The sequence below is a fragment of the Dasypus novemcinctus genome, chromosome 6 (assembly GCF_030445035.2).
Source record: "Dasypus novemcinctus isolate mDasNov1 chromosome 6, mDasNov1.1.hap2, whole genome shotgun sequence".
NCBI lineage: Eukaryota > Metazoa > Chordata > Mammalia > Cingulata > Dasypodidae > Dasypus > Dasypus novemcinctus.
The window spans coordinates 137785499-137856677 of record NC_080678.1 but is presented as its reverse complement, the minus strand read 5'-3'; the positions used below and the strand labels follow the sequence as shown (position 1 = coordinate 137856677).

The 71179-nt window shown below is 50.5% G+C and overlaps 2 protein-coding genes across 2 annotated transcripts; both read right to left on the bottom strand.

Annotated features, from left to right (window-relative positions):
• Positions 1-42961: 42961 nt before the first annotated feature.
• LOC131279046 (growth/differentiation factor 2-like) lies at positions 42962-47203 on the bottom strand. The gene is given in 2 exon segments (XM_058299650.1): positions 42962-43887; positions 46891-47203. Coding segments are annotated over 2 exon segments (1239 nt in total).
• Positions 47204-56322: 9119 nt separating this feature from the next.
• Positions 56323-69233, bottom strand: LOC131278967 (growth/differentiation factor 10-like). The gene is given in 5 exon segments (XM_058299599.1): positions 56323-56514; positions 58245-58757; positions 58759-59168; positions 67897-68707; positions 69228-69233. Coding segments are annotated over 5 exon segments (1932 nt in total).
• Positions 69234-71179: the final 1946 nt, after the last annotated feature.

Below are 71179 nucleotides of genomic sequence, written 5' to 3'. Positions count from 1 at the left end.
GGTCAGGCCAGGGGGTCAGTGCCTGCCTGGGGACCCAGGGCCTGACTCCACATTCTTTGCTGAAGCCCCAGGCAGGACTGTGAGGCTCCATGCATGTGAGCTCACCCCACGGGCCATGGGAAGGAGCCCCAGCCCCAGCCCCTGCTCCCAAGCCCTCTGCAGCCACCCTAGTTCCAGGGACACACAGGGCCACAGGCGACTCGTGGAGCTGAGTCCTGGAAGCCGCACAGGCCAGCTGGTGTCCTTCACTGTCCAAGCCCATGGGTTCTCGGTGTTCCTGGTCCCTGTCCCCACAGTCCCCCCTTTCCCAACCAGCTCCCCCACGCTCTCCTTCCAGCCCACAATGCCCCACGATGCCCTCCGGAGCGCACATTTCATACCTGGAACCCGCATCCTCCATCTGCCACGGCACCTGCTCCCCCTCCCGTCCCTCAGTCAAAGCCTGGGTTTGCTCCCCGTGACCATCCTGTGGGGACGATCAGGCCATGCTGCTCAGCCAGCGCCAGCCCCGTGGTGCTGTGGAGACTGTGGGTGACCAATGCCCACACCCCATGGCCGTGGACCAAGCACAGGGCCGGGCAGTCCAGCTGGGCCTGTGCACCAGACGGAGGCCTGGAGCGATCCCAGGGCTCCAGAGCAAGGAAAGGGCAGCGCCGGCACCCGGAGCCCACCTTCATACCCGCGCCCTGTGACTGAGCCTGGCCAGTGGCCTCCAGCCCCGTGGAAGTTCCTGCCTCACCCCTCCCATGCCCGTCCTCCTGGTTCTGCATTTCTGCTGGACCCCAGCCCACCCCAGAGCTGCCCCACGGCCCATCCTCCTGAGTGCGAATCGCTGTCACCCTCAGGCCCTCGAGTCCAGTGAGGAGCTCAGAGCCCTCCAGGCCACACCCACACCCCCACCAGCCCCTCCTCTCAGGAGACCCTTGCCCCATGAAGCCCCTCGGCACCCACCTCTGCCGTCTCAGCATGTGGACCCCCACTCCTGGGCCTCCTCTTGGTCCTGACTGTGGGCTCCTGGCCGACCCTCTGCCTTCACCTGGGGCCCATGGCCACCCTTGCGACCCTCTGCAGCCCCGTGATCTCTTCCCAACGCCTCCTGGGCTCAGCTCCCCACACGGTGGCCTACCTGGCTCCTGAACTCGCCTTCACCTGGGCACACAATTTCACCCCTCGCCCCTCACCGACACCTGCTGTGCATCCAGGCAGTTTTCTCAGTTCCTCCATCACATGACCATTGAGCCTAGTGGGAGCCTCTGCTCTTTCGGCGTCTCCATTTCCTGTCTGGGGAGGTCTAGGGTCCTGGACCCTCCCATTCCAATACGCCAGGTCCCCTGGCCCCTTTCCTATCTGTCCCTCGCTCAGGCTCAAATTTCAGCACAGATGGGTGGAGCCCACAAGATGCCCTCCAGGCCACCAGGGCTGCTGGTGTTGCTGAGGACAAGCCCACCACGGGCAGGTTGGCTTCCTGCCATAGATGCCCACCAACCACAAATGAAGCCTTGGTACCGGACAAAACTTCCCAGGGAAGGGCCGGCAAAAAGCAAGAAAACCAGTGTTCTAAGTGGCAGAAAGTAAAAGAGAGGGAGCTTGAAGCCAGAACAGTGGAGGCAGCTGGAGCCCCTGGAGATGGGGTGGTGGGCTCCTGCCCTGAGGGCTGGGGGTGGGATGGGGTGGAGTGAGCAGGGGGCCCCAGCCTCAGGTACCCAAAGGTGGAATCTGCTCCCTCCTGAGCAGGAGGTGTGGGGGCTATGCCCCCTAAAATGGGGCAAGGAGATCTTGCCCCAGGCCCAGTGCCTGGCACAGGAGAGGCCCCTGCCTGCCCACGGGGGAGATCAGGAGCCCCAGGCTGCTGGGAGGTGGCGTGGGAAATCTGAGCAGCCATAAAACTCATCTGAAACTGGTAGAACCCACCAGGATCCAGCAAAAACAGCCATGAACTTCTCCCTCTGGAGACACCTTCCTTCTCCAGGGAAGGTTCTGCTGAAATAAGCTCAGAGGAAAAGATCCTAGGGATTCATCAAAGTCAGTCAGTAGGGGGAAAGGGAGTACACCAAGATGGCAGCAGAGTAAGGATCTCCTAGAGTTGGCTCCTGCTACAGGGCAGTTAGCAAACACCCAGAGCTCTCTGAAGCTGGCTGAAGGACCTGTTTGGGGGTCCCAGGAGGCCAGAAGAGGATCCTTCAAGGTCCTTGAAAGAATGGAAGGAAACTGCCCATCTGCAGAGTGGATTCATGAGTAGACTCTCCATGCTCCAGAGGTCGGTGCCTATGGCACAAGCTGGCTTGGGAGTGATTCTGTGGCAGGAGTTGGAAACTCTATTTCCCAGAAACAGGGGAGGAAGGCAGTGTGGCACTGACTTCAGCTACTGATTAGTAACCCCAGCTGGCTAAAGTATAATCCTAGGAACAGCTAAAGTTTGAACCTGTCCAAGTCAGAAAGAGGCCAGTGGCTGCCATTTTTACTTCATCCCTGGCATGAGGGAAGGTGGGGCAGACTGAAAATTCCAGTGATGGTAGAGACCTAGGGACCAACTTCTTTCCATCTGGGTTCGATTGCAGCTATAGCCTAAACCCCAGTCCCACCTCCATCAGGGAGGAAGCTGGGGGGACCTACGCCATCTCTCTGGGAAACTGCAATCCAAGCCACAAATGCCAGTGTCCATCCTACTCTATGGCTGTAAGCCACCTCAGAGCTATTCTATGGTTGGAGTTAAAAGCTTTATTTCCCATAAATGGGGGAGGAAGAGATGATTGTCCACCTACTTCACCTTCTGATTGGTGGTCTTGGCTGGTTAACATATTATCCTAGGAATGGCTAGGGTTTGAGCCTGTCCAAGTTGGAAAGAGGCTAGTGACTGCCATTTTGACTCCACCCCTGGCATGAGGGAAAGTGGGGCTGGCTGAAAAGCCCGGTGCTGGTAAGGACTGGCTTCTTTCCACCAAGATCAGACTACAGCCCTAGCCTAGCTTCAGCCTCACTTCCAGCAGGGAGGAAGCTGTTGGGACCTGCACCAGCCTCTCCAGGCAACTGTTTCAGCTGGAACAGATGGACTAGTCGGACACATGGGGCTGCATCCCTACACCCCAGTAGGATAGGAGGGGGCTGGTGTTCCCTCAGCCTCTCAAGGCAACTGCAGGCAGTTTTGACCTGCACAGACCTGAACTTTGGGCACCTGTTGCTCCACCTCCACCCCCAATAGGACAAGAGAGGGACTGTGTTTGCCCAGCCTTGCTGGGTAAGTGCAGGTGCTTTTGGCCCACACAGCCTGGACTGGTGGGTACTTGTGGATCCACCCCAAACCCCCAAGGGGAAAGGAGGGAACTGGTGTTTCCTCAGCCTCTCTGGGCAATAGCAGGTACTTTCAACCTGCACAGACTAGACTGTTGGATGCCTATGGATCCACTATCACCCCCAATAGGATAGGAGAGGGCTGATGTTTCCTCAGCTTCTGCAGGCATGGTGAATGCTTCTGGCATACATGGACTGAACTGTTGGACATTGGTGGTTCCATTCCTACCCCTTGAAGGACAGAGAGACAGTACTCCTTCAGCCTATCAGGACAACTGCAGGCATATTTACCCAACACAGATTAGATTGTCGGGCACTCCAGAGGATCCATCGCTACCCCAAAAGGGAGGGGAGCCAGTGCTACCTCAGTTCACCTGGGCAACTGTGATCATTTTGGGCCCACATGACATAAATTTCTGCCCAGGTAAGGGAGGAAGGGGTGTGAAGCTTCATCAGTCTCTCCAGGCAACTAAAGACAGTCTCGTCCTGCCCAACTTGGATTATTATGCACAGCCACAGCTCTGTCCCTACCCCTGAGAGAGGAGAAAGGTGGGAGAAGCCTCATCAGTTCCTGGGGCAACGTGGGCAGCACCAACTACATCCTTGTGTCCTACTACACAACCAGCAAGGGAGAAAAGACAAGAAAGCCCTAAACTAAAGGGAGAAACTGCACCCAGAATAAATACATATAGCAAGCCAGGTGCCAAGACACCAACAAAAAATTACAATCCATACCAAGGAACAGGAAGATATGGCCCAGTTAAAGGAACATAATAAGCCTTCAGATGACATAAAGGAGTTGAGATAACTAATCATAGATGTTCAAATAAATCTCCTTAATAAATTCAATGAGATGGCTAAAAAGATTAAGGATATTAAGACAATGGGAGCACAAAGAAGAATTTGAAAGCATACATAGAAAAATAGCAGATCTTATGGGAATGAAAAGTACAATAAATGAAATAAAAAAATACACTGGAGGTATGTAATAGCATATTTGAAGAGGCAGAAGAAAGGATTGGTGAGCTTGAAGACATGGCCTCTGAAAGTGAACATACAAAAGAACAGATGAAGAAAAGAAAGGAAAAAAACTGAACAGGGTTTCAGGGAATTAAACAACAGCAAGAGAAGTGCAAGCATACATGTCATGGGTGTCCAGAAGGAGAGGAGAAAGGAAAAGGAGCAGAAGGAACATTTGAAGAAATAATGGTAGAAAATTTCACAACCCTATTGGAGGACATAGGTATCCATGTCCAAGAAGCACATTGTACTCCCATTTGAATAAATCCAAATAGACCAACTGTGAGGAACATACGAATCAGAATGTCAAATGTCAAAGACAAGGAGAGAATTCTGAGAGCTGCAAGAGAAAATCAATGCATTACATATAAGACTAAGTGCTGTTTTCTCACCAGAAATCATGAAGGCAAGAAGGCAGTGGTATGATATATTTAAGACACTGCAAGAGAAAAACTTCCAGCCAAGAATTTTATATCCAGTAAGATTATCTTTCAAAGATGAGGTGAATTTAGAATAGTCATAGATAAACAGAAAGTGAGAGAGTTTATAACAAAAAGATCGGTTTTGCAGGAAATACTAAAGGAAGTGTTACGACCTGAAAAGAAAAGACAAGAGAGAGGGGCATGGGAGAGAATCTAGAAATGATGATTGTATCAGTAACAGTAACTAAAAGTGTCAAAAGAGTGCTGAAAATAAAATGACAGATTAACCCAAAGATCAAAATGGATGAAATAAGAACACCTGTATAGTAATAACATTGAATGTTAATGGATTAAACCCCCCAATCAAAAGATACAGACTGGCAGAATGCATAAGAAAATATGAGCCATCTATATGTTGTTTGCAAGGGACTCATCTTAGCCCCAACAATACCACCATATTGAAAGTGAAAGGATGGATAAAGATACTCCATGCATGTAGTAACAAAAAAAAAAAAAAAAAAAAACCACCTGGAACAGCTATACTTATATAAAATGAAATTGACTTTAAAAGCAAAACTGTTATTTAGAGACAAGGAAGGACATTACATATCCATAAAAGGGATAATTCACCAGGAAGAAATAATAATCATAAATCTATATACACATAACCAGGATGCCCCAAGATACATGAGGCAAACACTGACAAACTGAAGGGAGAAATAGACATCTCTACAATAATAGTTGGAAACTTCAATACACCACTCTCAGCATTAGATAGAACATCTGGACAGAGGATCAATAAAGACACACAGAACTTGAATAATATGATAAGTGGGCTAAACCTAATAGACAAATACAGAACATTGTACCCCTAAAGAGCAGGATATACATTCAGGCAAGAAAAAGAAATAAAAGGCATCTAAATCTGAAAGGAAGAAATAATAGTTTCATTATTCATAGATAATATGATCCTATATCTAGAAAGTCCCAAAAAGTCTACAATAGAGCTGCCAGAGCTAATAAAAGATTTAAGAAGAGTGTCAGGATTCAAGATCAATACAAAAAAATCAGTGGTATTTCTATACAATTGTAATGCACAATCTGAGGAGGAAGTCAGAAAAAAAATTCCATTTACAATAGCAACTAAAAGAATCAAATACTTAGGAATAAACTTATCCAAGGATGTAAAGCACTTGTATTCAGAAAACTACAATGCATTGCTAAAAGAAATTTAGAAAGATCTAAATAATTGGAAGAACATTCCGTGCTCATGGATTGGAAGACTAAATATCATTAAGATGTCCCCAGATTGATACACTGTTTCAATGTAATCCCAATAAAAATTCCACTAGCAGTTTTTAAACAAGTGGAAAACACAATTATCAAATTTGTTTGGAAGGGCAAGAGGCCCCAAATAACCAGAAACATACTAAAAAGAAAGGTGAAGTTGGAGGACCCTCACTTCCAGACTTTAAATCCTATTACCTAGCTACAGTGGTCAAAACATCATGGCATTGGCATAAAGATAGACATGTAGACCAATGGAACTGAATTGATGATTCAGAAACAGACCCTCACATCTATGGTCAAGTGATTTTTGTGAAGCCTGTAAAACCCACCTAGCTGGGGCAGAACAATTTATTCAACAAATGGTATTGGGAGAACTGGATATTCATATCCAAAAGAAAGAAAGAAGACCTCTATCTTACACCTTATACAAAAATTAACTCAAAATGCATCAAAGACCTAAATATAAAAGGAAGCACAATAAAGCTCCTAGAAGAAAATGTAGGGAAACATCTTTAAGATCTGGTGGTAGGTGGTGGATTCTTAAAACTTATACCAAAAGCATGAGCCACAAAAGAAAACATGAATAAATGGGACCTCCTCAAACTTAAACACTTCTGTGATTCAAAGGACTTCATCATGAAGGTGAAGAGGCAGCCGACTCAATGGGAGAAAATATTTGGAAGCCACATATCTGATAAGGGTTTTATTTCCATTATATATAAAGAGATCATACAACTCAACAATAAAAGAGCAAAAAATCCAATTTAAAAATGGGCAAAAGATTTAAATAGCCCATTTCTTCAAAAAAGAAATCCAAATGGCCAGAAAAGCACATGGCAAAATGTTCCATATCACTAGCTATTGGGGAAATGCAAATCAAAAGAACAATGAGCTATCATCTCACACCACATAGAATGGCCATTATTAAAAAAAAAAAAAGGACAACAATAAGTGCTGGAGGGAACGTGAAGAAATAGGAACATTCCTTCATTGTTGGTGGGATTGTAAAATGGTGCAGCCTCTGTGGAAGACAGTTTGGTGGTTCCTCAGGAAGCTAAACATAGAACTGACATATGATCCAGTAATTCCCCTACTAGGAATATATGCAGAAGAACTAAAAACTATGACATGAACAGACATCTGCACACTGATATTCATAATGGCATTATTCACAATTGCCAAAAGATGGAAACAACCCAAGTGTCCATCAACCAATGAATGGATAAACAAAATTGTGGTGTATACATATGATGGAATCCTATGCTGTATTAGAAGAAATTAAAATGGGACACATATGATAACATGGATGAATCTTGAAGACATTATGCTAAGTGTAGTGAACTAGACAGAAAAGGACAAATATTGCATGGTCTCATGAATATGAACTAAATACAAAGAAAAACTGCATGGAGTTAAAACCTAGAGTATAGGTTATTAGGAGATAAAAGCAGGATTGAAAAGAACTATGGATGCTTAATATATGTAGAAGTTTTAATTAACTTGACTGTTAAAGTGTAGAAATGGTTAGAGTTAATGGTAACATATAGTGAGTAACAGCTGGTTTACAAATGGGACTGTGACTGAAAAGTGTAGTCTGGGGAAGTAAATGTCAATAGAAAGAAAGCTAGAGAATAATCTAGAGACTGAATAACCAGTGAACTCAGAGGTGGATGAGAATTGTGGCAAGAGTGTTCTTCTGTGCACTAGAGCAGATGTACATCACTAATGCAGGGTGTTGGAGATGTGGAGAAGCATTGGAAAAATACAACTGATGTGACCTATGGACAGTGGTTAACAGCAATACTGTAATAATCTTACATCAATGCCAAAGATGTACTATGTCTTTATTGAGGGGTATGGAATTATGGACCATGGTTGGCGGTAAGGATCTGATAACATTATCTCATAATCTGTAAAAAATGTTTCACCAAGATGTGATGTGTTCGTGAAGGGATATTGTATGGGAATTCTACACATGTGCATGATTGTTTTATAAGGTCACAATCTGTGTAATAAAAATATAATTTAAAAATATAGGGTGGGTTTGGAGAAAAATACACCAATATTAGATAGGGACTATAGTTACTAGTAATATATATTTTTATGCTTTTTAAAATTAAGGTTAATAGACCACAAAGACTGTTACATTAAAAAACATAAAAAAACATAAAAATCATAAGAGGTTCCCACACCCCACTCCCCAACCCCCACCCCCTCATGTCTGTAAATTGTATTTTTTGAAGATATATACATCACAAAAAATGTTACATTAAAAAATATGAGGTTCCTGTGTACTTCCCACTCCCCACTCCACTACTCCACACCAACAACCTCCTCCATCACTGTGGCACACTCATCACACTTGGTGAACACCTTTTAGGGCACTGCTGCACCACAGAGATAATAATTTAACCTATAGTTCACACTCTCCCCCAGCACATTCAGTAGGTTATGGCAGGATATATAAAGTCCAGCATCTGACCCTGCAATATCATTTAGGAAAACTCAAAGTCCCAAAAATGCCCCCACATCACATCTCTTCTTCCCTCTCCCTGCCCTCAGCAACTACTGTGGCCACTTTCTCCACCTCAGTCCCACAATTTCTTCTATTACCAGTCACAACAGATTTATAGTAGAATATCAGTAAGTCCACTCTAATCCATTTTTATTGCTCCATTCCATGGACCCTGAGATGGTGATGTCCACTCCACCTCTAGATCAAAAGGCGACTTAGATTCCACATGGATGATGGATGCAATTCCTCTGCTCGTGTTTGTTGGCACTCTTGATTCCCTGATGTGGTGGTTGACCATCTTCACCTTCCTGTGAGCTGACCTGGGTAAGTCCAATGAACCAGAGAGTAGGAGTTGCAACTGTGCTGAGGCTCAGGGCCCAGCTGGCACATGGGCAGTCCAGAGATTCAAGTCCCCTGAGTATGCACCATCCCTAGCACCAACCACAGGTTCAATAAAAGTGACAGAAGAGATATGTGTAGGAAGGTCACATCTGAGTCCAGCTCCATCATACTCAGGAGCACAAATTCCAATGTAGGACACTCTGACATGGCACAGAACTCCAAAACCATCTTCCATGACCATATACCCTGCGATCTCCATAGCCTTCAGGAGAACCAGCACCTAAGGTTGTATCTACTTTGGCTCTCTCTGGGGTCCTTCTGAGGTGTAAGGGTGACCCCTCTGCTGACCTCCCAACTCTTTTTTGAAGACTCTTAGCCATATAAATTCATTTGCTTTGCTATTTCCACTTTTGTTCAAGGTCAAAAATCAGTTTTTAACACTTGATCCAACATGTAGGCTGAGATATTCTGCTGGACTGACCTGACCCTTTTATTCAAGGTCTCTTTTTAGTTGCATCACCAGTTAGTGATTGGTAGTAATCCCTTGGTGCCAGGGAAGTTCATCCCCAGGAGTCATGTCCCACACCTGGGGGAAGGTAATGCATTTACATGCTGAGTTTGGATTAGAGAGTGGCCACATTTGAGCAACATGGAGGCACTCTGGAGGTAACTCTTAGGCACACTGCAGCTCTAGGCCTAGTTCGTATTTCAGGCACACAGGCTCATAAGCATAGTCATCAGTATCAAGGCTCATTATTGGACCAGTCTTCCTTGTTGGTCTTTGCCATTGCACTTGGGGGAGTATTGTTGTTCAACTGGGGAATGTGACAGAGCTCCCCTGGGTAGGAATTCAGCACTCCCTCAGTTGATGTTTGTAACCGTAACTACTATGAAAATACCCAACATATATCAGAACATTTTTATGTCCCATATATACATGCCCTGGAGAACTCTCCCCCACTCATAAGCACCCCCACCAATAACACCCCACACCAGTGTTCCTCCCATGCCATAGCCAAACCTCTCTGTGCTCCAAAACTACTTCAACAATGAAGCCTAATATATTGCCAAATTCAATTAATAGGAAATTGAAATATAGTGATGGGTTTAAAGTTTAGAAATAGAATACATAATAATTAGAAATACTAAAATAAAATAAAAATGAATTGGTGTATTAATAAAATGAAAAATATTATAAAGCTTAGTTTCAAACATTTTGCCTTTCATCTCTGTAATAGGTGTTGCTCTGTATGTACAGTGGCAAGACACTTTCTTCATTTCTTCCTCAGCATTTACATCCTTTCTTTTTTTCCTAATTTTTAATTTTGTCTTCAAAAAAGTTTTAGATCACAGTAATTCACATACACAATATAGGGGACTCCCATATATCCAACATCAAACCCTATTTTCCCTTCTCCAGCAATGATCTTTTTACATGTTTATGTTTTATTTGCTCTAGCTGATGTACAGATTTTGAAACATAGCTATCAAACATGGTTCCATTTTGATTTATATTATGGCTTATATATTAGACTGTACAAATTTCTAAAGTTTTAGCTTCCTTATGTTTTACATTATGGTTTACATTTTAGCTTATAGACTTTTATACACGTATGGTGTAAGTTAACATGTTCTATATCCATCATTGCATGATCTTGTAGAGCACTTCCATTGCCTCCCAGCTGCCCTGCTTCCATCTATTCTATACCTCTCTCCCCCTTCCCTCAGGGCCCACAGTGACAATTAATCTTCACTACTTGAGGGACCAGATTTACAGATACTCTAACAATGTTGTGGGCTAGATGTACTAGACTACCCTAACTAATTGAGAGCCACCAATTCTCTTGAGAGACACAATTCCCTCTATTTGGGAACATTAGGTCTCCCCAGGATATGGGTACACCTTCACACTTATTGTATGGGTCTCCACCCAATGATATAACACACTATGACAAAATGATTACTCACATGCTCCTTACAAGCTTGCCCCTGAACCAGATGCCCCCCCATTAAGAACCTTAAACACATAATCCTTCTTATTATATTTTCTAAAGAGTTTATCAACATTGTAGCTTCAAACATATACCTGACATTCTCCCATATTCAACTGTTCCTCCCAACCCTCTCCCCAATTCCTTGGGCCATCTGACCAATCCTCCCAACCCTAGCCCCCCTCATGCCCACAAAGCCCCACCCAAAGGTATCACCATGCCCCCATCTTACCCCTTTACTGGACAAATACTTACCTCCAGCTTATGGACTTCACCCATGTAGGCATAAGCTCACAAACTTCCTCTCTCCCCGCCCCACCCAAATACCTTTAAGCCTATCTTCCAGTCCCTAGCTCTCTGAGACAGCTTGGTTTGCTTGTTTCATATCAGAGAGGTCATGTAGTATTTGTCCTTCAGTGCCTGGCTTGCTTCACTCAACATAAGGTCCTCAAGATTCATTCATGTTATCACATGTGCTTGTACTATATTCCTTCTTACAGCTGAGTACTATTCCATTGAATGTATATTCCATATTTTATTTATCCATTCATCTGTTGTTGGGCAATTGGGTTGATTCCAACTTTTGGCAATAGTGAATAATGCTGCTATGAATATTGGTGTGCATATATCCGTTTGTGTCCTTGTTTTCAGTTCTTCTAGGTATATACCCAGCAGTGGAATTACTGGGTCATATGGCAAATCTATAGCTAACTTTTTGAGAAACTGTCAAACTCTCCTCCAGAATAGCTGGATCCTTCTGCATTCTCACCAGCAGTGGACGAGTATTCCCATTCTTCCACATCCTCTCCAACACTTGTAGTCTTCTGTTTTTTTGATAGCTGCCAGTCTTATGGGAGTAAGATGGTATCTCATTGTAGTTTCAATTTCCATTTCCCTAATAGCCAGTGATTTTGAGCATTTTTTTCATGTGCTTTTTAACCATTTGTATTTCTTCTTTGGAGAAGCATCTGTTCAAATCTTTTTCCCATTTTTAAAATGAGTTGTTTGTTTTTTTATTTTTGAGATATAGGAGTTCTTTATATATGCAGGATATAAGTCTCCTATCAGATATATGTTTACCAAATATTTTCTACCATTATGTAGGCTCTCTTTTCGCTGTCTTGACAAATTTCTTTGAGGTGTAAAAGGCTTTAATTTTGAGGAAGTCCAATTTATCTATTTGTTCTTTTGCTGCCTGTGCTTTGGGTGTAAAGTTTATGAAGCCATTTCCTATTACAAAGTCCTTTAGATGCTTCCCTACATTGTTTTCCAAGGTCTTTTTGGTCTTGGTTCTTATATTTAGGTCTTTCAGCCATCTTGACTTGATTTTTGGATAAGGTGTGAGATGGTAATCCTCTTTCCTTCTTTTGCATATGGATATCCAATTCTCTAGGCATCATTTGTTAAAGAGGCCATTCTCTCCCAGGTGAGTGGGCTTGGTGGCCTTGTTGAATATCAGAGGAATGTATATATGAGGGTCTATATCAGAACTCTCAATTTGGTTCCATTGGTCAGTGTGTCTACCCTTGTGCCAATACCATGCTGTTTTCACTACTGTAGTTTTGTAGTATGTTTTGAAGTCAGGTTGTGTGATTCTTCAAATTTCATTTTTCTTTTTCAATACATCTTTAGCTATTCTGGGCCTCTTTCCTTTCCAAATAAATTTCATAGTTTTTCTAGTTCATTAAAAAAATACTGTGTTGATTTTTATTGGGATTGCATTGACTCTATGGATTGGTTTTGGTAGGATAGACAACTTAATGATATTCATTCTTCCTATTCATGAACAGGGAATATTCTTCTATTTATTTCTTTGATTTCTTTGAACAGTGTTGTGTAGTTTCCTGTGTATAAATCTTTTACATCTTTAGTTAAATTTGTTCCTAGATATTTGATTTTTTAATTTACTATTGTAAATGATATTTATTTCTTAATTTCCTCCTCAGATTGCTCATCATCAGAAATGCTACTGATTTTTGTGCATTGATCTAATACCCTGCATCTGTACTGAAATCATTTTTAAGTTCTAGAAGCTTTGTTGTAGACTTCTTAGGGTTCTCTATGTACAGGATCATGTCATCTGCAAATAGTGACATTTTGACTTCTTCCTTTCCAATTTGGATACCTTTTATGTCTGGTTCTTGCTTCAGTGCTCGAGCAAGGACTTCTAACACAATGTTAAATGGAAAGGGTGATAGTGGGCATCCTTGTCTTGTTCCTGATCTTAGAGGGAAAGATTTTAGGGTTTCACCATTGTAAATAATGTTAGCTATGGGTTTTACATATGTACCTGTTATCATATTGAGAACATTTCCTTCTATTCTTATCTTTTGTAGTGTTTTTATCAAGAAAGGGTATTGTATTTTGTCAGATGCTTTTTCTACATCTACAGATATGATCATGTGATTTTTTTCCCCTTCAACCTGTTTATGTGGTGTATTACATTAATTCATTTTCTTATGTTGAACCATTCTTGCATACCAGGAATGAAATCCACTTGGTCGTGGTGTATAATTCATTTAATGTGTTGTTGAATACAATTAGCAAGTATTTTGTTGAGGATTTTTGCATCTAGTTTCATTAAAGAGATTGGTCTGCAATTTTCCTTGCTTGTGGAGTCTTTGTTTGGCTTTGGTATTAGGGTAATGTTGATATCATAAAATGAGTCAGGCAGTGTTCCTTCTCTTTTGATTTTTTGGAAGTATTTAAGCAAGTTTGGTGTTAGTTCTTTCTGGAATGTTTGGTAGAATTCACCTGGGAAACCATCTGGCCCAGGGCTCTTCTTAGTTGGGAGGTTTGTAATGACTGATTCTATCTCTTTACTTGTGATTGGTTTGTTGAGATCATTGATTTCTTCTTTTGTCAATGTAGGATGCTTATGTGTTTCTAGGAATTTGTCCATTTCCTCTAAATTGTCCTTTTTTTAAAATTCATGATTATAATTTATTCAATTATTAATTATATACAGATTCAGTTATTGTTATAAGAATTTTTTTCCAAATTCTACTCAATTTATTCATTTTTTAAAAAGACATTACATTAAAAAAAAATGAGGTCCCCGTTCTCCCCCTCTGCCCCCACCCCACCACTCCCCCCACAATAACACTCTCCCCCATCATCATGTCACATCCACTGCATCTGGTGAGTATATCTCCGGGCATCACTGCATCCCATGTCCCGTGTTCCACACCATAGCCCACACTTTCCCATGCTCCATCCAGTGGACCATGGGAGGACTTAATGATAGTCTATTCATGAACTATTTTAGTTAATAATCAAGAAGATGTGGCATTGTTGTGGAAAAAGTGGCCATGGTGGCTTCTGGGTGTGGGGAATGGGAGGAAGAGAAGAGATGTGGAGGCATTCTCGGGACTTGGAGTTGTCCTGGGTGGTGCCCCAGGGACAATTGCCGGATGTTGTAAATTGTCCTTCTTGTTGGAATATAGTTTTTTAAAGTATCCTTTTATGATAGTTTTTATTTCAGTGGGGTGAGTGGTGATATCCCCTTTCTCATTTCTTATTTTGTATATTTTCATCTTCTCTCTTTTTTTCTTTGTTAGTCTAGCTTAGGGTTTGTCAATTTTATTGATCTTCTCAAAGAACCAGCTCTCTGTTTTGTTTATTTTTTCTAGTGCTTCCTTATTTTCTATTTCATTTAGTTCTGCTCTGGTCTTTGTTATTTCTTTCTTTCTTCTTTCTTTGGGGTTAGTTTGTTGGCTTTTTACTAATTCCTCCAATTGTGCCATTATTTCTTCAATTTTAGTTCTTTCTGCTTTTTTGATATATGAATTTATGGCTATGAATTTCCCTCTCAGTACAGCTTTTGCTGCATCCCATGAGTTTTGATATGTTGTGTCATCATTTTCATTAGTTTCAAGGTAGTTATTGATTTCTGTTGAGATTTCCTCCTTGACCCACTGTTTTTCTAAGAGTGTGTGGTTTAGCTTCCATATCTTGTTGCCAAATCTGGTCTCTGGCCCTTATAGATTTCCAGCTTCATTCCACTGTGGCCAGAGAAATTATTTCATATGATTTCAATCTTTCTGAATTCATTGAGACTTTCTTTGTGGCCTAGCATGTGGTCTATCTTGGAGAATGATCCATGTGCACTTGAGAAGAATGTATATCCTGCTGTATTTGGGTGTAATGTTCTGTATATGTCTATTAGGTTGAGATCCTCTAATATATTGTTCAAAGTCTTTGTTTCTTTGTTGATTCTCTTTTGAGATGTTCTGTCCAATGGGGATAGTGGTGTGTTACAGTCCCCCACTCTATTTGCATAGGCTTCCATTTCTTCACTTAGTTTCTCCAGTGTTTGCCTCACATATTTGGAGGCACCCTGGTTAGGGGCATAAATGTTTATGATTGTTCTTTCTTCTAGAAAGATTATCCCTTTCACTAATATGTAGTGTCCTTTTTTGTCTCTCACAATAGTTTTGCATTTAAATTCTGTTTTTTTCTGATATAAATATAGCTACTCCTGCCCTTTTTTGGTTATTGTTTGCCTGTTAGATTCTTTTCTTGCTATTCACTTTCAATCTCCTTGCATCCCTGGATCTAAGATAAGTTTCTTGTAGACAGCATATAGATGGGTCATATTTCCTTATCCAATCTTTTAATTTGTGTCTCTTAACAGATGAGTGTAATCCATTGACATTCAGTGTTATTACTTACAAGGAATTCCTTATATCAGCCATATTTTCTTTGGATTTGTGTTTGTCATATATTGTTTGATTTTTCTATCTCTTTTTGTCATTTTAATTGTTCTTACACTCTTTTCCAACTCTGTCTCTCCTGTTTTTTTTTTCTTTTCTCCTGCATAACTTCCTTTAGTATTTCTTGAAAGGCAGGATTCTTGTTGACATACTCCCTCAGTTTCTGTTTATCTGTGAATATTTTGAACTCTCCATCACTTTTTTTTAAAGATTTATTTATTTCTCTCCCCTTCCCCCTCCCCACATTTGTCTGCTCTCTGTGTCTATTTGCTGAATCTTCTTTTTTGTCAGCTTCTGTTGTTGTCAGTGGCAAAGGAATCTGTGTTTCTTTTTTGTTGGGTCATCTTGTTGTGTCAGCTCTCCTTGTGTGCAGCACCATTCCTGGGCAGGCTGCACTTTCTTTCATGCTGGGTGGCTCTCCTTACAGGGCACACTCCTTGTGCGTGGGGCTCCCCTACATGGGGGACACACCTGCATGGCAGGGCACTCCTTGTGTGCATCAGCACTGAGCATGGGACAGCTCCACACAGGTCAAGGAGGCCCGGGGTTTGAACTGTGGACCTCCCATGTGGTAGATGGATGCCCTATCCACTGGGCCAAGTCGACTTACCTCCATCACTTTTGAAATCTAGCTTTGCTCAATACAGTATTCTTGGTTGGAAATTCTTTTCTTTTAGTACCTTTCCTAAGTCATACCACTGCCTTCTTTCCTCCATGGTGTCAGATGAGAAATTAGCACTTAATCTTATGGAGCCTCCTTTGTAAGTGATGGTTCTCTTTTTCTCTTGCTGCTTTAGTATTTTCTCTTTGTCTTAATTGGATAATTTGACAAGTATATGTCTTGGGTAGGCCTGTTGGGATTTATGCTGTTTGGGGTGTGTTGTGCTTCCTGGACATGTACATGCATGTCCCTCAATAGCTTTGGGAAGTTTTCAGCCATTGTTTCCTCCAACACCCCTTCTGTCTCCTTTCCCTTTTCTTCTTCTGGGATACCTATAATGCATATGTTTGTACATTTTGCATTGTCCCTAAGTCCCTGCTGGATTTTTTCTATCTTTTTATTGATCAATTCTAATATCAATTTGATTTCAGATGTATTGTCTTCCAAAGCACTAATTCTTTCCTCTGCCTCTTAAAACTCTGCTGCTTTTTGCTGAGAGTGTATTTTTGATTTCTTGAAATGTATTGTTGATCCCCATTATATCCGTTATTTTTTTTGTGCATGATTACAATTGCTTCTGTATGCTTGCCTACTATTTTCTTAATATGCTTCGTCTCTTTCTTCACTTCATTGAATTGGTCCATGATACATGTTTTGAGAGCTTTAATTATTTGTTCAGTGTTCCCTTCTCTTCCTTGTTTTTAGTTTTTTCATTGGATTGGGCTATGTTTTCCTGATTATTGGCATGGTCTGTAACATTTTGTTGCTGTCTGGTCATCATTTTATATTGTTGGGTTTATTCAGTCGATTACCTTCTTTTTTTTTTTTAAAGATTTATTTATTTATTTATTTAATCCTCCCCCCCTCCCCTGGTTGTCTGTTCTTGGTGTCTATTTGCTGCATCTTGTTTCTTTGTCCGCTTCTGTTGTCGTCAGCGGCACAGGAAGTGTGGGCATCGCCATTCCTGGGCAGGCTGCTCTTTCTTTTCACACTGGGCGGCTTTCCTCACTGGCGCACTCCTTGCGTGTGGGGCTCCCCCACGTGGGGGACACCCTTGCGTGGCACGGCACTCCTTGCATGCATCAGCACTGCGCATGGCCAGCTCCACATGGGTCAAGGAGGCCCGGGGTTTGAACCGCGGACCTCCCATATGGTAGACGGACGCCCTAACCACTGGGCCAAAGTCCGTTTCTCCGATTAGCTTCTTTGTCTCAGGGTTTAATTAGTTATTGTTTTTGTGTGCCTGTTAAATCTTCCCTTTGTCACTTTGTTCTTATTCTAGTTCTGTGTTGTTGGCTAAGTTCCCTTGAAGGAAAATATTAGGGTCAGAGAAAGCATAAGGGATAAGAAAAGAAAAAGATCATAGTAGTATTGATAGTGGATGTTAGCAGAAGAGCCATGTGAGATCTAGGAGAATGGATATTGAACTCACATAAGCTGTGTATAGTTATAACTGTAAAAATGTGGAGTACCTATAATGAGATAGTAAACTGAATATAGGGAGGAATATAGTATGAATTAAAAGGCCCGTGTGGTCAGGAGAGAGGGAAAGAGAAAAGAAAGGACAATAAAGAGTGAATAAAAGATAGAAAACAGATTAGAGGTATTAGAGATAAAAAGTCAGAAATATTGGGGGCTGAACAAAGAGAGGTGGAATGTAAGAGAAACAATAAGTGAGGGAGGAGAGAATGGTATAAAGGAAAAGGGATAGAGTTGGTAACCCCAATCAGTACACACAGAAAAGAGGAAATTGAGGACAAGGAGGAACAGCAAATAAAAATTGTTGCCTGCAGCGCCTCGAGGAAGCACTAATTTTGTCACAGTCTCTCCAGATCAATGTCCAGACACCTCCTGCTTTGTAGTTTCCTTAAACTGCTCTGGCAGGATCGCGGCACCACTCAGTCAGTCCTGGGGTCCATGTGGGTCTTTCTTGGAGAGCTGTGTGATGCTTTGTAGTCAGCTGGCAGTACCTTGGTGGCCCTGCGCCCAGCTCGCACAGGCTGTCTGGGGACTGCAGGGGGACTGCAGGCTGGGGGCCCTGCTCCTAGCGACCTGGCTCACTGTAAATGGTAAAGTCCCCTTGCTGGCCCTGGGGACAGGCACTAACCGCCTGCCAGTGGCTCCCGCTCTCGCGCTCCCTCCCGTTTCTTTTTCTTTATTATATTTTCTCAGTTACTCTTTCATTCGATGCTAAATGTGCTTTATTCTGTTTTTTTTATAACTTAATTTATATATAATTGATGCTCAATGATCTGCTCATATTTGAAGTATACAATTTTATAAGTTTTGACGTATGTACACACCTGTGAAACTATCCCTACAATCAAGATAATATGTATTTCCATCACCCCCACATTTTCCTCATGCCCCTTTGTTATCCATTTCTCCCCCAACTCCAGGCAAATGCCAGTCTGCTTCCAGTCATCTCCATAGCTTATTTGCATTTTCTAGAATTTTTTATTAATATAATAATCATACCATGCATACTGTATTTTTGCCCATCTTCTTTGACTTGGCACAATGAGTTTGGGATTCATCCAGCTTATGAGGGTAGCATTAGATCATTTGTGTTATTGGTGAGTAGTAGTCCATCGTACAGATAAACCATACTTCTTCTCCGTGCACCTGTGGATGGATTTTCAGCTTGCTTCTAGTGTATGGCTATTACAAATAAAGCTGCTGGGAATACTTGGCTATAAGACTTTGTGTAGGCATATGTTTTTATTTTTGCTTGAGTAATACCTGGGAGAGAAATGGCTAGGCATGCTTAGCATAATGTGGAGCCATCTGATTTTCACAGGTTATACATTTTAAATTCCCACCAGCAGCTCATAAGAATTCCAGTTTCATCTTTTAGATGCCAACAAATGCTATGACCTGTCTTCTTAAGCACTGATATCTCATGCTTCTAATTTGCATTTCCGTGATGACTAATGGTGTTGGACATCTTTGTATATGTTTATTGGCCATTTGTGTATCTTCTTCAGTGAAAAATTTTTTTCTTCAAATCTTTTGCCCCTTTGTGGGGTCAGGTGTTTGCCTATTATTGAAGTCACAGTAGTTAATTTTATGTTCTGGATAGTTGTTCTTTGTCTGATGTATGTGCTGAGAATATTTTCTTTCAATCTGTGACTTATCTGTTTGTGCACTTTTAAGTCTCTAAAAAAAAGGAAAGCTTTTAATTTTGATGCATTCCAATTGATCAATTTTTTTCTTCTAAGATTAATGTTTTTGGTGTCATAGCTAAGAAATCTTTGCCTGTCACAAGGCATTTGATGTTTTCTTCTAGAATTTCTACAGTTTTCAGTTGTACAGTTAGGTGTCTGACCCACTTTGAGCTATTTTTATGTATATGGTGTGAGGTATGGTTCAAAGCTTATTCTTTTCCATGTTGATATTCAGCTGATCCAGCAGTGGTTGTTGAAAAGTCTTCCCTTGGCATATTGAGAATTGCCTTGGCCTATTAGTCAAAAACCTATTGAGCAAATATGTGTGGGTCTACTTCTGGAAACTCTGTTCAGCTACATTGATCTATTTATCTATCTTGCCATCAATATCACACTGTCTTGATTACTATGATTTGGAGTATGTCCAACTTTATTATTTATCAAAATTCTTTTGATGGTCCATATAAATCTTAGAATCAGATAGTTGATTTCTACACACACACACAACTCTTGCTGCCATTTTGATTGGGAATAAGTTGAAGTTGCAGGTCAGTTTTGTGGAAGAACAGATGCTTTAACAATACTGAGTCTTCCAACCCATGACCATGCCATATTTCTCCATTTATTTAAGTCCTCCTTGATTTCTTTTACTGGTATTCAGTGGTTTCAGCACACAGATTGTCGGTCAGAAGGAGAGACTCTAAAGAGATGTCGGCCCACTGCAGTCCAGGTATCAGGGCCACTAGCAAAACCATGGCTTATGCAGTCTCTGATGGAAACACATTTGCTCACCCAGAGAAGGGATGGGCAAGGGGGGCTTCTCTGGTGAGCGGCAGGGAGCTGCTCTATGCACAGCACCCCTCTTGCCTGTCCCTGTACTGTCACAGCAGAGGGACCCTGCTCGCACCCCGCCAGACTCCCCACAGGGCTGGGAGCTGGAGGTCATTCACCATGCCACCGAGTCAGGCTGTGCCCGTGAACATTTTCATATACTCCGACAACAAGGAAGGAAGGCACCACACTGGCCTCTCCTTATCTACCAGCGGAGTGTGTTTTATCCAGTCAGGTCAACACACCTGGTCCCAAGCCCAGGATACATTCGTGGGTCAGGGAAAGGCAGCCGCTATGCTAGGACTGCCCCACCTGTGCAGATTATGCAAATATTTTCTTAGATTTATACCTAAGAATTTCTTGGGTTTTTTTTTTTTTGCCCTTATAGTAAATGCTACATTTTTTCCTTTGTATTTCAATCTTCAGTTATTCATTGTATAGTGATCTTGTATCTTGCAACCTTGCTGAAAACACTTATTTATTCTAGTATGTGTTTTATTGATTCCTTGAGATTTTCTGAGGTGATATTCATGTTGCCTGTTAGTGGAGAGAAGGTATTTCTTTTCAAACTTTAGATTTAATTTTATGATTTGTTGCACTGGTAAGACCTCTGGTGCTTTGCTCCTGACCTTAAGGGAGAGTACTCAGCCTGCCACCAGGAAGGATGATGCTAGCTGTGGGGTTCTGCAGATGTTCTCTTTTGGTTTGAGGCAAGTTTCTTCTTTTTTCTTTTTTTTAAGATTTATTTATTTATTTCTCTCCCCTCCCCCCTGCCCCAGTTGTCTGTTCTCTGTGTCTATTTGCTGTGTGTTTTTCTTTGTCCGCTTCTGTTGTTGTCAGTGGCACGGGTATCTGTGTCTCTTCTTGTTGCGTCATCTTCTTGTGTCAGCTCTCCATGTGTGTGGCACATTCCTGGGCAGGCTGCACTTTCTTTTGCGCTGGGCGGCTCTCCTTATGGGGTGCACTCCTTGCACATGGGGCTCCCCTACGCGGGGACACCCTGTGTGGTACGGCACTCCTTGCGTGCATCAACACTGTGCATGGGCCAGCTCCACACGGGTCAAGGAGGCCCGGGGTTTGAACCGCAGACCTCCCATGTGGTAGACGGACGCCCTAACCACTGGGCCAAGTCTGCTTCCCAAGGGAAGTCTCTTCTATTCCCAGTGTTTTGAAAGTTCTTGCCATGAATGGATGGTGCATATTGCCAAGTGCATCTGTTGAGATGACTTGATGGTTTCTTTGTTAGTTTGTTAATGATGGTGAGTCACATTGATTTGGTTTTGACTTCTGAACCAGACTTGCATTTGTGGATGCATGCCACTAGTTCAGGATGTCTGATCCTTTTTGCGTGTTGCTGGACTCAGTTAACTGCTATTTTCCTGAGGGATACTGGTCTGTAGTTTTCTTTTCCGGTGGTGTCTTTGGGTTTGTGTATTTAGGTCGTGCCAGCCTCCATAAAATGAGCTGGAAAGGCTTTTTCCTTTTCCTGTTCCTTCCTCTATTTTCTGAAAGAATTTTCATGGATTTTCTACTGCTTCAATGACTTCAGAAGCTGAGAAATACGGTTCCAGGCAAGGAAGGTGTGTGATTCTTGGTGCACTCAGGAAGCCCACTTCTCGGCTGCATGTTTCCAGTTTTGCACCATGGGAGGAGAACAACTGAAGCTGCAGAGCCCAGATCATCCCAGCAGCTAGTCGCTCACGTAAGGAGTTGCTCAGAGCCCCCAAGGTGACGTTTGCCTGATGTGGGAGTAGAAGGGACTGGCAGTGACGGCGGGTGCAGCACCGGCTGCGGCCTCCAGGGGGCGCTGTGGGCCAGGCAATGAGCCTGGGTTGGCGCTGGGCCTTGGAACGGAATCTCCATCCTGAGCGGGTTAGAGGTGCGGGGGCCGAGGTCCTCAGAGCCGTGGGCCTGTGGGGGAGCAGTGGGCCCGTGGGGGGGGGGGCAGTGGGCCCGTGAGGGGGGGGCAGCGGGCCCGTGGGGGGCCTCTCTGAAGCCCTGGCTGTCTCCAGTCAGGGTGAAATTCAGGTTCACAGTGGGGCCAGTAGAGCACCCTAGAGATTGTGCACAGGAGTGTGGGCCCCAAAGAAGGTTCTGGAATGTATGATTTCCACAAATAAATGAGAAAGGACATTTGACTCTGGAGAGAAGTCAGGGCCAACTCGGCACGTTTGCTGGGAAGGCGGGGAAGCCCCGGAGCGCAGGGCCTGAGCTGGGCCTCCGTGAACCCACGGGCCCACCCCCCAGGGCAAGCTGATTTTCCTAGACCCGGGAGGGAGCGTTTCCTGCTCCCTGGGTGTGGATCAGGAGGCTGGGGCTCCGAGGGCTTAGGGACTCGCTGGGGCCGCACACCTGCAGGTGCGGTCAGGTGTGGGGCGGGGAAGTCACGCCACGGGTCGCTGCAGGGGCGTTTCGTGTGTCCGGCAGGCTGGGCCTTCCCCTCGGGCCGGGTGGCGCCTTCGGAGGCAGGGCCTGGCCTGCTCCTGCCCCAGCGTCACCTTCCAGCGCCGACTTGCTGGGGCCCCGGTGACTGGGATCGCGGCAGCAGGTGCCTGGAGGGGCGGGGAGCCAGGCCAGCGCCCGCGGACCTGGAGGAAAGCCTGTCCCCGCAGCAGCAGCACCACCCAGTCCCAGGAATGCAGGAGTGCTGACAACGGACAACGGTGGAGCCGGGGGCCTGGGCGTTCCCGAGCCTGGTCCTGGGAGTCTGAGGGCAGGGCAAACGGGGCGAGGGGCGGGGGGGGGGGGGGGGGGTCCGGGGCCCTGGGAGGAGGGAAGCGCTCTAGGGTTCCTTTGGGCCCAGGCAGCAGGGCTGCCAGGAGCGCTGGCCCTGGGCCAGGCGGAAGGGCGGGCCAGGGGGCCGCAGTGGGGAGGAGCAGATCACAGCCGGGAGGAGCAGGGACAGACCCAAGTGCTGGGAGCAGGGGACCCAGGTTCACTCAAGCCAGCCACCGAACAGGGGCAGGGTGGGGCGGCGACCCGAGCTGGCCCCCCCAGAAGTGGATGGAGCATCCCAGCCGCCCTCCGCCCAGCTGCTCTGGGCCCCAGGCACGGCCCCTCTAAAAGCCTCTGGGGCACTCCCCACATTTCCCTTGCGGGGAGCCCCTGTCTCTCCTGGTGCCTCGGCCCCTGCTGCCCTCCTCCGTGAAGCCATCCGCCTCCTCCTAATCACCTTTCACTTTTATTTTCAATTTAAGTCTGCAGCAAACAATTATGTTCATTGTACAGAGAAAGAGAGAATGGTCAGGAGCAGAAGATGAAAAGTTATGAATTTAAATGTAGCCTACATTCTGCCCCAAATGCCCACCTGGCATCCGCAGCTGCTGACTATTTTTTGCAGATCGGATGAGCAGATTTTGTGAACTGTGTCATCCGAAGGCAGCGTGCTTGGTGGGCCTTCCTGGCTGCTTTGAGCTACCATTGTCATGGTCGAGCATTTGCTGGGGGGTCTGGCAGGACGGGGTCACCTAGCCTGGGGGCCCTCTTTCCTGGGGCTGGGGTAGCTTGCTCCATCCCTGGGTTGGTGTGTGGTCCTCCTGGATGCTTGTTTGGGATTGGGCTGAAAAATTGGGCTACACACTTGTTTCAGTTTATTCTCGGCCTCTGCCACTTTCAGCTGCTTCCACAGCTCATTTCCACATGGAATGATCCTCAGTGATGAGAGTCAGTGATTTCCAAGGGAGAAGGTCTGCATTAAAGAAGCCACTGAAGTCCTGCCCTATTTTGCTGATGCCTTGCAAGTGGAAGAGCTGCACAAGCGGATGATTCTGCCATCACATGTCTGTGCTCCATGGGTTCCCTGCACAGGGTGGGATTGGGGTGGGGAGCAGCCCATGGTCCCGGAGGCCACAGGGTGCTCATGGGCAAATGGCACTGCCTGCACCCCCCAAGCTGCTGCACCCATGGGCTCCAGCAAATGCTGCCACTGGTGGATCTGCCCATCCAGGGCTGGGCTACTTGGGTCCCAAATTTATCCTCCAATTTCGATGACTGAGTCTCATCTTCTCCTGCTGAGAACGTTGCTGGAACATCTGCAGACACCTACGACCACTCGGCTTTGGTTCTGAGCATGTTCACTGCGGGCTCACGGGCCGCTGTGTAGAAAGATGGCGGCGTGGCCGCTGGCTCTGTCCTCGGGAAGGGCAATGGGGAATGCCCCCGAATTGTGCTGTCCTGACCAAAGGGTTTCTTTCTGGGGTTCCACTGACATTTTATCAGCCACACTGTTGGGGTCTTGCTCAGTTTGGAGTGGTCTGGTTGTGTATAACATGCACTGCTTTGGGGTCCACATTGGTTCTTGTAGACCGGTGAGTTCTTCTGCCTCCTGATTAGCTTGGATAGCCCCAGGGAGTCGAGCCCGTCTCAGCTCTGCCGCCCCTCCTCCCTGGGGTTTACAGGCAGCCGCAAGGCTCTGCTCAACCATCTCGGACCCCCCACCCTTGGGACTCCCTGCTCTCAAGAGGGCTGCCTCCTGTTACCTCACCCTTGGCTCTCTCTCCAACCATGGAGAAAAGGTCTCCTTTCCAGTGCCAGTGGTTTTCTGCAAGATGGGCTGAACAGTCGCTCTCGGCTGTAATTCCCCAGTTCTACCTCTCAGGTGCACCTTTCTGCAGGGTGTACCCCATGGCCCTGTCCTTCCCGGGGGGTCTTGGTTCTGAAGTGGCCTTGGACTGTGCAGGATGACTGATGCCTGCAGACCCCGTCCTCACCTAGGGTGCCTCCCCCAGGACTTAGCTGTTCTTGCATTGCTTTCTCCTGATTCTTGCCAGTCTGTCAGCCCTGGCTGTGTCTGAATCTCAGGAATCGCCAGGGGTCAAGATGAGGATCCTGGGCTCCAGGCAAATCAAGAAGTGGCCTGAGTCCCCTTTAAATGTCCCCAAGAGTTTTATAAAATTTCAGGAGGCTTTGCCTTCCTGATACAGGAGGCACCTGGGGTGTGTGGGTGTGAGCATGAGTGTGTGTGCATAGAAAGGATGCATGCTGGTGTGCTGGAAGGTGGAAGATACTGGAGGAACACGGCAGGACCCTGGGACCTGAGGGTCAGGACTGGGGAGCCCAGGACACTACTGTCCCCAGAAGCTGGGAGAGACGAGGGCCGGAGGCACAGGGAGAGCCTAGCCCAGAGCCTGGTCACACATGGCCACAGCTCAAGAGAGACTTCATGGCCTCAAAACTAAGCTTTTAACCTAATACATTCCCAGTGCAACAGCCAACCCATTTCCGGTACATTGCTCCTGGCTGCTTTCGGCAAACTAGAACACCTTCCTTCCCCACCTTCATGCAAGAATGAACAGGTGAGAGCTGGCAGGGGGAGATGGCCAGCCCATGTCCGTCATGGGGAACAAGGGGGCAGGCCTTTACGAGGCCATACTTGGGCCCAGGCCCTGAGCTCAGGGCTGGGGACCCAGAGACAACCGAGCCCCTGAGAGGAAGGGCGAGCACATCGAGAGAGGCTGGCCTGCAGGATCCCAGAAGCCACAGCCGAGCGCCGCGGGCTGGCAGGTGTCTCCTCCCATGGGAGAGGACAGCCGGGGATGGTGCCTTCCCAGGAGCCAGGCCTTGGACAAGGCCTGTGTGGCAGCTGCTCCCACCTGGAGCCCCTGGTGCCCACTCCTGCCCTCTTCCTCCCTGGGTCCCTCTAGCTCAGAGGCTGGGCAAGAGGAAGTCTCCCATTTGTGCTTCTGTTGCAGGGAGAGTTAGCCAGCAGACCCAGGTTTGCTCAATAAGATATAAGCAGAAGACTGCTCAGCATCTCTGGAGGAGCACACACAGTTGGTTCTTAGGCTTTCCCCTTCTGCCTGCTTGGAAGATGGAAGTGAGGCCTGGTGCGAGGGCAGCTGTCTTGTGACCATGAAGAGTGAAGCAGGTGGGAAAGACCAGAGACTTGCTAACATGCCGGGCTTCGCACTGTCTGGCTCTAGACTAATGCCAGCAGCTGTCCACCTTCAGGACTAAGCTGTGTGAGAAAAACAAGCTTCCTACTCAGCGAGCAACCAAGTCCCATTTGTTAAAGCTTGCAGCTAAAAGCTTTCCTAACTCATGTTTATGATGAAAATGAAGGCCTTTCCAAGACCCAGTCTTTAGAACTTGTGGAAACCCCCCCCCCCTTTCACTGAGAAAGATAGAGGCCCTAGGATTTAGAGACCCTAAAAGAAGGGAAACTGAGTCCTACCCAGACTGGGCCACATCTGAGGACACTAAATTCTTGGTCTATTCAGAGGGCCGTGAGATGAAGTTTCTCCCAAAAAGAGAAGGTGATGGCTGCAGGCACAGTTTTTCTTGTTTTGTTGTGTGGCTTTTCTTTTTTAATTTTAAAAAATAAGAAAAATATAAAAGAATAAAATAAAAAACCCTCAACCCCCCCTCCATTTTAACCTCTCCTAAACAACCACTCTCAACACCAGTTTATTCTCTTCAATTCTTGTTCCTGTACATGTATTTTTCTTTTAATTCACAAAAGTAAAGAAAAAAGACCCTTCTAGATAAAAAAAAAACACCATTTCAACAGTCTTCTCCATCCACCCTCCAGATGCACCGCCTCCTTCTGGTCCTGGTATAAGTGCACACCAGGAAGACATGCCGATTCTCAGAGGGATTTTGTTTTGTTTTGTTTTGAACCATCAAAATCATGATATTATACAGTCCATTATTCTCTATCTTCCTTTCAAATGAAGTATTATAACCATAGACAAGCAGTCAGAATCACATTTTATCAATGTGATCAGCAGTGTTTGTTATACTCACTATAATGCATCACCATCAACTCTATTCATTTCCACACATTTACAATAAATTAAAAATTATACATATACTGAGCAACAGCTACCATGGTGTCACACTGTAAACTTCGTTCTGTGGCTGTTTGTGTTTTGAAATCAAGCAGTGTGGGTACACATAGGCTCGTGTGCTCTTTCTAATCACGCTCCATCGTTCTGTCTATGCACGCCTCACTCTGCAGTTAGTCATTCCCTTTCCAGGTAATTCTTTAGGCCTGTCGCGGGCCAGCATCTCTGGGGGACAGGCTGGGATGGAGAAGAGTGGGCTCCTGGGCTCCCTCCTGTAGGGGAGGAAGGATGTTGGACGGGCAGAGGGAAGAGCTGAATGTGATGCCGCCACAGCGGGGCCTCGGCCATTTCCAAGGGCAGCTCTGGGCTGGACGTACCTTTGGAGTCGCCCCACGTTGCGGTGTGGGGCCGGCCTTCAAACCCCAAGTCAGCCAGGGCCTGGATGAGGGCCACTCTGGGGAGGGGCCTGGCCTGGGCCAGCTGCTCGATGGGGGCAGCCTTGGCCAACTCCAGAGGCGGCAGACCGTGTGCCCATCAGCTGGTCGAGTGGGGGTCTGTGCAGCCACCCCGGCAGCCACTCCCAGCGCACGTCCATTTTCTCACCGTGACACTGCAAATGCTTTGTCTTTGAAGGCGCCTCCATTAGCTCGTGTGCAAGCCGGTCTCCGGGTGGGGCTTGGGAACTGTTTCTGGGGCTTTCATCTCTAACCAATGCTTCCAGCTTGTCCTCCAGGGTAGTCGAGGTCATCTGTGGTCCAACACTCCCCACCCTCACCCATGTTCTACATTGCCTACTTGTTTCAATTTTTAAAAAAGATTTATTTTATTTGTCCCCCCCTTTCCCGCTCTCTGTGTCCATTCACTGCACGTTCTTCTGTGTCTGCTTGTCTCCCTTTGTTGTGTCATCTTGCTGCACCAGCTCTCCATGGGCATGGGCCAGCTGCCTTCACAAGGAGGCCCTGGGAAGCGAACCCAGAGTCTTCCTTATGGTAGACGGGAGCCCAGTCGATTGGGCCACAGCTGCTTCCCCGCAGTTTCATTTTTGGGAACAGAATCTCATTATCATTTCCCATTTTCACAATGGCCAAAGGGGCTTGGGCAGAAAACTTTCTTGGTAGTTACTTATCTCTTCAGTCCTGTTTTGGAAGAAGAGGAGCCAAGCCCTGCCTCATGCCTCCTTTCCTCTTCTTTCCTCTCTCACTCACCTCCCAAGGGAGTGTCTCCTTTGAGCTGTTTTGTAGCTTCAGAAGTTCCGATGGCCTCCACACAAGCCCAGAGAGCCTCGGTGGTTTTGCTTTCCTTCAGGCTGAAAGTGTGGATATGCGTGCAAGTGTCTGTGTGATTATGTGTGAATGCAGATGTGCGGTATATGCGTGTGGCATGATGTGTGTGTGAGTACATGTGCATATGCACGGTGTGTATGTGGTTTTGTGTGTGCAGACACACATGCACCTGTGCATGTGTATTTGTGTATGTGTGAAGCATGTACGTGTGAGTGGTTGTGTGAAGGGAATGTGTGTGCATGTGTGAGTGCAGATGCAAGTATGTGTGTGTGGTGCTGGTGTATACAGTTTATGCTGAATGTGCATGGGTGTGTAGGTGTGTTTGAAGGGCACAGATGCAGGCTTCTGTGTGCACATATGCAGGAGGGTGTGCATGTGGGTGTTTGTGTGTTGGTGAGTGGACACGTGTGTACCTGTGAGTGTGTGTAGCCTGTGTGTGCATGTGCATATGTTGGTGTGTGAATCTGTGCACGTGCTTGTGCAGTGTATGATGAGTATCAATATGCGTGTGTTTGTTCACACATGTGTGTGCACTGCACAGGGTGCTGTGAGGACGTGGGTGTGAGGTGTCCAGCCTGGGCTGGCCCTGCTTGATTCAGGCCTGTTTACTTGACTGACAGGCACACACGGACACGTGACGCTCTGGGCCTTTCTGGCCCGCTCCGGACAGGCAGCTGTGTCTTGCTGCCTCTCAGTGGGAGCTCGAGGGCCTGCTGGAGAAAAGTCAGCCTCTCTCCTCTCCCCAGCAGCCAGGCAGGCCAGGCAGAGCCTGGAAAGCGATGCCGGCACTTCAGAAACTTCCGGGCTTGCTCATTTGAGAGTTTCCAGGTTTTCACTGTGAAAAGCCATGTCCAGTGAACATCAAGACTTCCCACTATTGAATATTTTGAAGCTAGACACTCGGAGTCAGCACGGGTCTACCAAGACCCCAGCCTCAAGGCGCCTGGGTCAGAAAGTTCCATCCGGCCGCCCACCCCTGAGCCGAAGGGGAAGGCACGGTGCCTGCACTTGACCAGCTTGAGTCTCTGCCCTCTGGGCTCCTGGGCGGGATTTCCTGCTGGCCATGGGAGAAGCCGGGGACCCCAGGAAGCCTGGGGGGCCAGGGCACCTCCTGGTTCCACTGCAGGCTGTGTCTCCGTGGGTGGCCCGGCACCCTCCCTGCTCTGGCCCACACCTCCTTTCCTGCTCTGTTCCCTGGCCTCTTCTCTGTGGCTCCCCCAGGCCATCCCCTCCCCTCCTCACTTCTGGGGCTCTGCTTTCTTCCGGGCCCAGCTGCATGTCCTTCTGGTGGAGATCAGCCAGCCTTCCTCAGTCCCTTCCAATTTTGTTTTTTCAGCTTTCCTCATTGCCAGACCAGCCCAACAAGGCAGGCAGGCCTCAATGTCTCTTCCTCCCTAAACTGTGGGCAAGGGAGGAAGGTGGCAAATCAGTGCATTTTTTTTTTGGTTCATTTTGACTATAACAGGTCAGAGCCCCGTCCTTGGAGCTCCCAGTTTGGGAACCCCAGATGGACCCATTTCCCAGGCCCCTTCCAGAGTTTGTGCCTCAGCCATCCATTGTGGGCCTGTGTTTCTGCCCGAGTGGGCCCATGTGCTCATCCTTTCGCTGAGATGGCCCTTGCTTTGGCATCTTGGTGGCATGGGGGGCTTGCCCTGGAGCTTCAGGAGGCAGCAGGACCCGTGTTTCCGCAGTGTGGTGGGTCCCACGGGGTGGGCAGATGGCATAGCCACATGAGGAGACAGGAGATGCATCCCAAGTGTACTTGAGAGTGGGCGCCAAGGTCAAAGTCAGAGAGGAGTGGGAACAGGCAGTGTGGGTGGGCCTGCAGTGGGCAGGTGTGGGGAGCTGCTGTGCAAAGCAGGTGTGGGGAGCTGCTGTGCAAAGCAGGGAGGAGAGGGATCAGGGCAGGAAGGCCATGCGGGGCAGGGGTGGTCTGGCCAGACCTGGAGGCAGGGGCTGCACCAGGACCCAGACACTGACCGGGCCAGGTGGGGTGAGGCCTTGTAGATCTGGAAGTGACAGATGTGCGGGACCCCAGGCTCCCACCGACAGCTCCCAGAGCAGAGCGGGATGGGGGTGGAGGGGGGGGTCCAGGAGGGGCTGAGCTTGGGATTTCATAAACTCATAAACCCATCAGAGACCCAAAAAGTTCTGAGGGTCAACTCAGAGTTGTCAGCATTTTATTTTGCCAAACATGGCAATTATTCAAAATACCTGTTACCTCTGATCTCCATCCTTAAAAAAAAAAAGGGTGAGGGAGAGATTTGAAAAAGAGAATTTGGCTTTGATGAACATACTTTCCTGCCCCCCCTTTCTGAATTTTAAAAATTTAATTGCCTTTTTAAAAAAAGATACAAAGACCACAAAAGAATGTTACATTAAAAAATATAAGAGGTTCCTATACCCCACCCTCCACCCCAGTCCCTCCTCTCACATCAACAACCTCTTTCATCATTGTGGCACATTCATTCCATTTGGTGAGTACATTTTGGAGCACTGCTGCACCGCATGGATTATAGTTTACATTGTAGTTTACACTCTCCCCCAGTATATTCAGTAGGTTATCATAGGATATATAATGTCCAGCATCTGTCCCTGTAATAATCAATTAGGACAGATGGGAGACAGCCCCTGGGAGCCTGAGCTCTCTCCATCTGGCCTCCGTGAGGATGTGGGCAGGGCTACCCTGTTCTCTTGAACCTGGGATGAGCTCTCTGCAGCCAGCTCTGACTCCCAGGCTCACCAATCAGTGCTGAGACCAGCTCAGCAATAGGTTTGCATGAAGGGAAGGTGATGCAGAACTGAAGAAATAAAAGTACAGAAAGAAAGACACAAGAGAGGAAATAAAGATGGAACCAGGGGACTCACGGCTTCTGAAACTGAGAGCACCAGCCCTAGTTTCCACATTATATTTCTTTAGGAGCTAAAAAGTAGCTGTTTGTTATTCACTATAAGGGACAGGTGCAACATTTATGATAATAAGGTACAGGTCATACAAAGTTCAAACGCCTCCTCATGCAAACATTTTTTCATGCTGACCAGACGATGTTCCATCTAATCAAGGCCCGGTGTTCCTAAGCCCACAATTTTGTCTGCATTGTGGAAACGTTTCAACTTCACACCATGTTCCTTAATCTTTTCCCACAACAATTCCCCCTTTTTGTTTTTGCAAAGCAGTGATGACACATTTGGTGATTTCTTGCTGCTTCATACCCTGGAGGGTTTGTTGAGTGCATCTGAGGAGACTGCTGGTACTATGGCGAGCATAGCTACCAGCAAATTAGGAGCAGTAACTGGCAATTTCTCCTTTCCCAACTGTTGTTCAGCTTCTTGACTCAGATATTTAATTTGCCCCCATGTAGGGGGTGAAACTGCCCTGGTCTTCGAGTGGGACCCAGCCATATAGTTTCCAGCATCAATATCTCCATCTGCGTGACTGGAGGTTCTGGGTTCCACAGGAACTTTCAATGTTTTCTGGCATTCATGATATGGTTTTATTCAATGAGTGGTACCCACAGAAGGCGTTCTCCTTCTCCTGGGGAAACACAAGCATACCCTCGACCCCAAGTTAACAGCTTCCCTGTTGACCATTCATTAGTCAGTGGATCATTCCACCAAATAAAGGTTTTTCAAACAGAGTTTGGGCCTGAGTTTTCAAATTATTTTGGGAATGCCTTTCAGCTGCTGTCCTTTCCAGGGTAGTTCCACAGTTAAGAAAATTAAGAGGGAGTAGTGCTTTATGTAACTGCACCTGCAGTGTTTCCTTGTTTCTCCCTTTTTGTTTTTGTAACATGAGTTTAAGGGTTTGATTTGTTCACTCCACAATAGCTTGCCCTTAGGGGTTGTATGGAAGTCCTGCAATATGTGAAATACTCCAAGTATCTAGAAATCTTTTAAGGGAAACACCGGTATAAGCAGGAGCATTATCTGTTGTTAGAGATGGGGGAAGTCCCATTATAGCAAAGCAAGCTAACAAATGCTGTCTTACAGTTTGAGCAGTTTCTCCCATCTGAGCTGTAGCCCAAATGAATCCTGAACGAGTATCTACAGAGACACGAACATAACATAATTTTCCAAAGGTGGAGATATGAGTTACATCCATTTGCCACAGTGAGTTAGTAGTTAAACCACAGGAAATAACTCCAGGTTCCAGTTGCTTTGGGTTATTAAGAATTTGACAGGATGGACAGTGTGAAAAATGTCCCTAGCTGAGTCCATGCTGAAGGAAAATGAGTTTTGAGGCCAGCTGCATTTATATGGGTTAGATTATGAAAATGAATAGCTTCTTGTAAAACAGGAGTGACTAATTTATCAGTGGCATTATTGCCTGGAACTAATGGTCCAGGTAAATTTGAATGAGATTGAATGTGAGTGATAAAAAATGGACTTTTTCTATTTCTACTTATCTGTTGAAGTTTGTGAAAAAGCTTATAAAGAAACTGATTTATGTCAGGTTTGATAAGAACTGTTTCAATCAATTGAGTAACATGGACAACATATGCTAAGTCTGAAATGATGTTTATGGACTCTGGTATGTCTTTCAAAACAGTAAGTCCTGCTATTAATTCAGCTTGCTGAGCTGAAAATCCAGGAGTAGGAATTTTCATAGTTTTATACCCAGTATACCCAGCTGCGCCATTTCCAGACCCATCAGTAAAGATTGTAGGGGGTGTCAAATATTGGTCAAAACTTAGTTATGCTAGGTAAAATCCATTGAGTGCTTTTAATGAATTGTAGTATATGATTTTTAGGGTAATGAATATGTGTCCAATATAATCAGCAACGGTTATTTGCCACTGTAAGTGATTTTGGGGTCAAGCCTCAACTTCCTTTAGCAAAAGTGGAAGAATGACATGAGAAGGGTCCTGTCTGTGAAGGGCACAAGTGCATTCACAGCCTTTAAGTATAATTTGGGCCATAAAATCCACATAAGGAGATAAAGTTTTAACAATACTGTTAGGTAAAAATATTCATTTTACAGTATGATCTTGTTGCATAAGGATTCCCCTAGGAGAGTGTAAGGGAGGCAAGATAATCAATTGCAGTGGTTGTTCTGGATTAACGTGCTCAACTTGGGCACTTTGAAAAATTTTTTTCTATTAGTTTTAATTTCTGTTCTGCTTCTCTCATTAGAACCTGGGGGCTGTTTAATTGAGGATCTCCTTGTAATAGGGAAAAAAGATTAGACAGTTCATATGTGGAAATGCCCACTTTGGTCCTCAGCCAATTTATATCTCCTAATAATTTTGGCAGATTATTCAAAGTTTTAATAGAGTCCCTGTGAATCTGAAGCTTCTGAGGCTTAATTGTAATTTAATCAACAGGAGTCCCAAGATAAGAAACAGGAGTAATCTTTTGAGTTTTCCCAGGGGCAAGTTTTAACCCTGCTGCAGTTAAGCTCTTTTCTAAGGCCTGATATGCTACAACTAGAGTCTGGGAAGAGGGGACAATACACAATATATCATCCATGTAATGTATAATATAACAAGATGGAAAAGCCAATCTGACTGGATTTAAGGCTTTAGCTACAAAATTTTGACATATGCTGTGACTACTAAGTATTCCTTGAGGAAGACATTTCCACTGAAACCCTTTCGTAGGTTTTTTGTTATTGAAAGAAGGCACTGAGAATGCAAATTTCTCATAGTCTTAGGGAGCCAAAGGTATTGTAAAGAAACACTCCTTTAAATCAATAACAATAGTGGCCAGCTACAAGAGATCACAGCTGGTGTGGGCAAACCTGGCTGCAGTGCACCCATACGTTGAATGACTGTGTTAACTGCTTAGAGATCTATTAAAAGCCTCCACTTGCCTGATTTTTTCTTAACAGGAAACACCGGAGAGTTCCAAGGACTAAAGATTCTTTAATATGCCCCTTATCTAAGCATTCCTTAACTAATTTATGGAGTGCCTCCAATTTTTCTTGGGTTAATGGCCACTGTTCCACTCAATCTGGAGAGGTTGTAGTCCATTTAAGAGGAATGGGTTTGGGTGGTTCAAGGAGGCTAGACTGAGTAGTGGCCATTATGGAAAAGGTGAATATCCTAATCCTTTATGATTACCATGAGCTGTGCGATCTATTGGCTTAACAATTCCCTGGTGGTGTTTACCTAATCCTAACCCTGGAACATCCCTTGTTTCCTCATTAATTGTTGAATTTGTTTACTATACTGGCTAACCTGGGGAGTGTAAATTTCATCCTGTCATTGTTCTAATAGATCATGTCTCCATAAGTTAATAGGTAAGTCTGCAACATATGGCTGCAGGGTGTCATGTTGCCCATCAGGTCCCAGACAATGAAACATTTGCACCTCTGTTTTAAACCTCTGGGAGTGCCAAGCCCCACAATAGAAATAGATACATCTTGTAATGACCAAGCAGGGGCCAATGGTTAGAACTAATGATAGAAATGTCAGCTCCAGTATCAATAAGTTCTTTACTTTGGAGTTTGTGTTCCTGAGTGTGCTGGAGTTGGACTCAGATGTGACCTTTCTACACATGCCACTTCTGTCACTTTTACTGGACATGTGGTTGGCACTAGGGTTGGTGTATACTCAGGTGACCTGAATCTCCAGACTGTCCATGTGACAGCCAGGCCCTGAGCCTCAGCAGACTTGCAACTCCTACCCTCTGGTTTACTGGACTTAAGGCCAGCTAACAGGGAAATGAAGACGGTCAACCACCACACCAGGGACCCAAGAGTGCCTACAACTGCAAGCAGGAGAATTTCACCCATCATCCATGTGGAATCTAAGCTCCCTCTCCATATAGAGGTGGAGTAGACATAACCATCCCAGGGTCCACAGGATGGAGGAATAGAGTATGGACTAGAGTGGGCTTACTTATATTGTACTATGGAACTATTGTTAGTAATGGAAGAAATTGTAGCATTGATGTGGAGAAAGTGGCCATGGTAGCTGCTGAGGGTAGGGAGAAGAGCTATGATGTGGGGGCATTTTCAAGACTCAGAATTGTCCTGGGTGGTATTGCAGGGGCAGACAGTGGACATTGTATGTCCTACTATGGCTCACTGGGTGGACTGGGGGAGAGTGTAAATGACAATGTAAACCATTATTCATGTGGTGCAGCTGTGCTCCAAAAGGTATTCACCAAATGCAATGAATGTCCCATGATGATGAAAGAGGTTGTTGATGTGGGAGGAGTGGTTTGAGGGGGGTGGGGGATATATGGGGACCTCTTATGTATTTTTAATGTAACATTAAAAAAAAGAGAGAGAGAGAGAAAAAATAAATGTGGGAAAGTTAAAGGAACCTAAACAGAAAAAATAAATAAATAAGTCCTTTAAACCATTTGTGCTGATGGTTACTTCATAAATGGGACGAGATTCTAAATTTTTTTTTCAGTTAAGAATAGTGTTATTCCTGTACTTCCAAAATCATTTTTCCCTCGGACTTTCTTACTAGCTGCTACAGGAACATAAGGGAGTAACAACAATTGTGCTATGCGATCTCCAACATCAGCTTTCCAGGGAACTGTGGTGGACATGATAACTTGAATATGTCCTTCATAGTCACAGTCGATTACTCCTGTATGCACTCTAACTCCCTGGGAGGTGAGAGGTGCCCCTCCCGAGGAGATGTCTGACTGCGCCAATTGGTAAAGGTCCCCTTATTCCCATTTTCACACAGACGGGGGTATCCTCTGGAAGCAACATAACAGGTTCTGCTGCAGGGATATCTGTGCTTCCTGCCATGGTGGGGGATAAGTCAAGTGCACTGAGGAGTATCTGGGAATGCCAGAATTGCACTGCTGAACTGGGAAAGCTCCCTTTTGGAATGGGGCTAGGAGCAGGACCCACTGGAAGTTTCCTGGCAAGGGAGTGCCATTCTTATGGTAATTAGGCCAACATTGGCTAATCCAATGATTTCCTTTACTGTAGTGGGGGCATGGCTCAAATGGTTTCCTAGCAGAAATATTCTGTCTGGGTGACAATTTTTCCCTCAGACTTTTTCTGACAATCTTTTCTCATGTGACCAATTTTCCCACAATTGAAACATTTTCCAGAGAACTTATTGATTTTTATTCCTGCCATAGCCTGAGCCATCATGGTGGCATGGTGGCCCTCTGTCCCTACATCCTGGCACAATTTAATATATCCAGTCACTTCCACTTTACCTTTCATAATCCCAATAGCTTTCTGACAATCCTGATTAGCATTTTTATAAGGCATTACCTGCAAAACAGTATCAGCAGCTTCTAAATTATTGACTGGTTTTTTTGATAGCCTCTTGTAACTGAGAGATAAAATTAGGGTAAGGTTCTTTAGGTCCATGTAATATTTTTTGAAATGATGCCAGAGGCTGGCCTTTAGCCTCAATTTCTTCCCAGGCCCTTAAGCAACAGCAACAGACCTGTGTGATGGCCTAATCATCCATTGTCAATTGCTGATCTATTCTTGCCCCCACTAACTGATCCCCACTAACTGATCCAAGGAAATGGGAATATTATGGGCTCTGTTATGATCAGCTTGAGTCTCTGCATGATCTGTCCACCAGGTTTTGAATTGTAAAAACTCTCCAGACCCTAGGGTGATATGTGCTAATGCAGACCAGTCAGCTGGGATCAGCCTAGCACCTTCAGTAAGCCCCTGAACTGTACCATAGGTAAAAGGAGAATTTGGCCATATTGTTGCACTGCTACTTTTAACTCTTTCAAAATTTTAAATGGGAAAGGCCCATGAGTGAACCTGTAAACTCCATACCAATTTTGAGGACACAAGAGCTACTCTTTCTTGTATGGTGACCTGAAAGGCCATTTGAAGTGCCTCCAAGTCACCCTCCCTCCTAGCCTGTAAAGCACCCTCTTGTAAAGCTGCCAATTTTAGCTGAGCATCTCCGGGCATAGGAGGGGGAGCAGGTGTCAGTGGGGGGGGTGGGGGTGAGGCAGTGACTTTCTAAAGTCAGTTAATGGAGAAGCTGAAGGCAAAATAACTTTAGATTTAGTATCATCAAAAAATTCAGTGGGAGGAACTTCCTCACTTTCTCTATTTTCATTTTTCGCTTCCTTATCTTCTGTTTTCAAGGATTCCAAAATAGATTTAATAATAGTCCAAGTAGACCAAATAGTAATCAGAAGCAGAACACCTTGTACATGTAATTATTTTTTTAACTCTTTTCCTACTCTTTCCCAATCTTCTAATTCTAAACTCCCTACTGCTGGGAACCATGAGCATTATTTTTCTATAATCTGTAAAAGTTCTAAAATATGAGACCTACTGGCCTTGGCTCCTCCTGCCTTGAGGAGTTGTTTGAGGAGACAGACACACAGGTGATATTTTGTTGAACTGCTCCATTTCCCAGTGTAACCCTGCTAGAATCCCCGAGAGTGTCCTTACTCACCGAGGACTTGGAGGGCCTTCTAAACCACTCAGGGCTCTGCACCATGACAACACCTTTAATTTCACCTGAAGTGATTCTTCTTCCCTTCAGGACCACGTTGGGTCCAGTTGCTGAGACCAGCTCAGCAATAGGTTTGCACAAAGAGAAGGTGACATGGAACTGAAGAAATAAAAGGACAGAAAGAAAGACACAAGATTAGAAATAAAGATGGAATTGGGAAGTGGACGTGGCTCAACTGATAGAGAACCTGTCTACCATATGGAGGGTCCAGAGTTTGATCCCCAGGGCCTCCTGGCCCATGTGGTGAGCTGGCCCACATGCAGTGCTGCTGCCACATGCAAGGAGTGCCATGCCACACAGGGGCTTCCCCGCATACAGAAGCCCCATGCACAATGGGTGTGCCCTGCAAGGAGAGTGCCCTGTGTGAAAAAAGCATAGCTCACCCAGGAGTGGCACCACGCACATGGAGAGCTAATGCAGCAAGATGATGCAACAAAAAAGAGATGCAGTTTCCCAGTGTTGCTGGATAATGCAAGCAGATGCAGAAGAACACACAGCGAATGGACACAGAGAGCAGACAATGGGGGAGGGAAGGGGAGAGAAATACATAAAAAAATAAATCTTAAAAAAGAAAAAGGTGGGACCAGGGGACTCACAGTTTCTGAAACAGTGAGCGTTAACCCTAGTTTCTACATTGTATTTATTTAGGAACTAACAGGCAGCTGTTATTTACTGTAATAAGGGCAGGTGCAACATTTATGATCATAAGGTACAGGTCATAAAATTTAAATGCCTCCTCACACAAACATTTTTTCATGCTGACCAGATGGTGTTCCATCTAGTCAAGGCCCAGTGTTCCTAAGCCTGCACTTTTTGTCTGCGTTATGGAAACATTCCAACTTCAAACCATGTTCCTTGCTGTTTTCCCAGAACAAATCAGTCCTGAGCCTTGGGTGCATCCCAAGTGTCTCTGGGGTGTGGGAAGTCAGTGCAAAATGAAAATACGGGGTCCTCATGACCAGATGAAGAATTTTCGAGATGGGTAAGACCAGCGTGGCACTAGGTGGGGTCCCTGGGGGTAAGAGGCCAGCAAGCCTCAGGTGCTTAGGGCCAACAGAGCTGAAGACAGAGATGAGCATCCTTGGCACTCTGGCTCCAAGCTGGACTCTGAGCCTCCTTCCAGTTGAGCCTCCACTCTGCTCTTCCTCTGCAGATGGACACCACCTCTCCCAGGATCCCCGAGCCAGGGGGAAGGGAGCATCCCAAGTCTAAGAGGGGCTCCTCTCAGGGTTCCAGGACCAGGAACCTGGGTGCATGCTGAGCAGAAGGCCGAGGAAGGCAGCAGTGCACTGGGAGTGGGGCCAGGCTTTGTAGGAGCAGGCCTCAGTGCTCTGGAGGAAGGGCATTTCCAGTGGAGTAAGGCAGCTTGCCTCCCCCACCTGGGCCTGCCAGGCTGCTCCCACATGCACCCAGAGATTCTCGGCCCAGGCTCCCTGATTCTGAATAAATTTTGGAGGAGAACCCAGCCACAAGGATAGGGAACCCCTTAACAGACCTGATTCCAAGAGGACAAAGGCAAGTAGAGTCCTGCCAGTGCTTGGCTGCAGCAGGGGGAGAAGGAGGGGAGGAGTGTGGGGCCTGGAAAGGGTGCCTGGGGAGAGGGCTCATGAGATCAGGGCCCATGGGAGCTGGGCCAGGGAGAGGGAGGGCCCAGGGAAAGGTGGGAGGACTGGCATTAGGGGATCAGGGGAGGAGGGCTTAGAGGAGGGTGGGGACCAGGATAGAGCACTGTGGGGGGTCTTGGGGTACCAGGAGCAGGAGGGGGAGCACATGGCAGGTGCATAGGCAGTCCACTGCCTTCTGTGCCTGCAGGGGATGCCCATGTATCCCTAGTTGGGGGTGAGGCACTCTGGGGATCCCTGGCTGTAAGTGTCCAGCCCCTCACCCAGACCTTGGCATGTGAGGGCTGGTGGTCCTGAATCCAGGGCATTGTGTGAAGGGGATAGTGCTGTGTATCTGCTTCTCCCCAGGAAAGGAGGGTGGGGGGCTTATGTGACTACGGCCTGGGTCATTCCTCGGTGGGTGGGGGCACTCTCCTGGGTGTGTGGGGGTAAAGAGGGCATCAAAGGGCAGAAGCACAGCTCTGGAGCTTCCAACCAGTTTGCTCTTGACCCTGATCTTCAGCAAGACATCAGGCCAGCATCTGAGAGCAGCAGGGAGAATGCAGGCTTGGGAGCCCCACAGTGGGATGGGGGGCCTGGGCCCCTCAGTCCCCAGCTGGTGGCTCTGAGCAAAATACGAGGCCTCCCAGAGCATCTGACTCATCTTTGTAAACATTGGGATAGAAACATCTGTGTTCATTCCTCTCTGGCGCCCTCGCTGCTCTGTCTCTCCATCTCCCTACCTCATTGTCTCTCCCTGTGCTCTGTCTCTCTCCATCTGTGTCTCTGCCTATCTCTGGGTCTGCATGTCTGCTCTGGCTCCAAGTCCCCCTTTGCTCCTAGCACACCCTGCCCTGCTGTCCCCATCCTGTGACTGGAAACAGGTCCTCAGCTTTGCCAGGCTTCAGCTTCTTCCTAAATGGGAGAGCAATAACCTCCCCATACCATTATAATTAGGATGAAAATACTTTGAAAAGTCACAAATGCAGCACTGAAAGTGGAGGTCATAGGGCGGAGGGTTAATTGACCACACATGTCAAAGATTCCAGAGCATGACCATGTTGCATTCCTGCTCTCGGACTGTGGATGAACACGCTTTGGTGAAGCTGACAGAAAGAACAACCCAGGGAAACATAAGCCAGATACAGCTGCCCTGGTCTCTCCTTGCATGTCTGTCCCAGCACGTGTGTCCAAATCCATTTGTCCTGAGCCAGAGGCTATACTGGCCCTGGGGAGTGATTGGGGCAGCATAAGACAAGGTCCAGCTAGTTCCTAGTGGCAGGCAGATGACTATGCTGCAGAAATGCTTCAGAGTACCATGAAGGCAGGGAGATCAAAACCCGGAGAGACCAGGAAGGGGGCCAGAGAGAGGTGGTATTAGGACTGGGCTCTCACAAAAGGTCAGACTGGGATCTTGGAGCTGGGTGGGGATGACCACAGTGATCGCCCCAGGACTGAGAATGGGGTGTGGGCTTGAGGGCCATGTTTGGGTTGAGGTTGACATTGAGCAGAGGTGGAGTAGAAGTATATATGGAAACTATGTGCTGGCAGATTGCAGGGAGCCATTTGTGGAGACCTTGGAGACCAAGGAGAAATGACCCAAGGCCAATCTATTTCTTAGAGAGAGCCTGGGCCTTGGCATTGGCCTGAGCTGGCTATTAAATGGGGAGAGGAAAATGTCCCCACCTTGACTTGTGGGCTGGTGAAGGAGGGCACGGGCAGCTCACAGGGGCCACCACTTGCCAATGTCTACCCTTGCAGGTGCCCAAGGCCCTGTCCATGCACACTCATGCACACCTGTGTCTCCATATCTGTTCCCTAGGGAAAGGGAGGTCACATCTCCAGGGGCCCTGTGGGGAAGGGTGGACACAGGGGAGAGCCGGAGGGCCATCAGGCCTGGGTCTCACTTTGAGGCAAGGGCCTGATGCCGGTTTTTTACTTTCTTACCAAATCACACCTTCCGTGCAGTCACAGAAATGCCCTGCCAGGGCTGGAGGAAGACACCTGTCACCCAAGTTCAAGACTGAACATCATTGTTGTCCCACACTGCCAGAACACCCCATGAATTAATATTTTCTATGACCCCAGTAATTCAACCATAATGTTTTATTGTATTTTCGTGTTAACACTGCTCACCAGTTCAGTGTAATCATTGAACACAAACCAATTTTTTTTTTTTTCAATATACTTGGGAGTTCACCCAGGGAAGTTTCTCAGCTTTCATTAAGCCTCCTAGAGCTCTGCCCAGGCCAGCAGAATCTCCTCCACTTCTAGATCCTTCCTCACCCCACTGTGTTCAATTGGGGTGTTGGGGGCTGAGTCTGGTCCTGTGGTCCAAGTCCAGGACAGGGGCTGAGAAGGACATTTGACCTGACTTTGTCAAGAAATCCCACAAGTGCAGGAGGTGCTGTGACTGATAAGAATGAGGCCCTCACCCAGGAGGGCTGGGCATCCTACCACTTGAGGACATGCCACCTAGCAGTAAAAATAGGGACGTCCTAGGTGCCAAAGCAAAAGTAGATGCTTTCCAGCAGTCCAGCTGGATGCAGTCCAGCCATCTCCCCATGGAATCCTTGCTGTGGTTATGCTAAAAGGAACTGCCCCTTTCATTGGGATAAGTGGGATAAACCATGCACTGCCCCTCCCCAGCCACTCCCATGCAGGTGGTTGGAGTCTGGGGCAAGTGTCCCCTGGGTCACAGGGCAGCCTGCATGGATGGCTGGCCATAGAAGCTGTGTGCTGGTGGGTCAGACAGTTCAGACCCCAGTGCCTGCTACAGCCTGGGACCTGCTGGCCTGTCCTCACTCCATGTTGGTTTTGGGGATTGGTTTTCATTGATAGTGGAACAAACAAGCAAGAAATATTCAGCCATTGAGTCAGCTCAGCATGAAGCAGTCAGATTATACCCTAGACGTAATGAGCGAACCAGCCAGGATGGCATGCTCCACCCAGGTGGCAGCTTGCCTTGCCTGGCATGCTCGGCTGGCATGTGTCCACTTATTCTTTCTCTATAGGGTGACTTGCTGGTGACAGCGGTGCCCTGGAGATGGCCTGGGTGGGATTCGTGCCACAGACAGAGGCTTTGTCACCTGTGTTAAGACTCGGTTTCTGCATCTATAGGTTGGGGGTGGCGAGGCCGGGCTCATTGGGCTGTGGGGAATAGGTGAGATTCTGCAGGTGGAGCACATGGCCCCTGCCTCTCTCCTTCACTCCCTGAGGTTATGAGAAGATGCCCCTTCTTCGTCAAAGCCTTTAATTTCCACACACATCCCCTCTCATGTTTCACCTCTGCTGGCTCGTTGCAGTTCAATTTTCAGCCAACTCGGTATTATTTTTCTCCTGCCCCCTTTCCATCATCTCCCCTTGCACCCCAGAGGCCCTTCCAGGCCTTCCCCTTCTCACCATGTCTGCCCATGTCCTCTCACCCTCTTCTTCCCCTGTGACTGAACTCGGCAGTGTATACTTCTGTGCATGGGGGGTGGGAGGGAGGCCGGGCCTCTGCCTGGAAGATGAGGCAGCCCCTCTCCTTTTCCAGGGAGTCCTTGCCTCTCGGTGCCCAGGCATCATGGGGGCTCCCCTGCCCATTTCCCTCCCTGGTCCACTGGAAGAAGGCTGGTGGCATAGACGGGTACTACCTGCACCAACACTTGGCCACGCTCATGCCTTCATAGTGGTACTTGAGGGTGGGGACCCCCATGTCATCCTTGTAGAGGACGGAGTTGGGGCTGAGCTTGGTGGGCATGCAGCAGGCCTTGCGCACCTTCATGGGGTACTTGAGGTGTGTCAGCGTCTGCATGATGGCGTGCTTGGTCGGGGTCACATCATTGGTGAGCAGAAAGAAGTAGCCACCCTTGCACTAGTAGGTGTCGTATTCCTTGGGCGCGATGATCCAGCTGTCCCAGCCAATGTCCTCAAAGTTCACACACAGTGAGGACCTCTGGCAGTGGCTGTGTGCCCCGGTGCCCCTTTTGTGCCTGGCCGAGGACAATAGTGCAGCCACATGACCCCCCGTCTCACCCTCACCAGCCGGGCTGCCCTTGGACAAGCGCTTGAGCACGTCCTCCTGCTCATGGCCGATCATCTCCCTGAGCTCCAGCCTGGTCTCCTTGGACCCGTTGCTGCAGTCATTGGAGAAGACAGCAAAGAAGGGCAGGTTTCTAGAGCCCGGGGGCACAGCGATGTCCAGCCCATCACAGCCCTTCCGGGGGCTCTCAACCCTCACTTCCAGTTTGTTTTTGCTCTTTGAGGCGTCTGCCCTGAGCAACCACTTCACCACACTGGAGACCTCGAAGCTTTCCCAGCCCTCACCCCGGATGTCCTGGGACACCAGGAAGGTCTTGGTTTCTGCCGAGCCATCCCCAGAGTCAGCCCGGTCCAGGATGTCGTAAATCACCACGTTTCTTTTCAGTTCTCGAGAGGTGTCCGTGGGGCCATGGCAGGACACGTGGAGCCAGAGCTCGGCCCGGGCGATCTGCTTGTGCCTGGGCATGGAGATGTTGAAGAGCAAGACGTGCTTCTGGAAGGGCGTGTCTTCCATGGAGGTAGTGGAGATGGCACCTGAAATGCAAATACACCATGATGGGCCTCCTGCTGGGCCGCGACTCAGAGCGCTGGTGAGTGGGGCTCTCGGTGACATTTTTGTCCCTATTAAATCCTGATTTGATGTCACATAAGCCTCTAAGAGTACTTTTTCATTTATTTTTAAAGATTTATTTATTTTTTATTTCTCCCCTACCCCCCAGTTGTCTGCTCTCTGTGTCCATTCACTGTGTGTTCTTCTGTGACCGCTTCTATTCTTATCAGTGGCACCGGGGATCTGTGTTTCTTTTTAAAGGAACACACAGGGCCTTCCCAAGAAGGAGGCAGAAGATGCCTCAAATTGGGGGGGAGAGTTCCTACTGTTTACGAGCATCCATTAGGCAGCACTGAATGAGGAGCTTTGCCAAATATATGTCTGTTTCATTTTCACTCCGACCCTGAGGGGGCCTAATTATTCCAGTTTTACAGATGTGGAAATGGTGGTTCAGAATATTTAACTGCCTAAGTGTGCTCTTCTCACTTTAAATCACCTTAAATCCTAGGGATTTAAATGTCCTTATCTGTATCCCATAAACTTATGTCCTTATTTTTAAAAAAATTATAAAATAAGCAAATAAGCAAAAAAAGAAAAACAAAACACTGTCAGCCTTAGAGTGAAGACCTGAGTGTGATTTTAAAGCAAGGACTCTGGGATGAGGACGTGGGAATCCCAACCTTAGGACCTTGGGTGTCTGAACACCTAAAATGGTTTTAGAGATCACTTGGAATGCCATCTTCCAAGCCAAGTGAAAGGCATGATTTTCATAGTGTTTTAAGGGGGCATAAAAACTTGGCTTCAACTCTGTTGCTATTTCAGGCAAAAATGGGGCTTTCCCTTTAGCAGCAAAACTGTCTCAATTTCCTGCATCTCCCGGGGTGACGCACAGCCACGGGCAAATTCTGTTGCGCCCTGGCTCGAGCATCAAGAGGGAAGAGCAGTTTCATTTTCTGAGCCCCAGCTCGGTGACCACAGGTGTGGGGACCCTGCACTGCTGTGAAAACCTGGGAGGCCTGGCATCTGGCAGACTGAAATCTTGAAACTGTGATTCTGCTCCTTACTGGGCCTATGACCTTGGAGACGTCCCAGATGTTTTTGTGCCTCAGTTTCCTCCTGTGTGGAATGAGGCTCATTTTCCCTCCCTCCCCAGTTAGTGAGGAGCCACATGAAGCTTACCCTGACTCCACCTGGCCACTCAGTCAGCGTTTCTGTCCCTCCCCCTCCCCCCCAGCCTCCCACTCCTGCCCTCGTGGTCCTCTCTCCCAGCCAGAAGCCCCACGTGGGCTCCCATGGGCTGTGCCCGGCCACTGCCTGTTTGCGTAGTGCGAGCTGAACTGTGTGGGTGCTTTGACAGTCCTTGGAAGTGGCTTTGGGTCGGCGGGCAGACATGAGGGAAACAGTTCTCTGCACTCCCCAAGCCCTGCACCCACCTGAAGAGAAGCTAAATCCCCACCCATGCTGTGCTGGCCACTGCCGGGCTGGGATCCAGCCACAGGCGACGCAGTGGCTGGTGCTCTGCTCTGGTGGGGTCACTGAGGTGGCCCCAGGTTGCCGGATGCAGCTTCAGGGGACTTGGTGGAAGGAAGCCAGAGAAGCCTGGCCTCGCCCCAAAGTGGGGCTCATGGCTGAGCCCCGGGGTCTGGCGCAACGCTGGCGGCAGCGTCGGGGGAATCTGCTGACTGCATTTGTTTAAAAACCAAGAGAGTTTACCTAAGCCCAGAGATTTCTTCCTTTGGACAACTGGGACGTCGGGCTCCACCAGGCAGGTGTATGACCATGCTGCCGGATGGGCACAAGTCCGGCAGGCTGAGGTGGATCTTGCCAGCCCGTGGCACCTTGCCAAGCCCTTGCCTGCTTGCAGAACCTTGGCTCAAGCCCAGGGGCAGGGGCAATCAGTGCCTGGGGGTTCTGGGAGACCATGGCAGTGGAGGGAAAGCTGCCCTGTGTGGACAGTGGGCCTGAGTGGGCACCAAGCCCCTGACCTGACCTCGGGCAAGGCCCCTCAGCACATGCGAGCCTTGGCCCCTCCTCCAGCAAACCATTTCACCCCACTGGGCTGCCAGTGCAGTAGTTAACTGCATTGACCAGAAGCGAACATCCACTATCTTCTAGTCTTCCTAGGAACTTATTTTGAACCTAAATTAGTTTTTTGCCAAGGTTTCTCATTTAAAGGATTTTACCTAAACTTCAAAAACGTTTTCCTGAGGGAGAAATAGACACTTTCAAAGTTTAGAAATAGGCTGGTTAGTTGGGGACTCAATAAGCTGTGTTTCTCCATAGGAATGGTGGGGAAAGAGGAGAGGAGAAGGAGAGGGAGGGAGGAGAAGAGGGGGAAAAGGAGGGGAGGGGAGTGAGGGAAATGGGAAGGGGAAGGTAGGGGAAGGGAGGGAAGAAAAGGGGGAAGGAGGGGGAGGGAAGGGGAGGGGAGGAAGCGAGGGGAGGGAGGAGAAGAGGGGGAAAGGAAGGGGAGGGGAGAGAAAGGGGGAAGAGGGGAGGGAAGGAAAGGGTGGGAGAGAATGGGGAGGAGGGGAGGGGAGGGAAAACGGAGAAAGGGAAGGGGAGGGGAGGGAGAGGATGGGGAAGAAGGGAAGAGGGAGGAAGGGAAGGGAGGAAGGAGAAGGGGGAAAGGAGGGGACTGAGTGTGGTGGGGAAGGGGGAAGGGAGAGGAAGGGAAGGGAAGGGAAGAGAAAGGAAGGGGAAAGGAGGGGAGGGAGGGAGTGGAAAGGACTGGAAAGGACTGGAGAACGAGCCTGCATCCCGCAGCCCCCGTGTGTGGCGCTGGGCCCTGGGAAGGAGAGGGTGGGTCAGCTGTGTCCCACGGAACCGCGTGCCCCGGTGGAAACGTGCTCTGCTACGCACTGCTCCTGGCTAGCGAGGCTTTGAAAGTACCTGGCGAATTGGAGAACACCGTTAAGCCTTGTTCACCTGGGGCTGACATCCCCCCGGCTCGCCCGCGCCCCCTAGACCCCGCGCCCGCCCCGTGCCTTCCAGGCTGAAGCTCCGCACGACGTTGGAGGCGGGCGCGGCCGGCCTGTCGCTGGTGTACCTGTTGTACAGCTCCAGCATGTACTGCGGGGGCTCCACGCGGGCCTTGCCCTGCGCAGGCGCCCCGCTCAGGTTGAGGCCGCGCAGGAAATCGGCCCTCAGGTTCTCCAGGAACACCTTCGTGTGGAAGGCGCCCTCGTCCTGGGCCTGCGCCCCCGCGGGCGCCCGCGCCCAGCCCCCGAGCGGCTTCCCCCTCACGCAGCAGGCCAGGAGGGCCAGCGCGGGCAGCGCCCGGAGCGCCCCGCGGCTCATCTCGGGCGGCGCCGTAGCGGGCAGCGGCAGGAGCCCCGCGGCAGCCCCGCGCCCCCCGCCGGCCGCTGGCTGCACAGGCTCGGGGCCGCCGTCCCCCTCTCGCGCTGCTCCGGCCTGGACGCCACCTCGACCCCTCATCTCGCCGCGCTCGGCGTTAATGAAGGCTCCGTAAACATCTGGGAGCGCGGGGCTGGTGGCAAGGCCGCCGGGAGGAACCGCCTTCTCGGGGGGTTATCGCCCCCTAATTAGGCCTCCTTCTCATTTCCTTGCCAGCTCTCTTCTGAGCAATCTTGGGAGGGGGGGTGATATATGCCCCTGGGCCGTGGAAACCTAAAGAACCCGGGCTACAACCGGAACCCACAGAGTCTGCGAATGAGAACGCAGCACCCCAAGCACTCAGTGGCGCGGGCGCCTGCTGGATGTGGAATCAGGTCCTGCTGCCACGTGCCTCAGTTTCCTCATTTGTAAAACGGGCCTGGGCCCTGTGGGGACGTGGGACGCATCTCATTAGATCTGGGGACAGAGACTCCAGATTCCGGCTAGGCAGGCTCAAACCCCAGCGCCCTTACTCACCCCTGAGCAACGAACTCCCCGGACCTCTCCCAGCTTGTGGCGGCCTCTGGAAACGGGAGCTCGTCGTATTTATCTCAGAAGATGGTTGTAACGATTAAAAGGGATGATGGGCTCAGAACTTTGGGGTGGTCCCCGTGGGGCAGCCAGCCGGATGGTTTGCTGCAGCCCCAGCTCTGCCCCTGGGCCTGGCTGGACTTAGAGCTGGTGGAGGAAGCTCTGAGCACCCCAGTCTGCCCTGTCCCCACAAATCGGGCCCTGCATCCCAGAAGGTCTGCAGACCTTGTCTGCACAGAGGTCCCTGCTCCCTGGACCACACTTGTCAGTGGGCGTGGTCAGAGAAGCAGAGGGGAAGGAGCAGGGTGCTGCCTTCTGGAGCCCCGGCAGGACCCCCCCCACACCTGGGGGCACTGTGCCCAGGTAGGGAGGGGCCCGCCAGCCCCAGGGAGTGTGTTCTTTTGAGAGCGGACACTCTTAGATAGCCATGCTCAGGCTCTGTCCATTTCTGCCCAGCGTGGCTCTGACCAAAGCAAAGAATGCTGGTGCTTGGCTCTGTGGGGGTTGAAGGTGATGTCGTCTGCACGGGGTGTCCTCCTGGGGAGGGGCTGCCATGAGCAGCGCTAGTGCAGAAAGTTCGAGGAGGGCCACGGCAGGCAGCAAGCCCACGTGCGACCCCAGCTTTAGTTTTCCCCATCCCTAGTAGGGGAAGGGTGAAGCCAGGAGACCCGGAGTGGCAGGCCCTACACAGAGCTTGCTGTCCCCATCCTTCGGGGCCACTCCCGGGCAGGGGTGCAGCTTCCAAAACGCTGCCTGGAGAGGGGGCAGGAAGCGGGCTGGGCGTTGAGCCAGCTCAGAGCAAGGGCACAGATGACCAGTGCAAAGCTGGGGACCCCCAGGACGCGGAGCCGCAGCGAGCAGAGCTGGGAGCGGGCTGGGAGGGGCTGGGGGCAGCTGACATGCATGTCACAATCAAGAGGCTGGCAAGGGGGATGGCAGGAGGGCCACCTGGAGGCCTCAGAAGGGCTGAGGGGCTGCTACCTGATACTTTAAAAGTGGAACAGAACAGTACCTGACTGTGGGGAAACTCTGGAAACTGCAGGACATTATAAAGAAGGAAATAACTACAAATTCTGTTGCCCAGTGATGCCTGCGGTTACGATTTTGAGATGCACCCTTGACTGAGACCCCATGGCCAGGAGTGTTTGGAATTCAGGAAGTTCCAGATTTGGGAAATTTAATATCGGCATGTATATTGTCGCACCCCACTGGAGGTGGAAGTGATACCTTGTAATCAAACACATCCCTATTTCTGCAGTGAAACAAATAGACACAATTGTGCATTCAGGTGCAGTTTTAATGCCATGAAAGGAGTTAAAGAGACTATGGATTTTCCGATGATTTTGGATCTGGGACTCTCAGGTAGAGGACCGTGGACCTGTTTAAAATCAGGGTTCCTGCATTCGGCTGGACAAGCCGGCCACCAGGAGGCTGGCCTTGCGGCTCTGGCATGCACGGTGCCCCCTGCAGCTGCGGCAGCAACATTCCTGGGGCATGCATGTTTCTGGAATTACCTCCTCCACAAACATGGGGCTCCAGTATTCCCTCATCTCCTGCAGTGTTTTCAGTGACCCACTGGGGCCTGATCTACTGGTATCGGGAAGTCTTTCCCTCTTGGGGTAGCCCCTTCCTGGATCATCCAAGGGCTTCAAGGAGGTGGGGGTGGGAAGGGGTCAATCGGCTTCAGAGTTTGGGAAAGCGGAGTCCCGGCAGGTCCCTCAGCTGGGGACATGGCCCTGTGCACTCACCTGCTGCTGGCACACAGCTGCCTGCTTGCTCCAGCTTCTCTGGATTTCTTCCCAGGTCTCTGTGATGCAGCCCCTACCCCCACTGGGGCACCAAGGTCACTGTTTTTTAGGTGCATTCCATGCCCACCTGTTCTGAAGACATGGCCCTGTGGCAGGTGGCCAGGAGGAGGGAGGAGGCAGCCGTGGTGGTTGCCTTCCAGATTCCCACCTGCCTCCCTCCCAGATCCCTGGGTTCTTAGAGTGAGCCTGGGTCATCATCTTCAAGGCGATTTGATTTCAGGGGCCTCGTTACCTTCCCACACAAATGGGTCTGTGTGAACAGATCTCCCTGACACTGGGTCTTACAAGGTCTAGGTCTTGTTCTGATTTTTCCAGATGATCCAGGGCCCTCCTGCAGAAGGAGCCCCCGCCCGCTCCATGAGCAGTGGCTCTTCAATGCTGGGGCCTCAGGGAGGACAGCCTTGATTGAGCTTCCCAAGACGGTTCTACGCCCTCCTTCTCTCCCTCCCACCTCCCCCAGATAGTGTACTTTTTAGTCATTCATCTGTATTTTCCAGGGAAGTCCGTCCATGCCATTATTCAAAGACCCGATTTATGGTGATCTTACAACTCTACTCCTGGACAAAGGAAAGACTGGCAAAGAACTCAAGAGGCTTCAGAACAGTGTTGGTGATTTCTGCCTCGACTACACACAGAGGCATTTGGGGTGTCTGGGTTTGGTGTGCACGAGCATGGAAGAGAGAGGTGTGTTCCTTCGTTTTACTCACTGTTCCTTCTGTTGCATGTTGCAGTAAAGGGGAATCCAAATAGGCTGCAGCAAAAGGGCATGTGAAAGCTGGAAAATTCAGCCCAGGCATGGCCTGAGCTCAAGGGTGCGCAACGTCATGGCGATTCCCCTCTTAGCTCTCCCTTCCGCTGCCTGGGCATCGTGCTCCATCTCCACAGATCGGCCAGTTGGGCTGCAGCATCACTCCCCATCACTCCCCGTGGGGAAGAGCAGTCCTGTCCAGGAAGTCCCATAGAGGTCTCATGGCATTTCATTGGTCCTGCCTGGGTCACCTGACCCTGCCTGAGCCAATCGCTGTGGCCAGGGGAATGCAAGGCCTTGATTGGCCCAGGGCCCTGGAGAAGGGGAGGCCAGGGCATCCTGGCAGGGTGTAAGGGTCCCTCTGTCAAGGTTGGGTGATCTAAGTCTGGTCTGGAGAAAGAGTGTGAGGTTGGGTCTAAACTTTCCACGTCTTAAAACCTTTTCAGATGCTTCATTTTTAATGCCTGGACAATATCCCATCGTATGAACATACCCTAATTGATTCAAACATTCTCCAACTGTAGACCACAGAATGTGTGTTAAAGAACCTTGCAAGGCATATTATTACTGGAGTGTGTCCTTTATTCTTAGGCTAGGCCATCAGAAGTGGAATATCCTGAGCAAAGGGTGTGCAAACGTTTTCAGAGCTCTTGGTCAACACCACTGAGTTGCTTTCGGGAAATGTTCTTTTATTATCCACTTCCTAAGACCACTGGGTCTTCACACCCTCCTCTCCTGCAGTTCCTTCTACCTTTAGTAATTGGATGAGCAACTGAAATTGAGCCCTAAGAACCTGCACATCTCTGATCACTAGGGAGGCAGGGCTATATTCTCCCCACATTTGGCGACTGCACCTCCGTCTGGATTTGAGACTCCGGGGAGCACAGCAGTGGCCGACTCCCCTGCTGGTCCAGGGAGTGGCTACCGTGCTCAGGCATGGTGTTTGTCCTTGTGGGAGTGTCTGGGGAGAGGGCTGAGGGCTCCGCCCAGGCCTGGTACTGCGAGGGTGCCACAGCAACCCCGTGGAGCTCAGCATGCAGCGAGGGTGCACCGGGCCATGATTGCTCTCTCTACGACCTGGACAGCCACCAGGCTCTGTCCCACCCCTCCCCTTCTGTGGAGCCTCTGCCATGGCTGTGCTCTCAGTCAGGGAGGCCCTGCCTTCCTGCTTACCTGTCCCCCGCCTGACCACCCATCACACCCACTCAGGACATTCTGCCACTGCTGACCTGTGTCCTGAGCCGCAGCACTCGGCTGGCTTCATTTGACGGCTGCACACCGACCTGGGCCACTCGCCAGCTGTTGGCTTAAGCTGTCACATCCTTAGGCCAGTGGAGGTGCCAGGTGAGGCTGCCCTGAAGGCATGGAGGGCTGGGGCCCCTCCAGGGTCAGCTTCCCATGCTCAGCTCTACCTTCATCCTTGGACACCTCAGAGTGCTCCCTGTGGGAGGGCTGCGCCGGGCAGGACGGATCCTGCCAGGCAATCTCCAAGGCCCCCTGCCTGCTCTTGATGCTCTGGCCTGGGTTTTGGGGTGAATGTTAACAAAGCCTCCATTGCTTCATCCCCCAGGACCCCTGACACAGTGGGCTGTGGCCTAGAAGCTCCAGGGCAGAAGAACAATTCACTGAACAAGAGGGCCCGCTCTGACTCCCCACATTTGTCAGGGACTGTTGAAGCTTCCTCCCTCCTGAAGCTGTGGCCCTGGCCTCAGCCTTCCATTGTGGAGGGGGGGACAGATGGGCCTAAGTTTCTGTGATATGGCCACCCCAGGGGGCCAGGAGCCCCTCTCAGCCCCAGGAGGCATCTCTAGAAGGACACCTGTCCCTGTGTAAGCTTCTGGCACTCAGTGGAATGCAACCCAGAGGCACCCTGAGGCTGTGTCTAGAGCCTGGGCCAGGCAGAGCTGGGGTGAAGCCCTTTCCAGCTGGCAGCCTGGGCTCCGGGGCTCTTGGCTGGTGGTAGAGTGAACCGGGCACCCCAAGACATGGTCTTCAACTGAATCCACGTTCCTATGGGTGCAAAGCCATTTATAAATAGGAACCTTCGAAGATGCACTGTCCATGAAGCCAGGACTCATTTGTGAATTCGATCTTCTAAGATGCTATTTCGGTGTGGGCCTCCTGATTGATGGAGCTGTGTCCCTGGAGGCCTTTAGAACCAGTAAAAGGTTCAGCAAGTCAGAGAAAGCCACAGGGGGAGGTCAAAGGTATCAACATGTGACAAGGCAGAGATACAAGTCGGGGAACCCCAAGGCCTGCTGCAAGCCAGCACCAGAACCTATAGACTTTGGGAAGACAGTATGGCCTTGCCACCACTTGACTTTGGCCTTCTAGCCTCTGAAACCATGAGCCAATAAATGCTTGTGGTTTAAGCCAGCTGTTGTGTGGCATTTGTTGTAGTGGCATGGCAAACTAAGATGGTTCATGTTCACACGTGGTAAGTACTGAGCTCGCTCGCTGTGTCGTGGTTGCGCCCAGTGCGTTCCTTAGAGACGTGGCACTCAAAGTGGCCCCTGGACCCAGGGCTGCAGCAGCACCTGGGGACTGGTTAGAAATGCCATCAGATCCTCAATGGCAGGGGCCCAACAATCTGTTTTCACAAGCCCTCCCAGTGATTCCCGATGCACACTCAAATCTGCACATTGTTTCTGACAAAAGAGGAAACGAGGGTGAGGCTTTCGTGAAATGAAGTGTGCGTGTTAGCCTAGCATGGTTTTTAGTGAGTGCTAAGTAATTGAATGCATAAATATTTCCATTCACCTGCTCCCCCCACCCCTCATAAAAGGAAACTGCTGGGAGGGTTTGGAGGAGGAGGCATGAGTGAGAATGCTGGAGAGAGGCAGGTAGATGGAAGCTTCCTTGAGCATCACGGCCCCAGAGTAGGAAGCAGAAGGCTGTGGGGACCGGTGCATGGTCTACATTCCCCACTTTTGGTGAAAGGAAGTAAATTCTCTAAATTCATGCTGTGTGCATAGCTCAGCCAGAGGCACAAGCTCGTCTCACCACCAAAACCACTGCTGGAGCTCCTTGGCACCTGATGACATCAGCACCCTTCCCCAGAGAGCCATCGCATGAGTGGGTGGCTGCACTGTCCTTGTGCCACTGGCCAAGCCTGACTCCTCCTTCAGGACATAGCCCCATCCCATCCCTCTGTGGAGCCATCGAGCTTCTCTTCTCAGCCATCCCCAGCCCTCCGTGGGCTCCTCCACCATGCTTTTCAGCCTGCCCACAGGAGCAGCATCGGTCTTAAGACATTTTATGAGTGCCTTAGGCAGGACATCCCAGGCTACCAGGACTCAGTTTCCACCTTCCTGAAGTGCAAGGGTGGCATCAGAAGCTCTTGAAAAGTGTCTCCCACGCCTGAGGCTTTTGGCTCTCCAATTGTAACATTTCTGTTTAGCACATGGATTCCCCTCTAAGAGGCCTGGCCCTTTAAGGGATGGAGAAACTTAGGAATTGGGGGCAATTGCATGCCCCCACACTGTCCCCTCCAGCTGCCTGATGTACTTGAGTGACCTCAGGAACCTTTTGCTCTCCTGACAAAGGCATGTTGATATTTTGGAATTAAGGAAAAATGATTTCCTACCTTGTCAGTAAACACTTACCTTTCTTTCTGAAGCTTACTTGACTGTGAGCTCCCTCACTGCCACTGGGACAAAATGAATGGGCTGGTGGGGGGGCACCACCCAGGAAGCTGGGGGGTGGGGAGATGGCCACACAGCCACTGAATCAAGCAGCCTTGGACGTGGCTGTGGCCTTGGTGAGACAGTGGACATGTTATTCTGTCCTCCCGAGCCTGTTTATCCATGAGCGAGCCTTAGGAAGCTGTAAGATTTGGCTAACACTACCCACGATGCCATGTCTCAACTGGGTGGTGCTTGACAGATGAGACAGATGAGGGCAGCCACCACTGGAGGGGCATGGGTCTCCCACGGGACCCATCCCACATCCCTAAGTCTTCAGGACACACCCTGGCAAGGTGGACCCACTGGGCACCTTCCATCTGGCCCAGAGCCTGCCCATGCTGGGCCTAGCGGAGAGCCCACAGCCTGCTTCCCTGCTACCTGCCATCCAGAAACCAAGGCCTAGAGGAGCTGGGGCATCCGTTTTCTCCCAGAAATGGCAAATGCAGAAAGAATAATGGAGAATGACTTTAGGAGACCCCAGCTTTATTGGGAATGGAGAGGGAGCTGTTTGGTGAGAAAGAAATGGAGGGAGGGGAGGAAAAATGAATTTAATTTGGGGAGGAAAGGGATTGGGAGTCTTTACAAGTCACAATATTTTCACTTACCTAACTATAACGTGTACCATCAGGTTCCAAAAAGAATTGGCTGTGGCAAACCAGACACCAAGTTTGCGGAACAGTTGGAGGCACCTGGCAATCCCCAGCACCCAGAAATGAACCTTTGAGCCCCACGGAAGCCTCCCACGGGGATAAGGCGGTGCATGTGTGTGCTGCGTGTGCATGCATGTGTGTGCATGTTAAAGGCCTCTCCCCTGGCCCCATCCCTCTGTTCTGCTTTCCCTCTTCCCTCCCGTTCCTGCCGAGTGCATTCCCCTTATGTGGGAACCCTGACTTCACAGCCTGAGGCCAGCACCTCCTGCTCCTCTCCCAGCTTCTCTGTCTCCTCCAGGGCTTGAGATCACATGACACCCTCAGGCCCCAGCTGATGGGACTCTGATCCTGGGCCGCTGGTGGGGCAGTGGGTGCTGATGTGGAAGCAGGATGAGCCGTCCTGTGAGCAAGGCAGCCGCCGGTGACCACAGGACCCTCCAGGCCTGCAGGAGCCCTCTCGACCTCAGAAGACAGCCGGCTGCTCAGGTGCAGTCTTCTCCCACTTGAATGGCCCAGGTGAGACACCTCTGCCTAGGAGCCTGTAGGTGCTCTTTTAAATGGCTCAGGCCCTCCCAGCTGATGTCCTCCCGGCTCGTGGTGAGGTATACCTTTCCCTCCCTGGTGCTGCTTCCTCCTTGAGGCCCACCTGGGCTAAGACTGGAGGCGCAGCGGGAGCGGGCAGTGAAGCAGAGGCAGCTGTGTTTCCAGAGCTTGGGGCAGAGACAAGAGAGGGCGCAGGTGGTCCTAAGCCTTGGCAGCCACCCTGGGGTCAGACTATAGAGGAGGCTCCATCCATGTTTGGACTCTTTCAAGATACCGCACCATACCTTTAATTTATTAGCTTTCCATAAAAGCACATAACATACATAATCTACAGTATAGAAAGTATAATTTACAAAAATATAAAATCTGGGTTACTTTTTAGTATTCCCACACATTACTGTCTGTGTTATTTCAACCTGCACGTCTAAGCAACTGCCATTTAGTAACCAGCAGGATTACTTCGGTGGGAAATGGTGTCAATTCCCACCTTTATGTTGTAAAATAAAATATATATTAGGAAAAGGAAACCAACATTGGTAGTATGTGCATGCTGTACATATGAAAGCTTACGCAGTGGAAGGTGAAACAGAATACAGGTGTAGACCATTATTTAGGCTTGTTTTTCCACATCAGAATGGAGCAGGTGAGCAGAGGCTCTCACTGCGGAAGGGAGTGACGCCCCAGGATTTAAATAGTCATCTTCTCAGGTGAGGAGCTGAGGATCACAAAACCACCCTGTGACAGATCCAGGATTTCTGGCCTTCGGAGCAGTGGGTTCAGGTCAGGGGCCACCTTCAGGCCAAGGGTTAACACCCAGATTCCTTCAGGGGGACTCGGACTGGCGCTTGGGGCCCCGTCACCAGGAATGAAAACACCCCAGAAGGGTTCGCCATAGACAGAACCTTCCAGCGCCCAGCAGGTGGCCTCGAAGCCCCTGTCCTGTGTGTGCAGCCTCGCCCCTCGTCAAGTCCTCTCTGCAGAAGGTACCAAGGAGGGTGGTCCACCAGGCGTGGGCTGGCACAAAGGTGTCTGCCCTTCCAGCCTGGAGCAGCTGGTCTTACTGGCAGGCACAGGTCTCCACGGACATGTTGGGGTACACCTTCAGAACCACATTCCAGTTCTCATCCAGGAAAAGGACCCCAAGGGAGTTCATCTTGTTGGGAACGCAGCAGAGCTCTGGGATGCCTGGGACGATGCCCATGGCTCTCACGATGCTCTGGATGGTGGCATGGTTGGACGGGCGGATGACCTGCAAGGCAGGGACAGGCAGGCTTACTCCCCACACTGCACCCACCAGTTCCCCGCAGCTGCAGGGCAGTGGCTGAGGCCACTAAAGGCGGCAACCCAGAAGACAAGGCGAACTCCCAGGGCTGGATGTGCATTCCCCGTGAATGCGGCCACAGCTGGAGCCCCCGGACTCTCCAGTGCTGGAACCTCCATGCATGGCAACGGCCACTTGGGGGCACTAGTGTGTCACACATTCCTGTCCTGGGCCCTGGCAGGAGCTGTCCAGAGGGCGAAGGCAGCTGGGCTGCCCAGGAGGTATATGGGTCTAAGAAGTAGAGGCATGATGCCAGGGTGATTGTTTCTTGTTACCAAAAAGGAAGGCTTGGGTGTATGTCAGTAGGAGGTGGGGTGGTTGAGCAGGGGGAGGAAATGGACATTGGGAGAGTCAGGTGCTGCTTCACTGTGTCACCCCATTTTGCCATCCGATCAACCTTGTGGGATGCATATTACCTTACTTTACTGGGGAAGAACCCAGGGCTGGAAATGATGCAGTGATTTGACCCTCGTTTCAAAAGTGTCTGGGATGTGACCCTCTCGCTGATGCCACCCTGGCTCCCCCTCCCAATGCCAGTGGCCTCTCGTATCCAGAACAGTCTTCAGTCTCAGCAGCCCAAACGGAGAATGCCTCTCCTCAGGCTCTCCAACAAGGTGGTTCACTTTGACCCACTGCTGGCCAAAGAGAGATTTTATAGAGAGTGCAGCTGGTGAGAAAGGCTTTTGGCTGGGGAGGTGGGAGGAGAGCAGGGCAGGGTCCCTGGATTTGTGGGGTGCAGGCAGGGAGCGGGCACGAGCCAGGCTGATCAGGTAGCAGCATGGCCTGACATCTGCCCCAGGCCAAGGCTTGGCTCTCTGTGGGGCACCCCTTCCCTCCGCTCTCCAGAGGAACCACTCAACTCTCAAAGAGGGGAACACCTCCCCGTGTCTGGGCCTGGGGTTTCCCAGCTGGCTCATTTATTTATGTTCAGAATGGATTTGTGCACAGACTTCCTCTTGTGGAGGGGGAGGCATGACCTGGAACGCAGCAGAGCAAATGAGCAGGGGGAGGGAAAGCACATGCAGCCCACTGGCATCAGCTGGTAGGCAGCCCCCTGTAGCACCAGCTGTGGGGAGATGGGTGGACAGAACTCCCACCGGCCCACAGGAAGGTGAGATTCTGCCAGTGCCAAAGGATCCAGTGGTGTGACTTGCCAGGCATGGTGAGACATACTTGCTCTGTGGGAACCTGCCATGGGCTGTGAGGAGCAAGCCCACCTTGGGGGTCCATCAGAGCTAGCGCTGTGCTGGTCGCCGGTGCCAAAACTATGAGGTCCAGGCTAGGAAGAGAGCCTTGGGGAGGCAGGGGCCCTGTCGACAGGGGCAATGCCTTCTCAATCTCTGTGGATGACTGCTATGTGGGAGTTTACACCAAAGGAGGATTCTTACCGCTTTCCAAAAGAATGTTTGGATGTTAAAACTCAAGTTCAGCAAGTCAACATTTTGAAAGCCCTCTGTGGGTCAAACCAACCCCATCTATGGTCTAGAGACCCCTGCTGGCAGGAAATGGAAATATTCTTATCCCTATTTAACAGATGAGAAAATAGAAGTTCAAGGGGGTGGAGGGCCTAAGCAAGAGAGGTAGAGTGGGGAGGGCAAGGGACCCAGGCACTGGGGACTTGCCGGAGGGAGCTGGCAGTGCAGCCCCAGCGCACCCACCTTGGGCATCGGAAACTCGCAGGCCCCGGCGCAGTAATAGGCATTGAAGGATTTGGGTGAGATGATCCACTCGTTCCAGCCAATGTCTGCGGAGTCCTCCTTCAGGTACCTGCGGGCGCAGATCCACGGCTCTTCCCACTGCTTCCTGCGCGCTTTCTGCATGGTCTTCTCGTCGAAGTTGAGCACCTGCGAGGTGGCGGCCAGCAGGTCTGGGCCCTTTCTCCGGCGGTCCTGGCGCCCCGGCTGTGGCTTCAGCGCCCAGAGCGGGCCGGGCCAGAGCTCGTGCTGGTGGGGGGGCCGGGCGTGTGGGGTGCACGCCAACCACTCGTCCAGCACGGGCAGCTCATTGTCCTGCAGGGGGACGGTGGCGTGGGTGGCGCGGTGAATGCGGGGGTCCGCCGAGCTGTTGGGTGCAGCGCTGAGCTGGGGGTCACCAGTCAGGCTTGGGTCCTACCTCTGCAGGGTCACGGCCACGCTGTTGGGCTCCAAGATGGCCAGGTCATCGGCATAAATAGACGAGGATGTAGGGTGCCTGGTGCGGGGGTGTCCCCAGCTCCTCCTCCCCTGAGTCCAGCTGGGCGGAGAGCAGCAGCTCACCATCCTGGCGGTCCACCTTGACAGTGGCCGAGATGTCCCTGGCCTGCCAAAGGCCCCGCAGGGTGGGGATGAGGGCCAGGACCCCCCCGAGCAGCCCCTGGGTGGCAGTGTTCTGCAAGAGGCTGTGGAGGAGCAGGTGCTGGCACGGGAGCAGGCCTGGGGGCAGCAGGTGGCAGGGAGTGCTCTTGGGCCACTGGCACAGCACCTCGCAGGCCTGGGGCCAGCGTGGCGGCTCCGAGTAGAAGTGGAAGGTGGCTGCGAGGATCATCTTCAAATCCTGCATGGAGGTCAAGTTGAAGAAGTACACAGCCTTCTGGTCGACCACTTCTGCCAAGAAAGGACACACCACACGTCCATTAGGTTCTCTCCTGGAAAGGTCTTGGGGTCTCCTGCCAAGGGGTTGGGGTGAGCACGGATGGCCTGTTTACCATTGACCCTGTCCTGAAGGCAGGGCCCACACATCCCTGATCTCCTGTAATCCCCACACAAAACTGATGAGAGTGCTATGGGCTGTCTTCAAGGAACAGAGGGGAACAGAGGTCCGTGGGGTGCAAAAGAGTGGCCAGCACCAGCCCCTAAAGCTCCCATTTCCTCCACCTTCACGCCACTGCCTCTCATGAACAAACGCCACCATGGCCAAACACACTGGCCCCTTCCCTGACATACGGTGGGATAAGGGTTCCAGGAGGGCTTGCGTCAAGCCTGGCTGCTGACCTGCCACCTTCCTGTGTTTGCCTAAACCCTATCATTTTCATGCCCATGAAATTAGTCATTTTTCCAAAAAAGGCAAAGTAAGTGGAGACGCTCAGGCCTCTGCTGTGTTCTGGGTGTCTTCCAGGGGAAGGAGGAGTGAAGACAGCTACCCTTGGGGCATCTGGAGTGCCTTCTGCCCACCAGCTCTTGAGATTGTTTTACAAAGACCAAGCATTCTCCAGCTTGCACGAGGCCACTTGACAAAGCCTCCAAAGGCCAGGATGGCAGCAGGACAGTGCCCCTCGGCCATCACACCTGCAGCTTGGAATGCTCCAACCCCACTTCCCAGTCCCTCCTGCTCACCTGGTTCTACCAGGTATATCCCGGGGACCCAGGGCACCCTCGTCTGTCATGCCAGAAACCTGGCCAGGCCCTTGGAAGCTTGCATTCTCTGAAATAGCCAAGCTGACTCCAGACTTGGAGGAGAGGGAGGGGAGCTTCCCGGAACCCAGCTGGGGGTGCAGGAGATCAGAACAAGAGTGCTGGACTCAGCCTGCTTCCTCCACTGCTTTTTCACCTCCCCGGAAGTTAGCATACAACGGAGCCTCCCATCAGCTGGATAAAGTTGCAGAGTGGGGGTTCTTAACTTTTTTTGTTCCATGGACTCCTTTGAAAACTGCGGACCCCTTACTAAGCCCACACTATACTGTGTATTATTTAATAACTAAATCACACACACATGAACATGTCCCCACAAGAATAATGTTGTTTTGAATTTCAATTCAAGGACCCTGCCTTAGAGGAACAGAGCTCCCAGCCCTGGAGTGTGTGTGTGACACCCAGCTCCCTAAAGGGCATGGGTTGGGGTCACAGCCTCGATGACACCTGTACCCACAGGATCAGATATCTTTTTAAACCAAAATTGTCAGCTTAAGGTTTTTTGTTTCTACTGGGAAGGAGTCCTAATCCCCTGGGGAATTTTCAGGTCCTCTTAAGGGACTAGGAGATGGACAAAGGAAGGACAGGGAAGGCACATCTTATGGTGGGTCTGATATGTGGCGGCAGGCACTGGCGGCCCCTTTGAGGCCTCCGTGGGTCAGGAGCAGCACGGGCCTTGATGTGCATTCAGACTTGGCCTCCTCCAACCCACGGCCTGGCATGGCACACTCCTCCAGGCCAGCCTTTCCCAAACACGGTGCCCCAAGGCCCTACTCTGGGGATGCTGACTCAGATGGACGGGGCTGTGGGGTCCTTACTTTGACCAGCCTGCTGGGGGACTCCAAGAGGCAGGGAACTCTGGGAAGCCCTGGCAGGTGAGAGTGCACACACACACGGCCAGGACTGTGAGTTCATGGCATCGGGGGCTGACCTGTGGGGGCGGTGAAGGCTCACCAGCCTGGTGGCACCCCACTTCTACCTCCAGCTGGCCCATGCCCTGGGACCCTGGCTCCCGGGCCACCGTGGGCCTCACCACGCGAGCCTGGCTCTCCCCACCAGCCTAAGAGTGGAAACAGAACCTCAGGCTCATTTGACAGTTTTGAGATTGAATCAAGAGCCTATAATGTGCTGGCACGAAGGCAGTGCCCCAGAGCTTGAGCCCTTGCCACTTTATTCTAGAGGGCAAGGGCTGGCAGGCCCAGCTCCTGCATATCGGGTGCTTCTGCTCAACCAATGCACAAGCTGCACCCAGCGCACAAGGCCTTTCAACTGGAAGAGCCTCCTTCTGAAACTGCTCTATCAGATTCTGTGCTGGAGAACACGACAGGCTCCAGGACGGACACTGCTGCCCCTTTCTAAAGAGCCGGCCCATCACACCGGGGATTCAAGCAGCCTCTCTTCAAACCCACAGGCCTCGGGGAGGGGCAAGACATCCCCCAGGTGGGGGACAGAGAGGGATCCCTGGAGGAGAGCCCCGCGGTCCTCCTTCCAGGGGGGAGGCGAAGGACAAAAGCGGACACAGAGAAGACCACTGTGACCACGAGTGTGGGGACCACAGCTTTGGCTGGGGTGGACATGGAAGGTGCTAGAAGTCCTGCCACATCTGGGGCTGCAGATGAGAGCAGACAGACTATGCAGGGCTCTTTGGAGGGCACCGGCTGTTGAGAACTCAAGCGGCCATGACCCTGAATTTGCCACATCAGGGTGCTGACCCGTGAGGTGGCTGTTCCTGCACAGGATGTGGGGAGTGGGCAGTAAATGCTGGCTGACCAGGGCTCCCGGACTGAGCAGGGGAAGAGGCAGCCCCATCCTCACTCAAGTCCCCCCAGGTGCTGGCCGCTGCTCCTGTGACCTGCGCCCAGGCCCTCCTGGGCTCCAGGCTGTGGCTGAGGGGAGGCACCTTCCTGGGGTCTCCCTGCCTCCTGGGAACTGTGCTGGAGGTTGTCTGTCCTTCCTTTCCTGCCTCCCCCTTCTGTTCATTCCCCCACTGTGCTCCTTCCCATCCTCCCTCCTTTTGGTCCCTCCTCTTTGCTCCACTCCTTCCCTCTTGCTCCCTGCCTTTCTTTCCTCTCTCCTCCCCCACCTCCCAACACTCACCTGTGACACTCCTGCTCTGAGCCAAGCACTGAGGATGCAGATGGCCTGGAGGAGCTCAGTCTGGGGGCCCAGGGCCCAGCAGAGCCTTACAGAGAAGTGCCTCAGTGCAGGCCCCTGCCAAGAGCCCGCCAAGCCCTGTCCAAGGCCCTCCCTGATCTGTCCTGCCTGCCTCTCCCCTTCCCCTGCTACCCCTCACCCTCATCTCTCAGCCTTAGCTGCACTGGCCTTCTCGTCCTCCTTCCAGCAGGCACGTTCAGGCTGTGCCTTAGCTGCCTGCTCCCCCTCCAGGGGTCACCAACCCCCTCTGAGGGTCACTCCCTCCTCCTTGGGGTTCACCCCCTCTTCCCCTGGGATCTCCTCCCCCCACCTCTGCCTGAGCTGCCTCCCCACTGCAGGGTGCCCCTGGTGCCCATGGCTGGAGGGGCAGCCCCACCACTCTGTCCCCTGAGCCGTTTGTCTTCGTTACAGCCAGATACTTGTTCGTTTACTGCGGGTGTTCCCCTGAGAACATACACTCCAGGTGGGCTAGGGCTTTGCCATGTTTGTTCACCACCATGACCCACAAGCCGAGCTGGAGGCTGGGCTGAGAGCTGGTGCTCAGGAATAACTGGGGACGGGTACAAATCCTGCCCAAGCAGTCCCTGCAATGCAGGTCAGCAGGGAAGGATGGGGGGCGAGGGGGAGTTTGCCAGGTCTGTCGACTTGATTAACAGAGGGGGGGTCCTGGCCTGCTGCTCAGTAAGTGCATCCTTAAAGAGGGCCAGACAGCCTTTTTCCTGGGAAAGTCACAGCTGATGACGCAAATTCAACTGGAACCATGACAATCGGATCTTTGACCAATTACTCTCCCTGGAGCCTCAGTTTCCCTAGTTTTAAAAGAGGATGATATTTTTTTATCAGTGCCAACACTGTGCTGGTCCCAGCGCTGAGTGCTCTGCACATCGGACTCCTAATTTTTGCAACGAGGGGAGCAGGGATGGGCCCTTCACTTGATGGATGAAGAGCTGGAGACTCAGAGCACATGCCACCTGCCCGAGGTCACACAGCGGGTAAGGGGCAGAGGCTGGATGCTCCCCCAGGTCTGTCTGACCCCAGGCCTATGCCTCCTGCCACTCTGCATGCTCTGGACAGAATCGTGATGTGCCCCACAGCACAGGTAAAAAGCGCGCCTGTCCAGCAATGTGTTTTGCAAACTCGAGTCATTACTTGAATTTTTTTTCAGTTGACTCTACAAGAAAGCAAGGGCTGACCTTATTTGGACACGGTGCTCTCTCTAGAGATCTGGGGAACTCACCACACACTTAGCAGGTGTACCCTGCTGGACACTCAGCCTCCTCTTGAGGGTGGTGGGAAGGGACAGGAAGGGAGGGACGTGGGAAGGGGCCTTCTAGCCCCGAAGTCCCTGCAGGCTGCCGGTGGCCAACCCACTGGTGAAGGGCCACCCTTGGAGAGCTCTGTCCCCATACAAACAGAACCCAAGCCACCAGAGTTGGCCTCTTCAACCACTGCCCTTGAAACAGCCCCCAGTGTCTGCTATGGGTGAACCGAGGGTGGGACACGGGGCTGACGATGGAGGCACCAGCGGAAGCTGGAGGAAGGGTGCTGCGAGCCAGGCTGATGAGAAGAGGGGCGGTTAGGATGGACTGACTGCCCATTCCCATGCAGGCTCCAGCACCAGGCTCCTGGGGTGAAGGCCTGCTGGCATTGCTTCTGAGCGCTGGGGCCTTGAGCATGTCATGGAAGTGCCCCGTCCCTCAGTTTCCCCACCTGTAAGCTGGGCAGAGTACTTGCATGCACCACCCAAAGCACCATCAGCATTGAGTGTGAGCATCTCTGCAGAGCCCATGGGATCTAGGAGCTGCTGTGACACTCAGGGCAGGGCTCCAGCAGGTGCTGCCCATTCCCGGGGCCCCTTTACTGGAGGTGACTCACCAACACCACCCTTCCGATCCTCCAGCTGGAGCCTGAGCTCTGGTGGGGGCGCGTCCTTCTCCCTCTGCCCCGCCCCCACCCACACCTACCCAAGCCCCAGTCCCAGCCGGTGCTGGGCCCCGTTTCTACATAGCCATCCTGCACACCGCATCCTGCCCTCCTGCCCTCCCCAGGCCCTCGTCTCATCTACGGCTGCTCTATGAGCCCTCTGACCTCGAGAGAAAGGGTACCGGCGCCATCGATTACAAAAGACGCTGATGTCGCTGCTCTACAAAGCACCTCTGCAGATCAGTAAGAGAAAGGCAAGAACCACAGGGAAAAAATGCAGACTGCCACCATGCATGAAGAAAGGCTCGGGAGAGGCAGTAATGAAAAACTGTCATTTCTAAAAAAAAAAAAAAAAAAGGAAATAAGTTTTACCTGCACGTTGAAAATTAGATTCCATTTGGTAAAAATAATGGAGATGAGCTATATAATACAGATGTAAGGATAGCTATAGATAAATACAAAGATAGACACAGCTATATTGGTATAAATACAGGTATATGGCTATATAACATATATCCAATGCAACTATGTATCAGTCCAAAATGAAAAGATTGGAAGGATTCCACTGAAATATTAGTTGTGGTTATGTCTCGGGATGCAGTTAGGGATGACGTTTTCTTTGCTGTGATTTTCTATGATTTCCAGATTTCCCCCCAACAAGCAAGCATTTCTTTAATAATCTCAATCTCAATCTCTCTCTCATACACACACGCCTGCAAACTGCTTCCTGTTGCACCGCCTACAAACTTCCTAGCACAACGCCCAAGGCTCTGTGTGAGCTGACTGGGGCCAGCTTGCCCAGCTTCGCTCCTGCCCTTCTCTCCTGACATTTTTTTCCTGTCTTATCCAAACCCCTTGCAGCTCCCGGCACACAGCAGGCTGCTTTACTCCTAGACCCAGCTAAGCTCCACTTGTCCATCCAAGGCAGCCCCTGCTGGGTGGGTGCTGTCCCTGGGCTCCCGCAGGACTCGCCCCAACCTTAATGGCTCACTGCATCCCCTGGCGTGCTGCCCCATCCCCATATGTTACTTCACGCTTCCCCGCCCATCCGTGAGCCCTGCTGGGCAATGCCAACCCCATAGCCCACAGTCCCTGCAACCCACAAGGTGCTCAGGAAATACTCGATGGGCTGAAATGAACTTGGCTTTTGGCATTTTTGACAGGTGGGCATGTAGTCTTACCCTCTTTTTAGAGATGAAGAAAATGAAGATCAGTGAGGTTAAGGAAAGTTTGCATAACACAGTGGTTGGTGGCAAAACTTGGATTTGCACACAGGTCATTCTTGGGGGGTGGTAAAGGGCAAAGGTCCGACCTTAAACCCTTAGGATCAGACTCAAAATCATACTCTGCTCATGAATATTCAATAAGGAACAAAATGCACTTCAAGGGCAACAGAGGGGAAGGGTAGCTGGTATAATAATATTAATAGCTAACCAATTATCAACACCCCTATGTGCCAGGCAGTGTTTTAAGTGCTTGGCATATCTCAGGTTATTCAAATGACCCTCTAAATTAGGCACACCACTCACTCCATAGTGGAAGTGAGAGAAGGGAGTCAAGGTCAAGTTTAAGCCCTTGTCTACCCTCCACAGCAGGTGGCAGGACCAGGGGGGACCCAGACAAGCAGCGTCTCAGCCTGCAACAGGAACAGAGCCCTGCTCCGTGACTGCGCCAAGGGCTGCAGGGAGGGAAGCATTTGTTGTTTAGGAAGAGAATCCCACCGAGGAGCAGGCTGGAGTGTACATTCCAGAGCCAAAGCTGAACCTCCCACATTCCCAGCCTCATCCATAAATTGTGGGCCTGGCGGGGGAGGTGGCACTATCCCTGTCCAGATGTGCACATCCTGGAGGAGCCAAGAAGGCCCTCAGGCCACTGGGCCCAGAGCCCGCACACCTGGGGGCTGGCCAGGGGCTGGGGAGGAAATAACTTAAGGGAGACCTCAGGGTGCCTGGGCTCCTACCCGATGCCAGACACAAAGCCCGCCTTATCCCACTGAATCCTCATGACCCCACTGTCCCGACAAAGAAACTGAAGCTCAGAGAGGCAACGTGGCTTGGTGATGGTGCACAGCCAGGAGCTGGTGGAGCTGGGATTCACACCCGTGTCTGCCCAGCAGTTCCAAAGAAGAGTGAGCGGTCAGGCAGCCCCACGCTGCATGGAAATGTCTCATCTCTCAGCATTGTCTGTTCCTCCCTCCCCTAACAGATCCCAGGCTTAGTTTAGTTGGAGGTTGCCACGTGGGGTGGGGGTGGGCAGTGGAGACAGGATCAGCCTCCTAGCTGGGAGGTGCCAGCTGCCACCATGAAGAGGCTGACTCCACCCCCGGCCCTGCTGGGCCTGGGTTCCCTGGTCTGTAAAGTGGGCGGGCTGGATTTGAAGTCTTGTGCCCAGGTCCTTTCGGGGTTCCACGTGTTGTGATGCACCCGGCTTTGTGAGACGGAAAGGCAGAGGTGTGCACCTCCAGGCCCTGAGCTGCAGCAAGTGGGCGGGCTCCAGGGCCGGGTGCACCCCTTGCCAAGGCAGAGAGCTGGCCGGCCCGGAGCATGCAGGGAACAGACCGCGCTCCTTCTGAAGCCAGGTCGAGTTCAGAGCCCCATGAACGCAGGGTGCTCAGCGCAGAGCTTTGTGCTCCCAGGACGAGAGTCCGCCTCGAGGCTGGCGCTGGCCTGGGGCCGACTCGACCAGTTCCTCTCCTCCTCCCTGCACCCCTGCCCATTTTAGAGAGGAGGGCACTCACATCTGTTGAGGCTAGGGTCCGACCCAGGACACATTCCTGCCAGATGGTTCTCAGGCGGCTGAATTTAATAATGATGCCCCAGAATGGGGCCTCAAGGCCTGAAGGTAGCAGGGAGGGTGGATGGAGACCCCTGAGTCTGGGTCCCTGGGGCCAAGGGCAAGAGAGGCCTGCTGAGTGGGTGACGGTGCTCCCAGGTAGCCACTCGGCGAGGCCAAGCTTGCCACATCTGGCTCTGAGGCCCTGGAAGGTACCCAAGTCCCGTGGCCAGTGAGCAGCAGGTGACAGTGGACCCCAGACTGTCTGGCTCCAGGGCTGGGCTTGCTCCCCTCTGCCCAGGAGAGGACCCACAGACGCAGGGTCTTTCTTCTGAGAACCCTGTTCCTCCCTGTCAGGGGCTGCAGGTGCCCCCCACCCACCTGATCCCGAAGTGAGCCGTCACATGGCAACCAGGGTCTTCCCCTCTCCCCCTGGGTGGCTTGGCACCTCCTCTCTGTCCGCCGGGCCCCAGGGAGTAAGGCTGCAGGGGGACAGGGAGAGGGCAGGGCCTGCTCCACCCAAGGCGCAGGGAAAGGGGAGAGGGGCTGCCAGCGCCAGGTGAGGGAAGGGCAGGGAGCGGGTGCTTCTGGACCCCCGTGCAACACCTTGCGCTGCCGCCCTCACACCACCCGCCAGACCTCAGCCCGCTGGCACACACCCGAGGCTCTGCCTCCCGGACGCAGGAACCTGGGCTGCTCGTCCCAACCGGAGGGGGGCCGGGTGCACGCTAGTTACTCCTCTATGGGCGGCTTCCACCCAGGCCACCAGACTGTGCTCTCCTCCTCAAGAGCCACCAGCAGACTCCCCTGATGCTAGTCTTCTACCGTCCCCAAGCCATCTCCTTCCTACAAGTGTGACGCCCTCGATGGCTTGGGAGCACCCCGGGGGCGGTGACTCTCCGGGGGCCTCTTTGCGTCCGCACGGAGGCTCAGTGAATAAATAACGAAAGAATGAATGAACGTGTCACTGAATCAAAGGAAGAGGAAAAGCGGGAGTTGGGGGACGGAAGGGGGAGGCCAATGATGAAAGTGCCAAATGCGGACAAGAGGGTCCCTCGGGGCACCTTCTATTTACCCAACCGAGCCCGGAAGCTGCGCACCGTGTTGCCCGCACCCGGCCGGGCGCCCCTCCGGCTGTACTTCTCATACAGCCGGAGCATGTGGACAGTGACCATGTCCCGGGCGCCCGAGCCCAGCGCGGCGGCCGCGTCCCCGAGGGCCCGCTGCGCGTCCTGGTGTCCCGCCCGGCCGTCGACGGCCGCGGGGCTGCCTCCCGCGTCCCGGAGCAGCAGCAGCAGCAGCGGCAGCAGCGGCAGCATCTGGGGCCCCGGGCCCGGGCCGGTCCGAGGGGGCCACAGGCCATGGCGGGGCGCTGGCGAGGGGCCGGAGCTCGCCGGAGGAAGGCGCGCGAACAGTCGGGCGCGGTCGGGGCGCGAACAGGGCGAGCCGGGGGACCGGCGTGCGGTCGGGGCGGGAGGCTGGTGGCGCGGGGGAGCCGGGCGTGCGGTCGGGGCGCGCCTCCCGAGCCCGCGCCGGGTCCGGGCCGTCCGGAGCGCGCGCAGCCCAGCAGAGCCCGACCCGGGGCGCTGCCTCCGCCGACGCGCGCCGCGGAACTTGGCGGCCGGGGCGTGCCGGGCTGGCGGCTTCAGGGGCGGGCCAGGGCGGGCCGGGGCGGGGCCCTCGGGGAGTCCGCGGCTCCCCCGCCCCGCTCGGGGCCGCCACCACCAGGCCGGCGGGGCCGGCTGCCGCGTGCGTGCGCCCGGGCCGGCGGCGTGCGCGCGCTGAGGTGTGCGCCCGGAGGTGCGCCCGAGTGTGGGGGGCGCGGGCCTGGACTCGCACGCTGCCCGCGCCCCTGCCGAGAGGCCCTTCGCCAGGGCTGCGCGGCCCTGGAGGGGGGCCCAATTGCTGGTGGCCCCAGCAATGGCATGGAGGGCTGTGTGGTGGCAACAGGACAGCTCCCCCGCGAGGAGCCGAGAGGGGGTGCGTGCGCGACCAGTGGCCTCAGAGCCCAGGCGTCCAAAATACAAGCGTGCTGGGAAAGCGAGCCCTCCCTGGGCAGGCTCTGGAAAGAAAAACACATCCCAGGGCCCAGCGGACCCCAGGCAGCTGAAAACAAGGTCCTATTTAAACGCCAGCATTAACTAATTAAGAGACCCTTTATTTGGTGACAATGATCGCAGTTGTTGAAAAAACACATCAAAGGTCCTTATTAATCTCCGGACGCGAAGCCATCAGTATCGCATGAAAAGGGTCATGCTTTCAAGTTGCTTTTACACGTTTTCAAAGCATCCGAGTGGGAGCAAAGAAAGCAATGGCTTTCCCAGGAAAGGTCCCCACTCAGGTGAGAAGGAACTGAAGCCCTGGCCCACCGCCTTCTGCTCGGTCCTGGGGGCAGAAGGTCCTGACCTTCATCTTGCCTCTGGCAAGGGCTCTTGTCCATGGATAGAACCTGGGAGGTCCCTGAACTTGGCTGTGGGAAAAATGACACCTTCATTTTCACTAGCCTTTGGCTGAAATCTAGTATTTCCTAGTATTATAAATATTGGCACTAACCATGGTGGAATTAGCTGTACTTTGTCACCAATGGAAACCACAGGCCTTTTCATATCACAACAGTTGTTGCAGATCTCTTAAAATACATTTTCGTTCATCCTTGCTTTGCAATTACGGTAGTTAGGTCCACTGCTAGTTACATAATGAGTTAATAAAGAGGGATATTTATTTCCATGTTGCAAGGCTGTTTTAACAAATATTTTGGGATAACTATATTTTAACGTAATTAGCTTCTTTCATGTCCCTGCATATTTTATGGCAGGGTCGGGTGGGGGGGGGTGGGGGGGGCGAGAAGAAATGGGTGTTAATGGGTCCAGAGTTTTTGTTTGGGGTGACAGAAAAGTTTTGGTAGTGGATGGTGGTGATGGTGGCACAACACTGCGAATGTAGTTAATGCCACTGAACTGTGTGCTTGTAAGTGGTGAAAAAGGGAAATTTTATGTTGTATATATGTTACCACAATAATGAGAAGAAGAAAAAAAACACCATCACAACAAGCAACCAAACAAAATGCACTGTTTAGAAAAGGGTCCTCAGCCTTCATCAGAGTGTGCACGGGGTCCGAGGCACACTCAGAGTTTACCAGCCCTACCAGAGGGAAAGGAAGGACTCCTCCAACCATGATCTTCCAGAGCAGAGTCCATGCTGCATTTCCGAGGACTGTTTGCAAACTTGTGAACACACTGCTCTCTTTACTCGGCAACTTTAGGGGACCTGAGCCAAAATAGTTACTTTTCTTGGAGGACTCAATGCAATAATTGAAAATTGCTGGGGAAAGCTTCTCTTGGTATGGAAAATGCAACCCGTTGTAATTTTTCCCCCTTTTTCATCTTGTGGTGTCAATGTAGAGGCCATCTTGTTGAGAGCCTCGGAGCCTTAGGTCGGTTGTTTTTTGAAAACTAGAGGAGCATTTTGCTTATTTTGGAAAATGAGCTCACGTCGCGTCCAGCTTCCCGTTCATATACCCGCTGTTGGTTCCGAGAAGCAATTTTCAGAGACTGCGCGAGGGCGAGGTGATAAAGTCGCCACCTTGGACTTGGTCAGTCTCTCCCTATAAATGGTGCTCCCTTCCCCTCGCCCCTCCCCCAGCCCCACTTTCCCTCCCGGTCCATGTGCCCCTCACTTTCTCCCAGCCCCCTCTCCCGCTCTCCCCCAGAATGCCTCTGACCTGTGCCAGTGGAGGGTAACCTCTGCTCATGGGTAGTTTTGTCTCTGCCTGGGGCCCTACACAATCGAGGCCTGTGAAAAGAAGGGGGAATCTGCAGGAGGCCAGACAAGTGGAGCTCTTTGGGATCGGTGGCCATTAAAGGCTTCTTGCGCCCCTTAACTCATTCCCGCTCCATTCAGGGCGGCGCTGAGGGTCGGGCCATAGCAGGCACTAAAACCTGGAGGGCACAGCTTCTCTGACATTGTTGGGAAAAGAATGCAGGCATCAGCCGGGGATGGCTAATATGTCTTGCCTTGTTTTATTGCTGAACAGCGGGACTGTAAAGTCTTGAATGCCGGGGCACTGTGGAGCCCTTTCATGTAGCCGAGATGATGGGATAAAAATGTGTTGGGTGAAGCAATTCGGATCACCACCGGGTCACCTCCTTGCAGGCTCCCAGCACCGCCCGCCAATGGCATGGCTAAGGCCGACAAGGAGCAATCGCTGTGGGATTTCACTCATGCACAACAGGGCTCCTAGGGTGGAAATGAGGCTGACTGGTGCTCACCAGCTAGAATGTTTTAACAGTTCCAGCCTCAGCTCAGAGTAGGGCTTGAGAAGGCACGGTGTGGAACAAAGCCCGCAGAGCTGTGATTTC